The sequence below is a fragment of a genome, unplaced genomic scaffold, assembly GCF_019419815.1.
Source record: "Pyrus x bretschneideri cultivar Hongxiangsu unplaced genomic scaffold, Pyrus_bretschneideri_v1 Contig4, whole genome shotgun sequence".
Taxonomy (NCBI): domain Eukaryota; kingdom Viridiplantae; phylum Streptophyta; class Magnoliopsida; order Rosales; family Rosaceae; genus Pyrus; species Pyrus x bretschneideri.
The window spans coordinates 1,358,240-1,417,658 of NW_025999723.1; the positions used below are offsets into that span (position 1 = coordinate 1,358,240).

Consider the following 59,419-nt stretch of genomic DNA (forward strand, 5'->3'; position numbering starts at 1 on the left):
AATTGTGAGTGAGGTTTTGAAGGTGTGGAGGTTGATTTACAGTGCTCCATTCCATCCTTTTTCAACAACTCCTTTGTATATGTGGATTGATTCACAAACAAAGAACCATCTGCCTGATAGTGAATCTGAAGACCCAAAAAATATGTCAACTTGCCCATATCTTTTAGCTCAAACACAGCTGCTAGATCATCAATAACAGTCTGAATTTTCTCACTATTAGAACCAGTTAAAATGATGTCATCAACGTATAAAAGGAGCAAAATAACATCACTGTCATCCACCTTCACAAACAGGCTTGTATCAGACATGGAAGTTTGAAAACCAAGAGCTGGCAGAAAACTTGTAAATTTTGAGTTCCAAGCTCTTGGAGCTTGTTTCAATCCATATAAGGATTTGACTAATCTGCACATATGATTTGGGTACTGTTGATCCACAAAACCTTGAGGTTGCTTCATAAACACCTCTTCTTCAAGCTCCCCATGTAAGAATGCATTCTTAACATCTAATTGTCTTAAATTCCAGTTGTATTGAGCCGCCAATGCTAAAATAAGCCTCACAGTTGAATGTCTAACCACAGGACTAAAAGTTTCGGAATAGTCAAGCCCTTGCTCTTGACTAAAACCTTGTGCTACCAATCGGGCTTTGTATCTTGACACAGTCCCATCCGGATTTCTTTTCACTTTATATACCCATTTACTACCAATCACAGCTCTATCATGTGGAGGAGGTACTAAGATCCATGTACCTTGTGACTTTAAAGCATCATATTCTTCCTGCATAGCAATCTGCCAGTGAGAGATAAGTGATGCAGCCCTGAAATTCTTTGGTTCCTCGTCCTCATGAATGTCAGCCAAAAAAGAAACACCACATGGTATATGATCATTGACGTTCCCAGTATCAACATCCTTAAACTGAAGAGATGCTAATTCAGGTAAAGCAGCCAGAGAAGATGTGTAATCTCGTCGCATAATAGCATCTGTCTTGAGTCTAGTTTGAATAGTGTTATGTGATGGAGATTGAGTTTGTGCATTTGAACAGGTCAGAGGAAGAATTACCTGAAGCTGAGATGAATCAAGGACAGGAAGCAAGGGAACTGTATGTTGAGGAGACATATTAGGATGAGAATATGGTTGTGGAGACATAAAAGGTTGGGAATATGGTTGTTGAGGCATAGAAGGCTGTGGTGAAGTAAATGATGAAGGATATGGTTGTGTGTATGGCTGAGAATAAGACTCAACAGAATAAGGATATGTCTGAGAAGTTAGAACACCCCCAGTGGTTCCAGGTATATGACTATGACCTGCAGGATTCGACCCTGAAGCAGAAGACACTCCCGAAGTCATTTGAGAAGCTTGAACACATAATGCAGAAAGACCGCTTGATTCACCTTCAATTTCTTTTTCAGCCCCAAGCAACAAAGCTCGAAATTCTTTAACAGAAATAGAAGATTCTCTGGCTAATATCACTGTTCGAATTATAGCATATTCTTTTGGTAAACCAGCTAAACCCGCAATAATGACATCATTATCAGAAATGAACTCTCCAGCAGCAGTTAATTGTTCCCTTATATTCTTCAATCGTAACAGATACCTATCAATCGAATCTCCTCCTTTCTGAATTGTATGCAACTCTGTCTTTAAGTGATTTACTCTAGACTTAAAGACAGAAGCAAACCGATCTACAAGATTAGACCAAGCCTCGTACGCAGTTACACATCCAAGAACATATTCAATAGCCTCATCTGACAGAGTAGCTAATAAGAGACTCATCAACGCCATATCTGTGGATTCCCATTCAAGGTATGCATCACTAAGATCAGAAGTAACTCTTCCTTCAGAACGAACGACAAACTTTGACGGACAAGCAATAGTGCCATCAAAATGCCCAAACAATTTATTACCCTTCAACACAGACTTAAACTGAAATGCCCATTTCGCAAAATTATCATCCTTCAACTTAATCGTTATCATTCCCAACAAATTTTCAACCTTAACAGGAGAAGTAGCCATGCTTTCTTGACAAAAAAATACACGCACTATCAAAAACCAAACAAATATCCAATCTTTGCTATCCAGAAACAAAATCCAGAGAGACTGAAACTCCTGTTGTAATCAAGAACGACTGAAACGTTTCTTGAAAAGAAAATCTTGAAATACAGACAAAATCAAACACACATCACACACCGAAATCTAAAAACCCAAACCTTCTAAGCAGGACTGAAACCCAATGAACTCTCTAATCAGGACTGAAACCCAATTAACCTTCTAATCAGGACTGAAACCCAATTAACCGAACAGAAAAATCGACAATATCACCTGATCCAAAGCCGGAATGAACACTCCAAGAACAAAATCGCAATCACCAGAACCAACGCGATGATCTTCTCTCGAACTCCTCAATCGTGTATAGCAGCGGAAGACCTAGGATCGACAACGGCAGTGAGCCAATGCCGGCGATGATACCATATTAACACTATTGATTTACAGAAATCTTAAGGAAGAAGAAGCTAAAGAACACGAAGAAGAAAATAAGAAAGAGAAACTTTAATGTTGTATTTCTTAAGAGGAAATATTACATCATAATCGTCTGAGTCTCTAAGACCTTTCTTATATAGAGACTAAGATGTACAGTTTTACACTTTTACCCTTTCAACTAATTCCAACAAACTCTAACTGTATTGAAGATAACTCCCACTTGATTCTACCTGATTCAGTTTTTAACTAACTCACTTTATTTGGTTAATAGATATGGAGGGCAAGAGACTGTAGTTTCAAAATTGGAGAAGACCACTTAGGAAGAAAAATATAATATAAATGTGAACTGCAAATATAAATCCAATTTTCAAACTAAATTCACTATATAAATCTGAAACTTGAATTATCTATGCTTTCTATTAAGTGGTGGAGGCCTGATACTCGGTGCACCAGAAAAGAAGAAGTCCCGTTGCTCGGTGAAAGAAAGCAGCAAAGAGAAGAGATGTACTCGGTGATTTCAGGAATTAATTTGGCGATTCTGCGGTCCGACGAAGTATTCCACCGACACCATGTTCAGCTTGACATTGATTGGGACTGAATTTTTGGGTTCTCGGCAAAAATGGTTTTGCTGCGAGGCAGTGATGGTCAGTTGTTGATCTGTTATCAAAATAATAGTTGTTCGAGGCTTCTTGACAGTGTTGGTTGATAACCATGAAAATGGGAATTGCAGGATTTTTTCTAATGCAATGTTTCAAGGGGTTCAGTGAAACTGAGAGAGGGGTTCGTGCGATGTTTCAAATTGGACCGAGCTCGGTTAAATCCCAAGTTTTGTTCGTTTCTCACGTCCATAAGTGCTGCCATGGAACTCTTCAATGGGCCAAACCGTATTACATTCGGTGAGGCTTGCGCTGAAGAGAAATGTGGGAGCATGCTGACTTGTCTGCCCAACCACGTATGAAAAAAAAAAATTTTTTAAGTCAAGGAATGAAGAGTGATGGTGACTCGGTCAAAGAATATGGTTGTGGTCATGGGGTGTTATCTTTCGGCGATTATTGATTTGGCCAAGATGAGCTTACGAATGAAGAGTGTTTGGTCAGAGTCAGGAACACTTATGGTATTTTCACACTGGCTCGACAGTCAGTCTGACGAGTTGTGTACCCAAAAAGAATGGTTTTTTGACGATGCTCTTCACTGATAAGTTGGTTTCATATTGCCGACGTGCAGAGCAAGGCTCAAATTGAGAAGGTTAATTTTATTGTTGGCAAGTAATTCTTGTGCCATTGTTGTTGGTATACACGGCGAGCTAGTAAGTTATGGAAAATTCTGAAGTGGCTTGCTGGCAATTTGTTTTCGCCGAGTTATGTTAGCTACTCGGTGACCAAATTTTATTTTCATGCTCAGTGGAGATGTTCTGACTTTGGGGCATTGTTTTCCTAAGTTTTGGTCAGAGAGATCAAAGAAAAAGCGTGAAGTTTTAGGTTATAGGCCACCCATTTGTGGTAGGCCATCACATACCGTTCTATGAAATCTCGGTGATGTGCAGCTCGGTCAAAGCCTATGTGGATTTTATATAACCCATCGTGGTGATTGGGGTTTAGAGAGAATGAGACATTTTCCCATAATTGTCAGAAGGTGGGTTTGTCGAACAAGGGAAATTACTGAGCACATGGTTTCTTGACTAGTATCCGGTCACGGTCCTCTCGGCAATTGTGTAAGAAAAAGGGCTTGATTTCCTTCATCATTCGGCTTTCCGGCCGAAGTTCAAGGAAGTTGGGGGACTATGTTTGGATTCAAAATTACACCATTAACCCGTGCAAATCAAAGTCGTTGAATGAGCATAACTCCACACCATCAAATGAAAAAGTAAAGATAATTTTATTATTGTTAAAAAACATTTTATGATTTGTTATTATAATAATGATCTTTTAATAACAAATTATCTTGATATTCTCTTATACGGGATAATAATTTGCAAATTATATCTCCAAGCAAGCAGTACAGTCCAAATGGACTTGGGATTCTTGTTATCGGATTGGAGCAGCATGGTACATTAAGATGAGGGTTGATCAAAATAGTTAGGATGCATGGTTTTCATGCATGCATGGGATAATGATGAAGTCAAGATAATGATGCAATCTGGAATTTCATTGGTGCATGAGAGTTTGTACGACAAGGATCTATGTAAACTTCGATTTAGGCATTTAGAGATTAAAACCAATCTTTGGATTAGATTGGTGCTCTGCAAAGATGAGAAGAGCACGACATTGAGGCAAGAAATATTGACATTGGCTAAGGCTAAGGAATATTATCAAGAGGATTGTTATCACAATATCCGGATGCTGAGAGTTAGAGTGGAATTGGGATACTCTATTTCAGGGGTTGAGCACTACGAATTCCATAAATATAAAATGTTCCGTAAAGGAAAAAGTCCCTTCAAATCAACACACAAATTGCCTTGTGCAATGCTTCTTAACAACCCTGAGAATTTTTCCTCTCCCTATTTCTTCTTGCTAACACATCTTCAGTTTGGATAGACAATACTGTGACATCTTCAGTTTGGATAGATAGCACTGGAGCCATAGAATCAGTTGGTTTGGATAGATAGCACTGGAGCCGTAGAATCAGTTGACCGAGAAGCACCTTCAGTTTGGATAGACATCACTGCTTCGAGACCGACTGATAAGTTTTAGGGTCAACAAATAGATAGAGGCACAAGGCCTAAAAAACTAAGGGAATGAGGCATGTTGTGTATTAATGTCTTTGAATCATGACGAACTAGTTTGCCTATTAAACTTATTTTATGGAATCTCCAATCAGCTAAGTTAGGTTTCTACTGTGCCAATTCATTCATTGTGTCAAACAAAGCAACACTTCATATGTTATTCCTCTTTTTTTTTTTTCTTTTTTTTTTTTTTTTTTTTTTTTTGCCTTTAAATGAATAGCCATATATGCCACTCAAATATGAATAATCTGCGTTCTCATTGTTCAATACAAAACTGAAACAGTACTACTTTATTTGGGCAGTAAATCTTCAGTAAGAGTTTTTACTTTTTATTAACTACTTTATGAATACCCATGGGTATTCCCAACGAAACCTATCAAATCACCCTACCAAATATTAATCTTCTTTTTCCCAATAAAGAAATATTGGATCAGTTCCACGAAGGGGCACACTACGGCCCTTCTAGATTTGCAGAGGATGCAAATATTTGTGTGGTACGCATGGCCTTGGAATGAAAGGTTAAGATTTGGAGCAGCTGAAGAAGTATATGCAGGGTTCTTCAATAGAGAGGGGATCTAGAAGTCTTGTCACATTAATCAATTCATATTAGCTACTCTGTCAGATGAGGCTATTGAATATGTTCTTGGATGTGTAACTGCGTACGAGGCTTGGTCTAATCTTGTAGATCGGTTTGCTTCTGTCTTTAAGTCTAGAGTAAATCACTTAAAGACAGAGTTGCATACAATTCAGAAAGGAGGAGATTCGATTGATAGGTATCTGTTACAATTGAAGAATATAAGGGAACAATTAACTGCTGCTGGAGAGTTCATTTCTGATAATGATGTCATTATTGCGGGTTTAGCTGGTTTACCAAAAGAATATGCTATAATTCGAACAGTGATATTAGCCAGAGAATCTTCTATTTCTGTTAAAGAATTTCGAGCTTTGTTGCTTGGGGCTGAAAAAGAAATTGAAGGTGAATCAAGCGGTCTTTCTGCATTATGTGTTCAAGCTTCTCAAATGACTTCGGGAGTGTCTTCTGCTTCAGGGTCGAATCCTGCAGGTCATAGTCATATACCTGGAACCACTGGGGGTGTTCTAACTTCTCAGACATATCCTTATTCTGTTGAGTCTTATTCTCAGCCATACACACAACCATATCCTTCATCATTTACTTCACCACAGCCTTCTATGCCTCAACAACCATATTCCCAACCTTTTATGTCTCCACAACCATATTCTCATCCTAATATGTCTCCTCAACATACAGTTCCCTTGCTTCCTGTCCTTGATTCATCTCAGCTTTAGGTGGGTGGGCGCAGAGGAGAGAACAGAGAAGGGAGGGATGACTGGGTGGGTGCAGGGGTAGGTAGGAATAGGCCCACATTTTTTTTTCATTTTTTTATTTTTATTAGTTTTTATTTTTAGGTAAATATCAGTTTACTATCATAAAATTTCGTGATTTTCAATATTTAGTACATGAAGTTTTTTTTCGTCCCAGAGTCATACCTAAAGTGTTAATTTTGGAACAGTCACATACATCTGTTAGTTTGGCCGTTAAGTTTTCCGTTAACTGATGACGTAACGCCCATGTAGACAATAACTGAGCGGCACGTGTCATTAAGGAGTCGACGTGAAAATTAAAATTTAAAAAAAATATTCCTGCCCAAATTCTAACCAACTAGCCTCTCTGCACGCACTAACGTGCGTGCGAGAGGCATTTTTGCATCACGGGCGCTACGCGCCCCAAAGATGTGTTGTTTTAAATATTCTTATATTTCTTAAGTGATTAATTTATAAAATGTGTTTGTGTCCATCACAACAATTTCTTATTATTTTCAATTTTTTATTATGTTCAATCATCTAACTTAGTCTTTTTGCACCTACCCATTGTACCCAAAAATGAAATTTATGAATTGTACACTAACCAATCCATCTTTTTTTTCTTTTTTTTTTTTTGCTTGCTAATTATTATGGTGTCTTTTTTTTTTTGTTTGGCTGATAGAATTTGATTTCACGAAATGAGCTATGCTTGATCATTATTATGACTTTGGTAATTAAGTTACTCAATCTAGTTAGAATTTTGTTATCTCCATCAGTACCATTTTACCCTTATATATTGTACAGAAGATCAAGAGTTAGGTTCCTTAAACTCTCATATAAAAAATAAAAAAATATGCTTAATTATTTAATGTTGTATAGAAAATATGAAATGATCAATATATTTTGTAACATGAGGATTAGTGGCTGTATTAAAAGGGTGCACAACAACATTTTTTTATTATGGTGGACAAAAAGGTATTATGGACAATATTTGGCGTCATTCGAGCAGGTTGGCAGATCATTTGTTCAATGGTTGTGTGAACGGGATAGTTGATGCAGTTAGAGGAGCGAGTACATAATTATGGGTGTGCCATTTTGGGTTGGGACTGAGATGTTCAACATTAGAGCATGGGCCAGGCTACGTGGTTCCAATTGCTTGAGTTGAAGAAAGGTTGATGAGATAATGGTGTTACCGTACAATCATCCCATCATTCCAAAGTGATAATAGTGTTATCGCATGCCATATTGTCATATTGCCACATTTGTTGAATAATTTAGGAGCATATGTGGTGAAGTACATATGTAAAAAATTTACTGCGTGCGAGATGCATTTTTGCATCACGGGCGCTACGCGCTCCAAAAATATGTTATTTTAAATATTCTTATATTTTTTAAGTGATTATTTTAAAAATTGTGGATGTGTGTCCATCACAACAATTTTTTATTATTTTCAATCATCTCCAACGAATTCCATAAAAATTATTTAAAAATTAATTGAATGCAAATATGTGATTAAAACTGAAAATGGAGAGAGAATGAAAATTGAAAACATGAATTACTAACCCAATAAAAATTTCAATTTTAGGAAAAGAATATGTTCTGAAAAAGATTTTCACCCTAAAATTCATCACCATCTATTTGTATAAACAATGAAGAAGCAAACCTGAAGAGAACTGGTTGGATTAATTGGAACACTGCCAATTTCATTGATCCTTCTTCCCATGCGAATAAGAAATCAAATTGAGTATCTAATTATAGCTTTAAATGTAAATAGAAAGTATTAAAAGGCTTACTAAAACTATTAAAGCAAAAAACAACATTAATTTAAAATTTGAACAACCTGATTTCTGCATTTTCCTCTGATGTTCAACTGCAAGTAGAAATTCTGTTAGTTTAAGGGATTTAAGGATTAAGTGCATCTTTTCAAAGAGGATTAGCTTGGAAGGGATAATTAAGCATCTTTAAAAGAGGAGTTAAAATGTTCACATCAGTAATAACAGTAAAAAAATACGGCATTAATGTCAACAACTTTAATTTTTTTTTTTAACAAACGATATTATCGAAAATAGAAGAGGAGTGGAGTATTATATGACCTTTTTTTTTTTTTTTTTTTTTATTTTTCAATAAAACACAACTAATATTTCTAACACACTCACCACTGTTGAACGCAATATCATTTCTACATTTATCTTCTGGTACGTGGGTTCTTGGTAGTTTTTGTTTCTACGGTTGTTCATGGTTCTCTCTGAATTTGGAACTGATGACACCATTTTGAACGTCCTTTTCATTTTACGCTTAGAAATTTTTCCCTTGGCTGAGCATATGAAAGGTATTGAAGTGAAATTTGTAAACTGCAAGTAACTGAATATGGGGAGTTACTGCTTGGTAATGGGTGAAAATTTTGATCTAACGGAAGTTGAAATTGATTAAATAAAAGAAATTCAAGGAGAGAAGAATGATAGGATAAGTAGGATTCTCCCACGTTGGTTGGTTTCTTATTTTTTAATATATTTTTGTGAGATATTAATATCTCTCCCTCCTAAAATATAGGAGGCACGGGCCTTTATTTTTTTCCAAATAAAACAAAATTTGAATTTACAGTTTTATTTGAATGAGGTATCTGGAGAGGATCCTCAATCTTATAAACATGGTGTTTTTAATTATTTTAATGTTTTTTTATTGATTTTTTTATTATTAAGAGAGAAAATCATCTGGAATTATAGGTGGCAAGTGCATCGTGCAAAATGGAGTGGAGTGAAATTCATCCGGTTTTAACTGTTTGTATTTACCATTTGTCTCTTTTTCCACAAAACTTCTTCTCTTTACAGCTTAACCCACGTGGTTTTAATCCTTTTTTTTTTTTATTATTTCAGTTTTTTTTTATGACAAATTACCCTTGCGAATTTGTTTCTACTATTTTCAGCGAGTTTTAATTTTTTTTGTTTGGAGGGTTTTTTGTCCAAAACTTTTTGGTGAAGTCTTGAGATACCAAACTCTCATTCTTGCCTTCTAACTGCTCTCCATAACTGCTAACTTTTAGAGGATAATTATCATGATTTTTTTAATTACCATATTTTGTTTCCAATACAGTTTCTGATAAGTTAAATTCTTTTTTACGTTTTTGTCCTTGATTTTGAGATTTTTTGGACTTTGATTGTGAAGGAAACAAAGGGACTTTCTTGGCATTTCTGAATGCTTCACCAAACTGGCCTTCTCCCTTTATATATATATATATTCTAACCAATAACATTCATTTTTTCCCGCCAAAATCTTTTGAAAAAAAAAAATCAAACTAGATAGGGAACAACCCAAAGCAGTTTAGATTTCTTCCACATTGGCAACATTTCTAATGGCTCCGGCAACATGGGTCTGGGTCGCCGGAGACCCAGATAAGCAGGCTTCGATGAGGACTGAGAAGCCATAATAGGCGGAAACGGCCCATGAGTTTTCTGGGTCTGCGGTGAGTGCCTCTACTGCCATCGTAGCATTCTCTTTCAAATGGGTCCACCCGGATTCGAGTATTCTCAGCAGAGGACCCAGACTCCCTTCTTTGAACACTGCCTTGCGCGATGACTCGTCGTCCGTGGTGGTCAGAAGACAGACGGCGAAGATAGCTTGCTCGTGAACTGAAGGCTGGTGGTGGAAATCGAGCGTCGATACATTGGTCGGCGAGGGCAGTGAGGCGCTGAAGAGTGGAGAGGAGTTGAGGTAGGAGAGTGTGGAGGAGGGGGTTCTGGGCCCAATGGAAGGAGTCGAAGATGTCAGCGACAGAGGAGTGGAGGGCGGTCCAGCGGCCGACGAATGAGCGGACGGTGAGGGAGAAGCAAAGGAGGAGGGAGAAGGTGGAGTTGATGAGGTCGAGGAGGGTTTGGAGTGGGTTTGTGGCGGCGGCGGTGCGATACATTTAGGAAGTGGAGGACCGGATTAGAACCAGGTCGGGTTCTGATTTGTCTCTGGAACCGCTGAACACTGCATGAGAGAATGAGGGAGATGCTTGGAAGTAAAGAAAAATGAGAGCAACAATGGAATGCAGTGAGTTATGGGTTAAAAATGGAGAGAGCGATCGAGAGGAGTGTAGGGAAGAGAGCAACAATGGCAGGCAAATTTGATATTTTTTTGGGTAAAGTATTAAAAACTATCTCAACTATTTATGTCACGATACTTTCATACTTCATCTTTTAAAATTAACAATGTCATACCTCATTTATGAATTTGTACCAATGTTATACCTTCCGTTAGCTTGCCGTTAATTTGTCAGTTAAATGCCGACGTGGCTTGATTCAGACTCCACTTTCTATTAAAAAATTAAAAAAAATTAAAAAAAACTAAAAATAATTATTTAATATTTTTAAATATTAAAATAATAAAAAAAAGTTAAAAAAACAAAAAAAAAAAACCAAAACCAAAACCTTTCGTCCCATCCACCCTCCTCCCCTTCTCTCTTTCCCCATCTTCTTCTTCCCTGAGTAATTTTCAACCAAACAAAAAAAAAAAAAAAAAAATTTGAAAACCCATTAACCCCCAACACCCCCTCCCCCCCCCCCCCCCCCCCCAACGGGAAGAAGAAGAAGAGGACTCTCTCTCCCCATCTTCTTTCTTCCCTGCGTAATTTTCAACCAAAAAGTAGTTTTCAACCAAAAAAAAAAACAAAAATTATTTGAAAACCCATTAACCCCTCAACCCCCCGAAGAGAAGAAAAAAAAAAAAACCCCAACCCAGTTCGTCCCCCCCCTCCCAAAAACAAATCCAACCTCCTGCAACCCAGAAAGAAAAAGAAGGAGGAGGAAGAAGAAGAAGGAAAAAAAAAAAAAAAAAAACCCAGATCCCGTTCGTCAGGTCGATTCCGCGAGGGGTGGGTGCGAGGATGGGTGGGTGCAAGGGTGGGTGCGGGTGGGGAGAAGAGGGGGTTGGGAGGGGGGGGGAGGTGGGGAGATTGCTGACAGGGGAATTGCTCTGTGAAGGCACCGGTATAGAGCTCACAGCCTCGCGTAACACAAATATGCAGAAGTGGATTGCCAACATTAACCTGCACATACTGTTCACTCGACTTTGATGATTTTTCTTTTCCGTAATGGCTCTTCAACGATGCTTCCTGGGGCACTGTGCACCTTCCTCTTCTCTTGCTTCTTTCTCTGAGTTTCATTTTGTTCACGAATTTGCTTACCTGCCTTGTATATTGGTTTCGGTAGGTGCCTATGCCTGCACAATCACCATTCACAACAACAGATAGATGAGAAATACAGACCAAAAATGGTTGACCATTTTACATGTCAAAATACAATTCATTATTTTAACAAGAAATAACGATTATAATTCCATGTTCTCTGAAACAAACAAATAACAGCAGGCCTCATCCTTTTATACCTCACAATACGCTTGATTTCAGGAAGGTGCTTGTAGCGGTTTTTGACCGCTTCATAATACTCATGCTTTTTCTGTTCCCTTGGAAGAAGCTGCAGATGACAATAATTAAAAGTTTATCTCTGTGAGTTTGGTTTGACCACAAAATTTTGTTCTTCCATCATCACCAATATAGGATGGGTGCGGGAGAAGGGGGGTGGAGGGGGGGGAGGATGGGGGAGAAGAAATAAGGATGCTGGGGGGGGGGGGGGGGGGTGGGAAGGGATGAAGTTTTTTTTTTTTTTTTTTTCGTCTTTTGTTTTCTGGGTTGCAAGCTTGCAGCAGGTAGATGGGGAGGGTTTTCTGGGTTGCAGGCTTGCAGCAGGTAGATGGGGGTGGGAGGGAGGGAAGGAAAGGGACGAAATGTTTTGTTTTGTTTTGTTTTTTTGTTTTTTTACTTTGTTTTATTATTTTAATATTTAAAAAATATTAAATGATTTTTTTTTTAGTTTTTAATACTATTTTATTAATTTTTTTAATAGAAAGTGTGCTTGAATCAAGCCACGTCATTATTTAACTGAGAAATTCACGCCAAGCTAACGGAAGGTATAACATTGGTACAAATTCGTAAGATGAGGTATGACATTGTCAATTTTAAAAGATGAGGTATGAAAGTGTCGTCACACCAATAATTGATGTAGTTTTTTATACTTTACCCTTTTTTTTTTTTTCCGGAAAAATTTGGCGGGAAAAAAAAGGAATGCAGTGAATTATGGGTTAAAAATTTGGAGGGAAATTGGTTTTTGAATTTTTAATTTCCACTCGGATCCCTTAATGACACGCGGCGCCTATTCATTGTCCACATAGGTGTCATGTCATCAGTTAACGGAAGACTTAACAGCCAGACTAACGGATGTATGACACTGTCCCAAAATTAATACTTTAGGTATGACTCTAGAATAAAAAAAACTTCATGTACCAAATGTTGAAAACCACGAAACTTGAGGATAGTAAACTGATATTTACCCTTTATTTTTATTTCTTTTAACTTTTAAATTTTTTTTAATATCTATGTGGTGACCAGTCATTGTCCATGTGGACGCCACATTTTCAGTTAACAGAGGTTCTGACTGAAAACTTAACAGATATGAAAGTGTCTCAGAACTATAACTTTAGGTACCACTCTGGGATGAACAAAACATGATGTACCAAATGTTGAAAACTAAGAAACTTTAGGGTAGTAAACTAAGATTAACTCTAATTTTTAATGTATTTTCGTTCCATTTTATGTGAAATGGCCAAAATATCTATGGTACGGTTACGAAATTATTTTTTACCCCAGAGCTCGAGACAAGTTGTTTAACAAACTTTTTACTCAAGAACAATCTTTTCACAGTATTACTGTATAATTACTCCTTGTATACAATGACACAGCCGATTCTCAAGGTTTCGGTGGGACTACTTGTTTATTTCTTATTCATGTACCTCTCCCATTGACTTTGTGGACCATTTACATTATTATTCGAAAAAGAATGCAATATTAGAGCTTAAAAAAATATTTAGATCGGTATCATAACATAATTAATGTACCAATCTGGTGTACCAAGCTTACAACATATTATGCCCAAAAAATAATGAGTATTTAGTATTTGGTAAATTGGTATGTGCCAAAGAAAAAAAAAGTGCTCGTTGATTAATTGGAATTTGATCAATAGTTTAGGGATATAATTGGATATATTGAATGATATATGGGGCAAATGGTCATCTACAATATTGGTGGAGATGAGTGTTGTCCTAGCATTACAGCGTGAGTTCAAATCTCGTCGGCACTATAATTTAACATCTAAAATAACACACCTATCTTTGGACCAAAAAAATAATATATGGGTAAGGGTTATAGGGATCATAGATGGGTTGATAACCTAATATGTTTTTGCTACAGTGTCATATATTCTCTTTTAAGAAAGGAGAGCTGATAGATGGGTGTGTGCGCCTCCTTTTAGGAATTTTGAATAATATTACAACTTGAGCTAAAGGTTCATTCGTTTTGTATATCTTTCAATCATTGATTCCTCATTATTCTTTTAAGAGTTTAGTCAAAAAGAGCAGCTAGATTAAGTTTATCTCTAAATGGGGAAAAAAAACAAGCATATCAAGCAACTTGATAGCGTCGTTTGGAACCACAAGTTGAACTTAAATTAAATTAAATGAAGCAGGAAGATTAGGAGAATATTTGGAAAAGACTTGGACAAGTTCTTCGTCAACGAACAAACCATTAATGGTTAAATAAAGACTTAGACAAGTTCTTTGACTATGTACATTGTGCTAAGAAAATTGAATCCGACACAATTTTCTCTTCCACATTGCCAATCATTTGTTTCCAAAGAAAACCCCTGTTATCTTTCTAGCTTGTAAGTTCATCAATACATTATACATACTGCTACCAGTATTAGTTCATGCTTTCTTTCCCAAAGAAGTAAATTACTCTACCTGTTCATATATTCTTTCAATTTTTCAGGACAATCGGTCGAACGTAAACAGTGTCCAATGATGCATGTCCCGAATAATGAGTTCTCCATTCAATTCAGGTTAGTTTCTCTCAAAAAGAAAGGAAGTACGCTATGAAAAGTATTTCATAATTTAGAAAAATGATTTCCACACACTTTTATTCTCCTTTTTGCATATTTTTTGTTCTTCTGGATCTTCAAAGTTATGGCACAAATTCGTGTTTTCCCCTTTTCTGATTTGCATTTCTTCTCAGCGAAAGACCTTACAATCCCAACAGACCTAACCTGCAACCTGGAGGAGCTTCACCTGGTAAAAAATTTAAAAGGCCAAAAGTGGATCGACTTCTTGCAAATATTCCACTGTGGAACAAAATATTTGTAATTTCATGTGTGATTGCTGTGTCACTGGACCCTTTGTTCTTTTACATTCCATTCATCGATGAAGACAAGAAGTGCCTTGGAATGGACAAAAAGCTGAAGAATGTAACTCTTATTTTGCGACGCTCACAGATCTCATTTTCGTAGTGCATATTATTCATCAAATTCGTCAGGCCATTAAATCTGTCAACTCACAAGAAAGGAAAATGCCGGGGAATCGGAAGCTATGGCAGCAGCCAGGAAGTTATCTTGGCGCTCGATCGTTACTGACATTCTTGCAGTTCTTCCCATCCCACAAGTATGACAATGAGAATTAAAGCTTGATCAATTTTTTAGATGTTGTTATTTGAACCCCAGAAAAATCGTTCTGCACTCAACCAAGTTCTTTTTCTCTCTTATATTGACATGTTTAAAGTACAGAATGTCTTTTATGGAGTGCTAATAACTTTCTAATGTTTTTTGTGAATTATATGATTAGCTTGAAGTTTAACTAGCCTTGTTTGTTTGTTTTGCCCAGCTGCTGTTAGTAGGTGTTTTCTTCAAAATGAGAGGCTCTGGATATTTGGAGAAAAGAAAGGTTCTAAATGTTTTTCTTCTTGCCCAATATCTTCCAAGGATTTATCGAATTCACCTATCCTCTAACAACCTTTCACGAACTGGAATATGGGCCAAAGGTGCCTTCAATTTTTTCCTTTACATCCTCGCAAGTCATGTAAGTTTCTTTTTCATTGTCAATTTTAGTCTTCTAAATTTCATTATGTCGTTTAATTCCAAAAATAATTTACTCCTACTTATCATCCTATTCACCTTACCATTGGACTAACTCGAGCAGTAATTCACTTTAGTCTTTAGTTTGGCAAAACTAACTTTTGTTTGACTTAAACATTTATACTAATTAAGGATTTACCCTTAATTTTACGATATGAAATTAATTACCTTCTTGTTTTTTAGGTGCTCGGAGCTTTTTGGTACTTTTTTTCTATACAACGAGAGACATCATGTTGGCATCGGACATGCAAAAACCCTAGTATGAGATGCATGAGTAGTACTTTTTACTGTGACAATAGTACTACCCCAAGAATCATTGCATTATCTCTGAATGAATCTTGTCCCATAAATGTTACTGCAAATACTACACCGCCGTTTGATTTCGGAATATTTCTTGATTCCCTTCAATCTGGAAACACGGCGTCGTTGGATTTTCCGAGCAAGTTCTTCTACTCGTTTTGGTGGGGATTGCGAAATTTAAGGTTGGCAATTCATCAACAACGAATTATGTAAACATTTATTTTATTTTGTCACATTTCTTGATCATCCTTTGGATAATTTTTTTTGCAGCAACTTTGGCACAAATCTGAAAACAAGTACTTATGTGTGGGAAAACTTGTTTGCAATTCTTATTTCTATCATTGGATTACTCCTATTTTTATATCTCCTAGGAAATGTACAGGTTGGTATTAAATTTCTGAGTTTATTTATAAGTGTTTTTAAAATGATTGAAAGTGTTTTTAGAAAAAAAAATATATTTTGAGTTTCCAAAAAGCACTTGAAGTGCTTTCTGGAGGAAGCAACAGTAATGTACTTTTTCCACAAAGCACTTCAAGTGTTTTTCCAATATTCACTTGCTTTTGACCAAGATAGGTTCCAAAAATATTTTCACTAAAAATCTTTCAGTCATTTTAAAAATACTCGCTCTCTTGTTTTTCCTTAAAATTTTCATTTAATGTCCTTCCTGATTAGGATTTATTTTCAATGTGTGATGTGACAACATGTGTATCAATTTTTTTTTTTTTTTTTTTGGTGTTTAAATAGAATTACCATAACAAGTATTTGTTGTGTGACGTACATACAGACGTTTATGCAATTGGCAACTACAAAGTCGGAGGAGATAAGACGGAAGATTAAGATGAAAGAGCGACAAATAGAAGAGTGGATGGTGAAAAATGATCTCCCAGAAGATTTGGAAAAAGAGATCAAGAAAAACATAAAACAAAAACTGAAAGAAAACAAAGATGCTGATCTGGAGAATCTGTTCTCCATTCTTCCTTGGTACACCAAGAAACCCCTAAAGCGTTTTCTCTTCATGAGTACCCTAAGGACAGTATGTGCAACCTCAACCCCTCTTATATCTTTACATGATTAATAATCTATGTGATGCGATTAATTAGATATGATTAAGCTAATATGCATGCATGCATATAACATGTATAGGTACCAATGCTCAAAGAAATGGATGAAAAAGTGTTGAAAATGATCTGCGACTATCTGAAGCCAGTGTTGTACGACGAGAATACCTTCGTTATTCGAACAGGAGAACTTCTCGATCGGATGATCTTCATTACGGAAGGGTTTATTTGGACTTATGTGGGCGGTGATCAGAGTCGACATGGTGGTGGATCATCATCGGGTTCTCAATCCTCTTCAATGCCAACCAACACGTTTAAGAAAGGCTTGTTCTACGGCGAAGAGCTTCTCTACTGGGCATCATCTCCGTCCCATCTTCCTATCTCCGCCCAAACCGTCCAATGCCATACAAAAGTCGAAGCTTTTGTTCTTATGGCCAAGGACTTGACAAGTATAGTCTCCAAATGCTCCAAATGTGCATTGTGGCGGGATTCAAACAACATGAACCACAGTAGCAACAACAACAATATTAACGTTACTCATCATGGACAGCCCTTACTGAGTGGCATCGAGAGCTCTACAAGCTCGACGCCAAGAATCCGGTATCTCAAACCCGCTGTACGCCCCCATTAGTCCTCCTGCACGTCCCATGTCCATGTACCTTATGAACAACTGTTCACGACTGTAGTTGCACTTTTTTAGCGTTCTCTTTCTCCTGTTTTGGTCAACGTGGCATGTCTTTGAATTCTCTCATTGCATTGTTTAATGGGAGGAACAGAAAGGTCTAATATGGCCCATTGGGCCTGGTTTAAACATATAGATTACAAGAAAGTGGGTTTCGTTGTAAGTTGGCCCATTGGACCTATGAGGAAATAGTTTTTGTTTTGATGGAAGACACAATCTATCATAATCCTAACTAATTTTCCCACATGCCGTTACAACTTGGGCTAACCCTAAACGTAAATCCAAAAGTCGTTATGTTATTAGCACACTAAAATAGTATTAGAATGCAAAATAATTATTCAAACCTAAACCCTAAGCCCTGAACACCTACATGAGAAAATCGGAATTTTGAGTATAAAGTATAAAACCATAATTTAAAGTCGGATGCATAATTATTTGATCACCATAGTAAAATTTCCAATAACATTAATGTCAAATGTCCATATCATCCACAATTATTGAAATCCCACCAATGCCTCTAAAGGAAGAGCTTACCTATTTTCTAGTTTTCCATTTGCTACTCAAGCAACCGTTGTCTCTACTAATAACTACTTCTCGCCGATTTGTCCTGCCGGCGTTGAAGATTCACGTAGCGCACTCACCTCCCTTCTCAAGAAAGCAGGCAACGCAAAGGCAGCTGAGTGCATCTGCCAAACAAACAATTATTTTGCTTTACAAGTATATCTAAAGCAAACGAAAAAGATGCAAATACAGCAGATTGCTATGTAAGCTGAATCAGGAAATGACTCCTACCTCGGAGTTATAGAACTTGAGTTCTCTCTTATGTTTGAGAGCTCCTTCTAACTTCTCAATAGAATTGACGGGGTTTTTGAAATCAACGGGAGGCCCCGCTGTCGAGCACAACAGAAAACCTATCACACCACTGCATGACAAGTAATCTCACAAGTAAGAATGATTTCATTATATCAATACAACTTCACACGGAAGCTCAAGACTTCTTTTCTATGCTAAAAACTTGTAAATATATGTAAAGGTTGAGAGCGAGAGAGTAGATTAATGCGAGGAAAGGAAACTGCAGTGTTACCTTGGATACGTGGGAACACTCGCCCAAGCATATTCGACAGACCCCTTGAATGTTTGATGGCAAACAGAGATCATATCTTGAATAAGATGTGTATGGAGCCACATGCTCTCTGCCATGTTACAGAGAACACCACCAGGCCTTAATGCTCTAGCTATTGTCTCAAAAAATGGCTTCTCTACAAGCTCTTGGGCGGGACCTGCATCCAAAGAAAACCGTACATTTAAGCACTAGATTTAGAAACCTTGTTATGAAAAGTCTTTATATTGCATATCGAGATCAAGCAAGGGAGATAAGGAGGAGGGGGGCACAGAAAAGAAAGTAACCAGAAACAAACATGTCATCTGTAATATTTATACGAAAACCACAGCAGACAAAGACATCTTTAGATGCTCACAAATCAATTCAACAATAATTTGAAGTCAGCCAGCCAATAAGTGCACGGCAAAACTATTGTAAAAATTAAAAACATACCAACAGGGTCTGACGAATCAACAATTACAGCATCATACTTCCCTTCAGGTGCAAGCCTTAAGAATTCAGTAGCTGTCATGGATTCAAAATGAGATATAATCCAAATACAAAGTCAATTTGACATTAACAATTTAATCAACAAATAGTAAGTATTAAACCTACCATCAGCGATGTGAAGGTGGACGCGAGGGTCCTGAAATCCAACAGCTAACTGAGGAAAAAACTTCTTGGACACCTACAAAAAGCCAAACAAAAGAAATTAGTTAGTCATCTCATATTCTTAACATAAAATACATGGAGGACCTTACACCACTTACATCAATAACCATCTTATCTATCTCACATATATCAATATGCTCAACAGAAGGATGGCGAGAAACCTCCCTAAGAACCGCACCATCACCACCGCCAACAACCAGAACCTGCACAAAAAATCATATAAGGCGATATAAGAAAACAAAAACAAATATATGAAGGCAAAATGCTTCTCATTTCCAGCACAAAAGTAAATCAAACTGCAATCACCAGGCTGTAACCAAGTCAAATTATTATAAGGATGTGGGTTTTGAATTCATACTAACACTATTTCACATTCGATGCCCTATTCTTTGCCGAACAAGGAAACTGGTTCACAGAGCAAATGGTCATCTACAGGATAACTGCTGCCAAATCCACTCGCAGTGTGACAGAGTAATACCATTGTGCAGATATGGCTACAAAATCATTGCATCCAAGTCCAGCCAACATGAGGTAGATAGCTACAATTTTAAGAGCTAAACACTATATCTGATGCCTGGCTCATAAGTCATAACTAACAAGGGATCCCAAAATGTATAGATAACCTTTACAATTCATAGTAAGGTCAGCAACATGACCATGAGCTCACCTATTCGGGTTCAGTTGACCATTACCATCTTAAGCTTCCCATACAATACCCACTGAAACTACTGAATAACACCAGAACATGCAAAAGAAAAGTGCATGAAGAACATTCAAACTCTATTCAAATCCCAGATAAATTACTTTACTTTTGGAAATAAACGCTAAAAATTGATCTTAATCTAGTTATACGATCTATTCTCATGGTCATGGGTGATTGTTTGATCAAGAGATTCAGACCTTAAACACGCACAACAAAAAACACAAGGGATGGATCATGTAAAATTACTGTCTTGGGGGAGGTAATTGAACAAAGAGGTAGATGTGCTATCATCTCCTGGTATGCACATTCATCTTTCTCACTCAGCTGGACAAGGCCATCAAGAACAAGCACCTTTCCATATATTGAGGACTGCATAAAAAGGAATTCACGTCATAAATAAGAACAAAAGAAGGAACACAAGGTAGATAAACAACCAAATTCAACTGTCTTAACACAAAAATGACCAACCTCAAACACCAAAATCTCTTGGAACTCTGATTTTCCCCTATACAGAATATTTTCTACTTTCAGTGAATGAGCTTCACCTGAAAAAATAATAATAATAATAAAAACAAAAATGAAAACCATCAAACACAACTAGATGCACGGAAACTATTTCAAGTTAGAGGTGCGAAATTTCAAAAAGGAGTATTTTTATTGGAAGCAAAAAAGTTTAAAGAAGCACTACTTTAAATGGTGAGAAAAAGAAAGAAGAAGACAACAATTACCAAAAGCTTCAACAAGTTACCAAATGAAATTCAGACCATGGAGTTGCCAATACAAGATATCGATGAAACGAAAAAAGCTACTCCGTTCCTTTTATCTTTCCTCATTACATGAAAACATTGTAAATTTGACAAAGGGTTCCTCTAATGGACAAGTTTTCCTAAAGTAATACTGAGAAATAAAGATCACAAAATAAGCAAGAGATCATGACCAGCAATAAAACTTTGCAACCTCAGTCAAGAACACAATAAAGGGATCTTGATCCAGACGTCAAAAATGAAACATGCGTTGTGTGGTATATAAAAAAACTACAATTGAGAACATGAAATGTGTGGATGCGTACAAGTGCATACCTGGCCACATCGGGTTGTTGAAATAAAGCTTTTTACAAGCCTTCTCTGCAATTACAAAAAATAAAAGAAAGTTTCAAATTATACAAACAACCAACAAGAAGTCCATTTACAAAGGTGAAAAATCATAGATAATGACCAGAGCGAGACTGGGATTCTGAGAACCACCCAGAAACAACAGTAGGATGACATTTTGCCTCCGGCTCAGGGATAGAAGCCCTAGCCTTCAAGCAACAAGAAGGGATGGCCTTCTCCGAACCACTCCCGTTACTCGCCTTCCCATCCATAGTCTTCTGGCATTCCAAACCTCTTCCTGCGCCTCCCTCCATATATTATCTTTTTCTTATCCGTCTCCAGTCTCTAACAATCAATACACACTCATAAGTAAAATATAGCGGAAAAAACACATTCGCAATGAAAACCATCTGCAAGAATTAAAAAAGGATTCTTCTGTCACAGCACAAACGCACTCATGTTGCACAAAGTTAAAGCATCTGTCTTGAACAATCAGATTAAAACAAACAATGTTAAAACAAATGGCATACCAGAAGAACTATCACAAAAACTATTCCAAGCTTAAAGGGTTTAAGCTAAAGCATCCGGAATTAAAAAAATGTAAAGTTTAAAACTTTTTGTTTAAGTAAGCTTGATTTGCACATAGAATCTTCCTATTAAAGCAGGAAGGATTTGACTTAAATCAACATCCACAATCAATGCAATATCTTTTCCAAACTAAATCACATCACAAAATTCACAACACAAGCTATTAATCTACTAACTAAATCATGAATTTCTATCACACACCACCACAAAGAACAAAAGAATCATCTGAAGCTATTTAATTTATCTACTGGGTCCCAAATAATTTTTTTATTACCACGAAGCCTTGGCGGAAAACCGAGAGTAGTGCGTTCTAGATTTATACAGCCGACTGCAGACTCTATTGCATTAAAAAAGAACTAAATTTCTGAATAGTACCAGACTAGTTCCAGCATTACCTCAGCAACAACTACCACAACTTATTATTTTTAAATTTTCCAGTCAAACGCCGCAGAGTTAAGTCCTAACCACCGTCAGACCTAACACTGAATAAAGAAAGTATTACCCACCCAGAGAATCCCAAAAACACTTCAGAAATCAGGTCCCCTGTACCAACGAGTACCAAAAGCAAAAGAAGGGAAATTAAAAGATAAATGAATTAAATTGATATATTCATTGTTGTTTTCTCTCCTGAAATTCTGTTTGGCTGCTGAGAAACCTTTCGAGCAAAAGGAAAAAAAGGCCTACGTTTCATTTGTTTCAGCAATCAACAGAAAGTAAAAGTTTTTTTTCCATTTCTCGGCCACAACTTTCCCGGGAAACAACAAAAGCCTAGGGTTTTAAGCCATTAGCAAAAGAGGGTTCCCAAAAGCGAAGGCCGAGAGGGTGAGAATATCACTCTGCTTATACAAAATTAGGAAAACTAATCAAAAAATAAAAAAATGGGAAAATTAAGATCAAAAGAAACCCACATTTTTCTACAAAACTTGCAGAGCGGCAGAGATTAAATAGAAAGAATGAGGGAACGTACAGCAGGTCGTTGAGATGTAGAGAGAGAAGCAGAAACCAGAGATATATATTTAGAGAGAGAGAGAGAGAGAACGAGAAGGGTTGGTCTTGCCTGGGGTTGATCACAAATTGGGTTTTCGTGATGATTCAAGTGAGCGGGAAACGAAAATTAGCACAAACTGTTTTTATAGCCACACTCGCACTCTCGCTCTCTCTCTCTCTCTCAGAAGTCTGTCGATAAATCTTTGCTCTGCCTCCTTCTGGTTCTCTCTGTTAACTTCGGTGTGCACGAGGACGCCGACAGAGACCAAGTATTTATACTACTTTTTCTTTATTATTCTTTAAAAAAAATATTATTTTTGTTTTTTGAAATTACAAATTTTGCAGGTGATGCTTCCATGTGTCGTATGTGGTACGTAAAGAACTTTAACTTAAAAAAATTGTGTTCGAATTACAGTCATAGACTTTTTTTACTTATGATTAAAACTGTTAATAGTATGAATTGCTTTGTAAAGATGAATAAAAAATAAAATTATTTAGTCGATTTATTATAGCAAATATATAAACAATTCATAATATTTATGTCAATTTTATTCTTATGTTTAAAACAATTCAACCACCAAATGGCCTAATTTTAATCGATTTTTTACAAATGTTATCTTTATGGAGTTATATATAATATGAACAGTTTTTATCATAAGAAAAATGCCTACTCTTCAAGTAGCGAAATAGTATTCATACAAAAATATAATCTCTCTAATATTTTCAATGTTATAATACAAATCTAACAATTCAAATCGTTTATTATTAAATTTACCATTTCAATATCATAAAATCGAAAATCATATCTTCATCGATATGTATCAAATATACGAAGAATCCATTTATAAGAATCTTAATCATCTTTTTTGGCCTCTCAATCTGGACTAGGGACCTTATGTCCTTTGTAAGGTTTGTTTAACTTTTCAGAGTTTATCTGCAACTTTCTAACATGTGACGTTTCTTCAAATCCTCCCAATTTAGCTTAGTTTCAACTTTCAAGTCCTATTTCTTACGCGGTCGGTGTGAGGAGTGAAAACGTCAAGTTCGGTTTTGAACATACTACCAAATTCACACAAAATCTTTCTTTGATCATGTGGTTCTGGTGTCGACTGAAGGAAATGATTTAATATGGAGATCGGCGTGAGTTTTACTAAAAAGTTAAATAGTCGATTAATTTAGTACGTAGATGGAGTTTTACCTCAGTAGCTAAAGATAATATTGATTAATATATATTGGTACGGATTCGATCCCTTTTGATTCTCTTTTCCTTTAATATTTAATAATTTAACTCACTAAATGTCCAAAAAAATGAAAACATACAAAAGGATGTCCAAATAAATGTAATTAATTTTTGTTGTGATCTTTTTTTTTTTTTTTTTTTTTAACACACGATGTTATCTACACAAAGAGAGAGGGGGAGTAGGCTTAGCCTCATAATGTCCTAGCAATAATATGGTACAAATTCGCTTTTGGCGAGAATTGAACCTAAGACCTCTCACTTACAAGTGAAGAGGAATATTACTAGACTGTAATACTAAGTGACAATTTGTGTTGCGATCTTTAAAAGACGATTAAGAACTAAACAATTTCGACTACAAAGTTTGTACACTGAAAAACATTGGTCGCAACTAGTTGAACAACAATCGCAGTTATATAATGAAGCTAGAATTGCACATATGAGAAATGTTAAGAAGACTCTCTTATAAATGAGACTTTCCATGGACTCTCTGCAACTTCATGTTTTTGGCATAATGTTGGCATGAAAATTAACGTTAAACTGTGAGGTAAGAGGGTTCATAGAGAGTAATCTCCTTAGCATTTCTCTTGCATATATATTTTGGCACATCATAGCCATTTAATCCAATTTTATTGTAACGACAGAGCGGGAAAATAGGTCAAATCGTGATTCTCATTACTTACAAATGGCTAAATTTTGTGCGCTAATTCTCATTTGATTAGCGAATGATGTTGATTGTTCATTGACTAATAACGTTTTTCCTCTCGTGGAATGTCATAATCTTATCTTTCCCACACGTAATTTTCTCAAATTTTTTAGTGATAAATCATAAAACTGTACTTTTTTTTTTAAATCAAAACAATACTTAATTATAGGGTAAAAGATATTGGTGGACAACATGTTGCTCTTGCATAATTTGCTAAGTTTGGTCTTCTTTTCCTCTAATTTGACAAAGTGCTTAGTTACACCACAAGTTGCTCAATCGTGTGCGTGTTGCATAATAACAAAAATATTGATCATCTGCCCTCTTATTAGTTAGAAGTTAGATTTAATGGTAGTTAGCAATTGTTTTATACATAATTAGGATTTCTTTATGCATGGCGTCAAGTCTTTCTTAAAGAGATAAGTGTTGTGCAAATCTCATTATTGACATTGTTGGTTGTTTTAGGGTTTAAAGCATCATTTAAGAGCTTTGATATTGGTTTTCTACATATTAGATTGGTTAATCACCTCAGTTAATAAAGGCTCGTTTGATAACTATTTCGTTTATAATTTTTAATTTTCACTGTTTAAAAAGCTGAAAATTGAAACCTTTCTTAGTAACTAATTTCATTTTTCTAATTTTAAAAAATAAAAATAAAAACTAAAACCGAAAAGTGAAATCCTCAAGGCCAAATTTTGAAAACTCAAGAAATAGTGAAACTGAAGACGACATAATTATCAAGCAGCCCTAAGTAGATCAACATTGAACAACATTGAGTTTTTTTTTTTTTTTTTGACAAACGATAGTATCTACACTAAAGGATAGAAAAGTAGGTCTCACAATAAACTAGCAATAATGTGGTTTAATTTCACCTTTGGCAAGAATCAAACCTAAAACTTCTCTTACAAGTAAAGAGGAATACCACATAAATCGTAATACTAAGTGGCTTGAGCAACATTGAGTTGAAAAAGTTTTGTATGTGTATAATTTACGTATAAATAAACTTGTGGTTCATGCTGAACATTATCGTTCGAGTCTGGAAACATCGAGAGAGAGATATTTCTCCATTCAATCTTCCATCATGTATGTTAAACAGCGTCCACGTGAATATCTAATTAAATTTGTCGGCACTGAGGATTCTAGCTAGCTTTTGATTCATCCATTCTTGTCTCGCTATACTGTCGGTTCCTTCAATTAGTGCCTAAAATCAAAAGGAAACCAACAACGTACGGACTTCAGCAATTATATAAATAGAGGACAGCATTATTTTTGCATGCATGTGAAACTTATCACAGACTTCACAGTTTATTGTAATAGTCTGTGCACTGCTAAATCTGTATATCTTACTGGACTTACCAAGCACCAGGTATTTTTCCATTCCTACATTTAGTCAATTATCAAATATTTTGAGCAATTCATCTTAATTAACAATACTTTTACTTCTATCTTCGGGTTTAGGGTATACCAAGATTTATTGTTTTTGGTAGCAAAAATAATGTACGATAACCTGGTGGGTACATTTTTGCTCGTGGTCAAGTAATAGTAATGCTCATCACCATGGGTGGAGCTACCTTGGCCAAGGGGGTGGATGCCCCCACTCATTTTTTGTGAAAATGTGTACTTTTCTAGTTGCTTGTGACATTAGCATCAACTTTTCTATGTGCTACTATCATCGTTGAAAGAGCATTTTCAGCAGTGAAATTTCTGAAGATCGATTGAGAAATTGGATGGGAAATCAATGGATGAAAGATAATATGGTTATTTTTATAGAGAGAGATATTTGAAGGTATAGGTAATGAATTTGTCATACAATGCTTTCAAAACATGAAACGCGTCGAGAAATGTTGTAATATGTTGTATGAAAAACCTTATAGATTAATATATAAGTATTTCGTTTTGTACATTCTTGAGCTTTTTAATTTGTGAGTGTTGTTTGAGGATGCCCCCATTCATGTAGACATTTGACTTCATCCCTACTCACTAACCTACTTATTACCATTTGATGAGTTTAAATTTTGAAATTTGTGTCGATCCACTACATGAATCTCAAAATTTAAACTCATCTAACGATAATAAATAAGATAGAGAACATCATTATCACTTGAGGGTGATAAGTAATAATAAAGTAATTAGATATGCACACAACTCCTTAATTGACAAACAATTAGTAGTTTTTTGCTCGCTTTTCTTATAGTGGGTGCTACTGCTAAGGGTGTATATATAAACCAAAAACGAAGAAACTCCTTGTGCTTTTTACTTTGGTACGTGCTACAGGACCATTCGTTTGAGGTGGAAAGACACTAGGGTTTCATAAAAAAAGAAAAAAAAAACACTAAAAATGGTGGTGCTTGGTTGTTTGTTATTTAAGTATTTCTGTCAAATTTTTACTGGTCTCTTTCATAATCAATTCCAATTCGGATACACGTTTCTCTTTTTGAAATATGTCCTTGTCATTTAGGGTTTCTAGTCCATTTACAACGTACAATGGTGGTTGGATATAGCCATCAGCCTAAATGATAAGCTTTCTCGCTTTTATTGATTAAGCAGGATGTATATAGATATGGGGGATAAGCTACATTTTCATCGGCAAATTAAGCAAAAGATGAGTCACTCTTTCAACATGTGTATTAAGAATCAAGAAAAGCGCCTATCGAAATCATACCAAAGAATGATAAATAAAGATGTCATTGCAAAGTACAAAAGTAATTTTAACGCTATGCGTACATCTTTTTTCTTCATATGTTACGATTGATACCAAATCTTGCACCATCTCTTAAAGAGACTTTGGAGCACTGGAGTTCTCTCTAACAGAACTGATTCTCGGTGACAATATACTCGTAGTATAAAAGTCTTTGTCAAAGTATGACCAATACTAAGTACAACGGACTTTAATAAACCATTAAAGAATGGCAACCACAAATCCATGACACCCGTCCTCATACGTCGAGAATAAATTACAACATCAAAGGCTTCAATTGATTACGTGATTATCACTCATCAACCTTCTTACATACAATTGATGTGGCAAATCTAAAGTCTTGACTCTTGATATGGGATCGGTAATTTTCTAATCACCAAGTAATTTATTAGATAAGGATGTGGGAAAGATGACTAGAAAAGGTTTTCAAGTAACACGCGGCATAATATTTAAATGAGTGCAGAACATTAGGTAGATAAAGGACAATATTTTCCGGTGGATGCCGTAGTAGAGTAGAAAAAGGTGTTTATGCACTTCTTAATATATAAAAAAGGGTGTGCATATTGTTATGTTAAACAAGCATGCACGTAAAGTTAAATCGTAAGTTCATAAAATAAAGAAGGAAATCATTATTCCCTAATCACGAAATGCTTCTTCTTTTCAAAAGGTTGGGGAGTTTGGTTTCTCTCACATCTCATGATCATACCCAAAGTTGATATTTCATATGGGAATTAACTTGGCTCCTCAATGAATGAGGAGAAGTTCCTCCTTAAATTACTATGTACGTAGCCGATTCACAAAACTTTTTGCTTATGATCGGAAGCAGTCATATTATAAATCATTATACAAAGACCATCTTTGCAATTAATTAAATATGAGATTGTATAAATCATCAAACTATATAAAAACATACGAACGAATTTGATAAATGAATTAAAAATGGTATATCTATTTACTACAACTGATTAACTAAAAACCTTGATTTTTTGTTAAAGTAATTTTTATAGAATAATTTATAATATGAACTGTTCTTATTATAAGTACAAAATTTTATAAACCGTTCACTTAATGAATTGAAGAGAAACTCCTACTCAATCTTGAGGAGCCAAGCCTCTCTATTTCATATATATTTGTAGTTACTATTCAATTGAGCATCTTTATTTATGCGTCAACAATCTGTTGGTGGATAAAAGGACTACACCCTATCTGAAAATTCCACTTCCCCTATAAACCCCAAAAATAAAAAGTAGATGGAACTTGATGACCTCGGTTGTGAAAAGCAACCATACTTACTAATACACTTCAATGCGACTTCAATCCCTCTCTTTCTTTACAACTTAATCTACTAACAATATCACTTGTCCAGAAAAAACAAAAAAAAAAGATAAAACTAACCGAAGCCATTGTAAATTGCCCTTTATTAGGATGTACTAAAGGGCTTATATATACTCTCTTATTACCCCCCATTAATTTAAACAGCACAGATTCTACGATTCTAACACAAATGAATTAGTATCGGAATAATGAAACAGCCAAGAATGATCGACACATACATATATAAGCTTCAATTACCCAATTAACAAAGGAATTATGTAACTTCAAATTCGAATGTGTAAAGGGGTAAAGAATAATATGAGTTAACTTATGAAAACAGTATATTTACTGAAAAAATAAAATGCATGCTGGCTAGCTGGCTAGCTGGTTTTTGTGAGGTCGACGACAATCACACTAATGTTATCTCTGCTTCCCCGAGCCATAGCTAGGTCAGCCAAGACTGCTGCTGCCTCAGATGTGCGACTCCGGACATTTAGGAGAACCCGATGTTCGTCATGAATGGAAACTCTCCTCATTCGGCCACGAAGACACTTCTTCACCACCTGACATGCTACGTCGTTTGACATAACATCCCACAGTCCATCACTGGCAAGGATGAGGAATTCATCCTGGTCGGTTCGTTTGGTCACCGTCACCTCTGGTTTTGATATCACATATGGCCTCAGGTAATGGTCACCTGCACCCCGAATTAATTTGAAAAATCACAAAATCAGTGAGGTGTACTAGCAAAGTTTCTATATTAATCCGATACTCTTGTGTATTTTGAAAATTAAAGCAAATTAGCAAGCGGCTCTTTACTACAATAATAGAAAAAAGTTGAGTCTTTACATGACGGCGTGGTTTGAACCCTATTGATAGTTAATCTAACATCTAATCTAACAAAATCAAATCTATCATTTGCCCAAAAAAAAAAAAAGAAAAAAAAGCTAATTAACCTAATGCAGGTGAATGTTAATTTAGAACTGTTTAAAGGTGACATTGGTCATTCACTTGAATTAGGCTCTCTCTATTTGCTTTGTCTAATTAATAGCAAGGATATTATTTGGCCCGAGATACCTAGTGATTTTATTTGTAATGCCCTTATTGGGGATGGTTGTTAACTTATACAAGATTAGGGTTCATGTCCCGCTGTTTGTATAATGTACGTACCTATTGATCTGGAAGTGGCGAGCACACCGAGTACACGGTTTCCGTTCCAAGTGATGACCCTTCCACCCGCAGCTTCAATTCTCTTCAACTCATCAACTCTGTCAGGCTTATATATGCACGTAGAAATTATGAAACGTTGTATGAACGGAAAAAAAAAGTGTTCAGCTAGCGTAATAAGATTTTCGAGCAGCCATAAATGGTATTTGGTTAAACCTAATCATTTAACTTAATAATAAGGTACATAAGGCGTTAAAGAAGACTTGTAGCTCAAACGATTAAGTTCATTCATTCTTGCATACGAAATCATGAGTTCAATTTCCTCCTTCGGCCAGTATTGTTGGTTACAAACTACAGTGGACAAAGTTAATTCTCTTCCGATTGTTCCAAATACTAATTACTTAGGGCTGGTTTGGTATTGCTGTACTTTAAAAAAAAAAAAACTGTTTCTGCAATGCTGTGAGAATAAGCAACTGTGAAATAAAGCAACAGAGTGTTTGGTAAACCATTTTTGTAAAAGTGCTTTTGAAAAAAAAAAAAAAAAAACAGTATTACAGTGTTTGGTAAATTTTTATGTAAAACAGATGTGAAAAAAAATCGATTTTTCAAAGCTGAGTTTTGCAACTTCTTATTTTTGACTTTTTTCACCCAAAACTGTGAAAAAAAACTAAAACTGAATATTTACCAAACACAAAACAGCTCTCAAGCTTTTTTTTATACCAGCTTTATTCAGAATCACGTACCAAACCACCCAAACCAGGCCTTAGTCTAATGTTATTCTTGCTACCTGCATCACATATTAACTACCCCTAATTTTTTCAACAATATATATTTTTGGAGTATATTTTCTGTCTTCCTTTTCAATTTTATAGCCAATATTATGCAATTTCCACTCAACAAGGTATCCTTATCCTATATATATGTAATATGAATTTATAATAATTACAAAATCTGGAACAAATTGTTGGCATGAGTCACATATATTTGGGCCTAATTTGCCCACATTAATTAGGGTTTGTTTTTTTTTTTTTTGTTGGATAGTTAGAATAATGCTTTGGAGGTGAGCTCATTCACAATCATTCGAAACGAAGTTAGAGAGATACATATATAAAGTTTGTTAATTACGCACCTTATGATCATTGGACAAGGCCAAGGCAACACCCCCTCTTGACAAAACAGCCCTAGAATCACCACAATTGGCCACCACCACCTGCTCCTCCGTCACCACCGCCACCACCGCTGTCGCCCCAATCATCCTCGCCGCTGCAATATCCCTCACCTCCCCATCTATTTTACCAAAACACTCATCCATCACCGTCTCCCAATCAATGGCATCACCTTTGTCATCATTTTTACTTATAATCGCTTCCATTTCCACCGCCTCTGCCACCACCTCATGCATCCTCTCCCTACAAGCCCCGGCCACGTCGGGCCCACCGTGCCCGTCATACACCCCGTAAAAGTCAAATTTCCCAAACCCTACCTCCACTCTCACCGCATCTTCCATTTCCTTCCTCATCCCCTTCACAGATACGACGCCGTACCCTCCCCTCGCTTCCAAACCCTCACTATCCCTTTTCCGTCCTCCTTTATCTGATCCGGCCACGGACCCAGTAGACAACACGACTTCGTTTTCCGATGCCGAAAAAGACACCGACATCATCTCCATCGAAGCCCCAACATCTTTCTCTTGTTTCTTCAGCTCCAATGACTTAGGATCTTCTGGAGCATGTTTCTGCTCGTCGTCACCGGTGATCTTCACCTGGATATTCTTCGTATGACACGTGTACTTCAGTCGCCGGACTCCGAGTCTCTGTCGCCGAGCATTCTTGGTTTCGATGACGAAGCTCTGTCGTCTCATCTTTTCATTCATTCTACCGCCTGAAAGTGAAGGGCTACTTTTCTTCTCTTTTGGAAGAAGAAGGGCTTCTTTTCAATTGCATGAAAAAGCTGAGAGACGTAGACCAGCTTCTAATTTCAGCCGTTGATTATTTATCCGCCGTCGGATGATCGCCAGGCGTGTTTATGCGGACCACTGGCTTGGAACTTTGAGAGAGACGTGGACGGTAGGATGCGATCCAGGACGCGTGGCGCGAAGGAGGTGCCGTTATTGATTCTTGATTGGCTACGAGATCTTTTGGTACAGAAGGGGCCCACAGGAAAATGTGTACGTGGCGAGTGGTGAGGGGATGCGGTGGTGCCTCTCATTACTTTCTCGGGCGTTTCGGCTCGCTGACAAGAATGTTGACTTGTGAAAGACGTAGCAACACGTGTCGGATTTGGACCTCGTACTATGAGTTATTGACGATTGTCGTGTCTGGTTTTTATTGGTTCAAATACTTTTATTTATTCAGAACACGCACTCATCCATTGAAATTTCGAAAATTAACAGAACTGGGAGCAGTTCATCGGCAAGCACTCTTTTTTAACTTTTTATTCATTCTTCTTCAATTCAGAGAAATATGTAAAATATAAAAATAAATGTGTAAATAACATAATTATATAATGATATATGCAGATAGACACATAAATAATTTTGTATTATCGAAGCAAAATGTTATTATGACGATAAAATCATTTCATGTAAATTTTTCGTTATACTATGTGATTTCTGATTTTTTATTACTGTTATGTCATAACTATAGTTTTGACAATGACTACAATGACTTAAAAACTCCAAGTACAAAGCACCTTAAAGTATACTAAAAAATCTCCAAAAATTTTGTTGTGTGAAAATAAATATATAAAAAATCGAATTATTTTTCAAAGAATGAAAATAATCACATGGTATAAAAAGCTAAAATTGTGCAAGTCTGCAAATGACTTGTAACTCAATTAGTTGAGATTATTCATTCTTAAGGTCTCATGTTTGATTTCACCTCTTCATAATTTTGATGAATTAATGTAAATTATCTTACAGTTTGTCAAAAATAAAAAAAAATTGTGCAGGCCTCTTCAACTCTTGGAGTAAAACCTAAATTTTTTGTTCAGAAAATTTAAGTTTTAACCCAGAAATAGTTTTATGCTCCAACCCTTATGGCCTCAAATTTTAACCCCAAATTATTAAAAAATGAATTTAGGCTTTTTTTTTTTAATTAACTTTAAAAAAAAATTATGTAGACTATCTTAAATTAATTTTATGAACATTTTAACCTAAAAATATTTAAATTCCGATAAATATTGAAAAACCAATAAACCAACACTATGAAACTCATTAAACATTATGAAAGAATATGAAATGCATGAAAGAATATGAAACACTGGTACGTACAAATGTTTTTGTAAGATGGTAAAGAAAAAAATTGGAAGAATTGTAGGAGAAAAGTGAATTTTGTGTGGATGTTTGAATAAATACATAGGTATTTGTAGAGTTTTTTTAGTGAAGTTTGAGTTAAATTATTTTTTAAAATTATTTTAACCGTTGGATTTAATTATATTAGATCTCAACAGTTGGATTCAATAAATTTATAAATATAAAACAAAAAAAATTTAAAGATGAATTTGGGCCGTTGGATTAGTCAACGGTCCAAAGATCCAAACCGTTGGATTAAATCAAAGAGTTGTTAGGCTCTCAATTCTTGCTGACAAGCCCTTCTATTTTGTAGACATGGCCACATGCATGGGACCTAGCATGTCTGGTTTGGAAAAGTTTTTTTTTTTTTGGGGGGGGGGGCGGCGCGTGAGATTGAAACAGGCACGTCAAATCCCATGTAGGTGGGCCTTTATTGGGCACGTTCAGTCGCACCAGTGGGGTTAAAACCTAAAAGCTAGCTGGTATTTGAACCAACTCAGGCACGTCAAATCCCATGTAGGTGGCCTTTATTGGGCACGTTCAGTCGCACCAGTGGGGTTAAAACCTAAAAGCTAGCTGGTATTTGGCCCAATTTTGAGTTTTAACTCAAAATCAAATTTTAGGCCAAGGGTTGAAGTGAAATGGGATGGGTTTAGAAGCCAAATTTTGAGACTTACTCCAAAGATTGGAGTTAGTCTGAACACCTTATAAGGACATGTTATGTTACATATATTGTTGAGAATTATACATAATAACGTGAGAACGATGTTTAAACTAGTCAGATATAGAGCATGAAACACATATTTTACCATCTCATATTTTACAAGTATCCACAAGAGTATCGTGTCGGGTTTAGAGAGTGAAATACCACGCATTGGATTGTACTAGGGCTTTCAACTTTGCTCTTATGCATTCGTGAAACACATGTACGAAAGAGAATTTTTGCTAAAGTTATGCTTTCCGTTTATAGAGTTTTCAATTGTTTATACAAACAGAGTGAAAAAATGACGTATCATAGCTTGGGTTGAACCGCGTGGAACATGTGGAAGTGCCGGTGTCGATAACATTTTCCCAACTAAAATTTGGCCATGTGAACATAAGTGCTTCTGTCTTAAGTATGGTACGACCGATCTGAATTCAATGAGATGACAAGAGGTGATCTCACTGGGCCATGCAGTTTAGGAAGGACCAAAACAACGATTTACAGTTACTTACGAGGAACCGACGAACTTGATCATATGTCGTGCATCCCATTTCAATGAGGCATGTTGGCCTTCAGAAGAACAAAAAAAAAAAAAAAAAAGCCACTGAAACTCATCAGACTCGCAGACACGAGATATGTATTGGATTAAAGTAAATTTGGTTCTAATTTGCTAAACCACTGAAACTCATCAGACTCGCAGACACAAAATATATGTATTGGATTAAAGTAAATTTGGTTCTAATTTGCTAAATCGTTTTTTTTTTTTTTTGGTCAAATTGTTTTCAATAGATGGATTACATATCACATGCACTCATTCAACTTCTAATCAAAGTAATTAAGTTGGATCATATTAACTGTGATATGCAAAAGTTCTCTGTCCATGGCACACCCATTTCTGCTAAAAAAGGACAAAGAGTCGAAAATAAATTTTGCTCAGATGATGATATTGTTATATTATTAATGACATATTGATAGACAATCTGTACGCTACTTCCCCTCCTCCGGATTACAATGAAATGCGTGGTTTTTTCCCTACTTTCCAAGTTATCTTTTGAGATGGGAAGACAAAAATAGTACTGGCTGTGGTAGTTGGATGGTAGAGGCCTGGTGATTCACTGACTATAAAACTTGAGATGCACGGGTAAATCTAGCACTATTTTCTTCTTTTTTTTGGTAAAGGAAGAAACATAATTTTTCTCCATACAAAAGAAATAGAGAGAACGCAGAAAACAGAAATTACGTACAAATTGAGGGGAGGATGAGCAGAAGATTTTCCAGAAAAATGTGATGGCACGTGCATTAAAGTGTCACGTATGAACTATCAAGATGGATAATTCCGACAGTTAAGGCAAGTAGCATTCATTTGAAGCCATACATCGATGCAATCTGCATGGAAGCAATGTTGGCATTTGAGGATGGTCTTCAATGTCTCCTTGGGCCTGTACGTGGACAAGCATATCGGGCACATGCTGTCGTCAGGCTTTGGTAAGCGCCGGCTTTCGCCGAGGACTATTTTTGGGTAAGCCCTCGAGCCCTGGCTTATCAAGGCGGTGGTGGGCTGCGGAGCCACTGCGGAATTAAATTCAGGAAGAGTTCTGCGCCCCTTTGTGAAAGAGTTGACCTTGCCAAAGACGCAACACAAAACCCCCCAAAACGCACAAGATTCCTGACACACCAACTCCAACAATAATAGCATAGCGTACGCTCCTTGGGATTCCTGATCGAATTAGCAATTCAGATTTAGATTAGATTAAGTTGTTGCAGATGAATAAGAGAAAGTGAAATATAGATTAGACACATGCATATGCAAACACAGCACCCACAATGTTGTGTTCGAGGAGTATTCAAGCTCGGTTGTATAGAAGTTGTTTTAGTTAACTAATTTAACTCAAATTTTATATATATATATATATATATAATCGTAAATTTTGTTGATGGGTCGTAACTCATATCATAAGATAAAAAACTTGTGTAGTAGCATCACCCGTAGGAGATATTGGGGAGGTTTTCCACAGAAGTACAAGACGCTATGTTTTTGGTCCCTCTCAACCCTATATTAATTTTATTAATGTGAGAGCTATTCTAATCAAACAACCGTTAACAATTTTCTCGAAATATAATGCACTAAACAAACTTTCCTAATCAGACTGAATATGTCGAGTTTTAATTACAGGAGATATTACTAATCTAATCTACACTGAAAAAAAAAGAAGTTTGAACTTGAAACACAACTATAAGTCGAAAAGAAAGAATTAATCTAACCACAATCCACCACTTGCACATAATGTCGAGTTTATACAACCATTTCCCAACTCTTTGCGTGTATGGAGGTGTTGACGAAATAGGGTATAGACTTTAATTAGCGGCTGACTCTAATGGGAATAAGGTCAATCTAAACCGAAAGCTATGATGTTATGAACTTATGATTGCAGTGTGGAAAGGGTTGAACGCAGTTCCAACAGAGGAAGACTCTGGTCTCGTTTGAAAGTGTTTTTAAAATGATTAGAAGTGTTTTTGGTGAAATTGATTTTAGGTTCCAAAAACACTTTAAGTGCTTTTTGGAAGAAGCACCAGATATGTGCTTCTTTCAAAATTTACTTGAATTTTTACTAAGAATTAGTTTCAAAAACATTTTCACCAAAAGCACTTTTATTTTTTTTAAAAACACATCCAAACGAACCCTCTAACACTTACAATTCCAACTTTACACTTATCTCCAAAAAATTGCCAACCAATCACAACCTTGGTAAAATCAAATTGTTGACCACGTCCATTAAAATCCGAGTAATGTTATTCATACCATGTTTTTATACTACCTTTCTATATCACCTTAGGTGGCATCTGTAGACTGTCATATCATTTGAAAAATTTGCAAAACCCAAGGAAATGAAGGAGAAAGACTCCTCGTATACCACAATCATCATTTAATTAACTAATTTTTCTTAATTATTAGTTTATTAAATAGGGAAATATTATTGGCACTCCAAAAATCTCATTCTACACTTCTCACAAGTATATTTTTCTTTCCTAATATAGAAAGTTTGGAGTGTAGAATGAGATTTTTGGAGTGCTAATAACAATTCCCATTAATTAATGAATTAAATTTAAAAATCTGATTAATTCAAATGATATGGCTATCTACATCAAATGTCACACGAAGTCACATATGAATAAAACATAGTCAATTCTTAACTATTAATGAAATTAGCTATGCTTTCTTCATTCGACTATATATGCACGCCCGCGATTTTTAAGCATTAACATATCATCAATGGTTAAAAATCACGTACACGAGTAAAAATGAATGCTCGTACCAAAAACTTTTATGCACACACCTCATAATTTGTACTAAACAAGTACTTTGAAAATGAAATTTAATTATATGGGAGATACGGCGGTGGTAAGAGTAAAGAGTCGAACTCAAACAGTATATGGAAGGAACAAATGTTTTACCGGTAAAGCTGTATGACGAAGCATGAGCATGGTGTTTGAAAACTAATAAAAATAGTAGAAAACAACTACAACTAATTAATCACGAGTTAGGAGCAGTAATAAGGCTAATTATTAATCAATTACGTCGTTGCGGAAGTCTTGAGCAAACAACTTGATGACTAGAATTACTCTTCACCCCACACCGGCCACCACGAGTGGCGCAACCGCCGCACCCTGGCCTGTCCCATGCAAAGCCCAAGATGGCTAGTCAGGTCCGACGACATAAACTCCTCGTACGACGGGAATTTAACCGGAATAACAAACGTACCGATTCGATTGCATGTCGATGTAGACGCCAAGTAATTAATCACCCTCGGAGAAGTGGTAGCAAAAACAGTGTAAGTAGAGCCACTCATGCAAGCAATAGGGTTTAATGTGTATTTCAAATAATCCAACGAGCAATTAAAGTAAGTGAAACTTTCATTTGTGACGCCATAAAATGGTGAGCCCAAGAGATTGAGGGAAAAAATTCGTTGTGCGAGGCATTTGTTTGGATCGTTAATCCATATTTCTTGTTCGGCATAGTCTATACCCGGGAGAGCAAACTGTCCAGAATAAGGAAGGGTGAGGATTGTTTGGTTGGTGTTGTCACAGGACAGGTTCAAAACCGGGATAGGAGCATGACTCTGGCCCCTTTTTTTGTATCCCAAACGGCAATTCGATGACCGGCTCGCCGCCGCAAATATACGCCTCCATGCAATTTTCTAAGCTGCTTGCAAGGTATGAGGATGACAAGAAGAAGAGGAGGATGGAGAAGAAGGGCAAGATTACTCTGGGAATATTCATTTTTTTGTGGGGCAACAATTGATGCTTGAAAATTGGAAATTGGAATATGGATAGCAGGGCATACTTCCAATATGTATTGCATTAGATCATAGTTGACTTTATAGAATAAAGGCCAAGTCTTCATTCACTCTTCAATTTTTTTTTATTTTAATATAATTTTAAACTCTGTAGACTAGATTTGATCAAATACAAAGGAGATGATCTTCTATTTTTCGGAGTAATTTTCAGCGTACTAAAAACTCCACCACATAGTATTGTTATTATATATGTTGTAAAAGTGCTATATATGCATATATCAATTGTCGTTCATTCATATTATCCTATAATGTTGCTATTCTACAATGAAATGCCTGTTTTCCTTCCCTACTTTCTCAAGTTATCTTTTGAGATGGGAAGAAAATAATAGTGGCCGTGGTTGTTTGATGATAGAGGCCTGGTGATTCACTGACTATAAAACCTTGAGATACACCGGTAAATTTAGCACTTTTTTCTTTTCTTTTTTTTTTGGTCAAGGAAGAAACATAATCTTTCATCATACAAATAAATAGAGAGAAAAAAGAAAACAGAAATTATGCACAAGATTTTCCAGAAAAATGTGATGGCTCATGCATTAAAACGTCACGTATGAACTATATCACGGTGGAGAATTCCGACAAATAGGGCAAGTAGCGTTCATTTGAAGCCATTCATCAATGCAATCTGCATGGAAGCAATGTTGACATTTGGGGATGGTCTTCAATGTCTCCTTGGGCTGGTACTCGGACAAGCATATCGGGCACGTGCTGTCATCGGGCTTCGGTAAGCGCCGGCTTTCGCCGAGGACTATTTTCGGGTAGGCCTCGAGCCTTGGTTTATCGAGGCCCCTGGCGATGGTGGGCTGTGAAGCCACTGCGGAATTAAACTCAGGCAGAGTTCTGCGCCCCCTTGTGAAAGACTTGACCTTGCCAAAGACGCAACACAAAACCCCCAAAACGCACAAGAGTCCTGGCACTCCAACTCCAACAGTAATAGCATAGCGTGCGCTCCTTGGGATTCCTGATCGAATTAGCAATACAGATTTCGATTAGATTAAGATGTTGTAAACGATTGAAAGTGAAACAGAGATTAGACACATGCATGCAAACACGCGCCCAACCATGTTGGGTTCAAGGAGTATTCAAGCTCGGGTGTACAGAAGTTGTTTTAGTCAACTAACCTAATTCGCATTATCTATACAGTCGTAAATTTTGTTGATGGGCATAACTCATAAGATAAAAAAACTTGTGTAGTAGCATCAAGCGCATGGGGTACTGGGGAAGTTTTCCACAGGAGTACGAGACTATGTTTTTGATCCCTCTCACCCTTATATTGACCTTATTGATGTGAGAGTTGTTCTAATCACAACTATTTACAAGTTTCTTAGAACATAATGCACTAGATAAAACTTTCCTAATTAGACTGCATAATGTCAAGTTCTGATTAGACAGGAGATATTACTAATCTACTCTACCCTAAAGAAAGTAATTTAAACCTGAAACGTCAGTTGAAGAGTGAGTCTAACCACAACCCACCACTTGCATATAATGTCGAGTTTATACTGCCATTTCCAACTCTTTGCGTGTATGGAGGTGTTGACGAAATAAGGTTTAGTGGCCGGCTCTAATGGGCAAAAGGTCAACTTAACCGAAAGCTATGATGGTATGAACTTATGATTGCAGTCTGGAAAGCGTAGAACGCACTTCCAACCGAGGAAGAGTCTAGCGCTTACAATTCCAACTTCCCACTTATCTCCAAAAAATTGCCAATCAATCACAACCTTAGTAAAATCAGATTGTAGACCGTGCCCATTAAAATCCAAAGACAAATGAGTCAAGACCTAAAAGTCAATGCAGATAAGTTTGGCACATATATAATGACATTTTTTCATCTATTTTATGATTACAATTTATAATTATAACCATACGATGAAGTCACATATGAATGCAACATAAGTAACTCTTGAACTATATATTAATGAATTGAGCTATGATATGGTCACTAGACGATATATGTACGCCCGTGACTTTTGAGCATTCAGATATTTTTTATGATTAAAAGCGCGATTTTTTAGTATTCAGATATCATCAACAATTAAAAGTCACTCTCGCGAGCAGAGATGACTGCTCCTACCAAAATCCTTAGCGCAAACACCTCATAATTTGTACTAAACAAGTTTTTTGAGCATAAAACTGACTTGAAATTTAATTATATGGGAGATTCGACGATAGTGAGAGTTAAGAATCGAACTCTGACAGTATATGGAAGGAACAAATGTTTTACCGGCCGGTAAAGCTGTTTGACGGAGCATGAGCATGAGCATGTTGTTTGAAAACTTAAAAATAAGAAAACAACTACAACTAAATAAACAGGAGCTAGGAGCAGTAATAAGGTGATTAATCAATTACCTCGTTGAGGAAGTCTTGAGCAAACAACTTGGTGACTGGAATTACTCTTAAACCCACACCGGCCACCACGTGCGGCGCAACTGCCGCACCCTGGCCTGTCCCATGCGAGCCGGAGGTTGCCAGTCAGGTCTGACGACATCAACTCCTCGTACAACGGGAATTCAACCGGAACAACAAACGTACCGATTGGATTGCATGTTGAAGTGGACGCCAAGTAATTAATCACCATCGGAGAAGTGGTAGCAAATACAGTGTACGTAGAGCCACTCATGCAAGCAATAGGGTTTAATGAGTATTTCAAATAATCCAACGAGCAATTAAAGTAAGTGAAACTTTCATTTGTCACACCATAAAATGGAGTGCCCGACAGATTGAGGGACAAAATTCGTTGTGCGAGGCATTTGTTTGGATCGTTAATCCATATTTCTTGTTCGGCATAGTCTATACCCTGGAGAGTGAACTGTCCGGAATAAGGAAGGGTGAGGATTGTTTGGCTGGTGTTGTCACAGGACAGTTCAAAACCGGGATACGAGCATGACTCTGACCCCTTTTTTTGTATACCAAACGGGAATTCAATCACCGGCTCGCCGACGCCGCAAATATCCGCCTCCTTGCAATTTTCTAAGCTGCTTGCAAAGTATGAGGATGACAAGAAGAAGAAGAGGATGAAGAAGGACAAGATTGCTCTGGGAATATTCATTTTTTTGTGGGACAGAACTTGATGCTTGAAAATCGGAAATTGGAGATTGGAATATGGATAGCAGGGCAGGCACAGATACTATACACTTCCAATATATATTGCATTATATCATATTTGACTTTGTAGAATAAAGGCCAAGTCTTCATTCACCATTCAGTTTTTTAATTTTAATTAATTTTTAAACTCTGTAGACTAGATTTAATTAGATATGAAAGCGATGACGATATGGAACTCTTCTATTTGTCAGAGTAATTTTCGGTGTGCTAGTTAAAACTCCATCACATAGTGTTGTTATTATATATGTAGTAAAATTATATATATATCAATTGTCGTTCCTTCATATTATAACATGTAAAATGATACATAATGACATAAAAATTTGAAGTACATAAAATATTTTCTTATTTTTGGACGGTGATGATGGTGACCAAATTGAGTGCCCACGCAAGATCAGGATTCGATGGGAGAAGTAGAGAAATTTGGCGCTTCCTCACTGCATCACTCTTTGCCAGTAAAGACCGACCTGTTCAAAAGGTTTAGAGGTGGTCTATTGACTCGAATCATGAGGAAAACACTGTATGATTTTTTTAACTGAAACCAAAATATAATAAAGCTGTGATATTAATGTCTTTTACCACAAATATTGCATAGGTTTAAGCCAATAATGGCTGCTTGATTAGGATACTAATTTGACATTCGAACTTGACATACTCTACTAATTAAATTAGAGAGCTACTAGACCCACCATATTGTTTTATTTTCCTATCCACGTTATAATCTTACCCACCTTAAAAAGTTAAAAAATTAAAATGTTATTTCGCCACCCACTATTATTTCCAAAATAACCTTTAATATATACATACATATGAAATTATAAAATTGTCCCTTAAAAAATATAACAAATAATATGTAAATGAAAACCACTAAAGTATGCAAATTCATATGGAAACGACAGAGGTATTCAAATTCAAAAGAATTTGACAACGACAAATTCAAAAATACGATGAACAAATTCAAATGACTTACACATAAATTATTCTTCTACCTCTTCTATAGAAACGTCATCTTCCACCTGTTCAATGAAAAAGTCATCTTCTAAGTCCATTGATATTTTTTTACTTTCTCTTAATGAAAGGAGAAGAAAATATGAGTTAGGGTTTTAAGGTAGACAAATTGTCTTCCACGCCCAACCTTTTTCTTTTTTTTTTTTTTAAATTAAGCAAAATAAGATAATTAATGTCCTTATCAGTCTTTTTGTAAATGAACAAATTTGTAATTAAAAAAATCATTAAAAGGTGGGTGGGAAGATAAGACATTGGGGTGGAAATAACATTACTCTTAAATTAAACAAGAATTAAAGCTTGCATTATTAATTTTTTTGATAATATATTAAAAAGTCCGGTATAGAATTCTTCTGATATATGAAATTTGGAATTGACTTGCTCCGCTTAATACTGCCATATCCGTAACTGTTGTTAATACAAAACTAACGGCCTTTCAACTATAATTTATCTATGGTTGGTTTGTAAGAGCTACATATTTTAATACCCTTAATATAACCTTTACTATTTTCTCTTATCAATACTCATATATCATGCGACGTATATAAACGACTAATCGTAACATTTATCAAATAAATAAATCTGATTAGATATACAAATATCATGTCACCAAGGCTGTATATTCTTGAATGAGTATAACATAAACGACGTGACAAGTCCTATAAAACCATCACACCAATCTTACTCATGTGACATGTAAGAATCTCCCGTTACCTAGATGGTCTTAAAAATTGATGCAAATAATTACAATGTTATGAGATTCATATCAGACCATCTTGGATCAATGTACAGTTGAGAAGTGTTGTATTTTGCGTCATGCACAGCTTGAAATGGTCAAGCTATATATTCAAAGGATTAGATCGATCAATATATAGAGCTACAGCCAGTTATCAAATAAAATTATAGATTGATGAAATCCAACGGTTGGTGGTTCCAAGCCACAGACATAGTCCACCATCATGACCAATGGCAAAATGGCGACGACGATGTTCGTGTGAGAGATTAGGGCACGGCTCACTGTGGCGCTCCTGTTAGCAGCAGGACTTGTTCAAAGTAATACATGGCAGAAAAGTTAATACAAAACAAGAAGTTTAAAAATATATATTATCTTTTAGACGAACGATTGTTTAATCAAAAGCGAATGATTGCTCCTGAATTATAAATCATGCGGCATTTGGTTATGCAAAAATTATATGGCACTTGCTTTTAGATTAATAATATTATGGGTTCGCATTTGATTCAGCTAGCCTACCATTGCTTATAGACTTGGAAAGAACCAAAGACCGAAAATAATGTCTGAAAACCTGAAACGTGCAGCATATATATAAAGTCATTAGCATACACATATGAAAAGGATCAAGGGACCCGTGCTAGACAAAATCATAGTTTCAGGTATAAGATACTATCATTACTATCTGAATAATTAGCCATTAAACCAATAATCGCAGTGAACCAATTGTTGCAAATTCTAAGGTGGGTAGAACCAACTTTCTCTTACCTCTAATTTAAATTAGGTGGTGCTACTCATAAATATTTTTTTACCTCACACACCCCTCTCAATTCTGACTGTCGAACATTGAATGAATAAAAGAATATCAAATGACATAAATTAACAAGAAATATGTGAAAAAAAAATTTGATGTGTGAATAGCATCACCCTTTAAATTTGTTACCCATTTTCAACTTCTTATGTTAAGAGTTCAGTTGACCCCAAAGGGAAATACACTCTTTGTTAGGATGATGGGGGTTTGTCTACGGTAGATTAATGCAGTGAATGCGAATTTGGAAACATCATGGGGCTCCATTGAGTTGTGTAGCACCACTTCAAGAATAACACCATTTGATTAAAAATTTGAAAATTAATTATTTGGAGGTAGTCGTGCCTAATATATTAAGAGGAGGCTATCCAAAACCCTAAATGATGAGTACCAATTGAAAGTACTATCATTGTGACTCATTGAGGACTTGTTCGAAATTTGTTTTTAAATAACTGAAAACATTCATATAGAAATGTTTTTAAATTCCAAAAACATTTAAAACGGTATATAAACCTTTTTGTAGCGTGGCATGTCATTGGCTTGTCATGACTGACTGGTGATCTCCTAGAGGATCACACTGCCGATAGGCTTTGATCTTAACAGCAAGTCCACCGTTGTGGACTACTCGGGGGACAGTGGACCAAATAGGGCTAGATAGCCCGGCTGCAAGCCTCCAGCGTTAGGAGCCCAAGGGATTGGGCAGGCCTGAGCAACAGGCCCGTGAGGAATCGCTAGCCCGCGAGCCCAAGGTGGACCTGACGCAGGGCTGACGTCAGGCTGGCGTCAGTCCCTTTTTTAATTTTTTTTCTATCAGGCGTGTGCGCCTCACCCGCGCGTGGGGACACGTCAGCAGACAAGTTTCAGACCACAGGGGCCCGCAGAGTAGTCGACCTCAGTTACCGTTGGGAAGCCACGTGGCTTCCCATGCTGCGTTCGATCTGAACGGCTCTTTAACTTGGACCATTCGATCTCAATAGTAATAAAAATTAAAAAAAAAGCTTATTTAATATCAACCGTTCGATCTGAGATCAACGGTCGATATTAAATAGGCTTTATAAATAAATAAATAAAAGAAAAAATAGTTTTAAAATTAAGAAAAGTTACCATTGTGACACGTGACACAATCTGGAGTGTTGGAATTCAAATTTTTTTATATCCAACGGTAGAGATTAATTAGTTGAATAAAAATTTAAAAAAAATCCGAAAAAAAATCTGAAATTTTAAAAAAAAAATTGTTTTTACTTTTCTATAAATACCTTCTCATTATCATCTACCTTACACCACGATTAAAAATCTTATCCGAAATTACAAATAAAATTATTTTGTATTATTTAATAATACTTCGGATAATGACACGTGACGCAACGAGAACGATTAAAAATCTTATCCGAAATTACAAATAAAATTATTTTGTATTATTTAATAATACTTCGGATAATGACACGTGACGCAACGAGAACGATTAAAAATCTTATCCGAAATTACAATTAAAATTATTTTGTATTATTTTATAAATAAATAAAATACTAATATTTTATTACCTATTGTCAGGACAATTGAAGTGCAACGATGGAAATGCAAAAGACGATTACTGTTCATTACGACAGTTACTGTTCACCAAGTGGATAGTATAGTGTATTACCTGGGAAGGTTTCACACGCTGAAGTTGCTCTAAGGGTTCGAGTCATAGCATCCGTCCGGGAATTTGAAGGGTTAAGTTTCTTCGTTCTTGGTTTCATCTGGCGCCGTTTCGAGTTAATTTAGCTCAGCAAAACAAACAAATAACCAGAGATTTCGATCAACAATGTTTATTGGTTGGGTACCCATGTTTTTATTTCACTCATCGAATTCCAGATTACAATCAATCAAATCACTGCAACACAAAATCCAACTTAAACAACGAGAAAATTCTCCAAAAAAAAGTAAAAAAATTACATAATATTATGATCATAATACGATCAAATCTGGAGAAAAAGAAAACTCAAAAATCAGAGCAGCGACCGTTTCGCTCCCAATCACCGAAACGGGTGGGCTCCGGTCCTCTGGGCCCACGGACCTCGCCGGTCTCTTTATTCACAAACCCATCGTCGTTATCATCATCATCTTCTTCTTCTTCTTCAGCTTGTTTTTCGAGTTTTTCTACTATGGGTTCACCGTGCTCCTTGCTGGGTTTTTCGTGCTGGGTTTGCGATTGCGAGGCCGACGAGCACCGGAGCCGACTCACCGAGTTGACGCCGGCGCGAGTTAGAGGTTCGGTCGCGGAGATTGTCGGGATGATCTTTGATGCGAATAGACGGCCCAGACTGATCGCCATCTCTGTTGATTTCTGTCCTTTCTTCCTCTGCGAAATAGGGACGAAATATAATTAGGAGGCGGAGGGAATACAATTGTGGTAGACATACGGCGTCGTGTCGTGAATTCGCAGAGCCACGTGTTAGAAAAAATTTCTAGTATCCAAACTATTTGTATTGGAAAATGATCCTTGTCCCCCGGATTCTTTTCCCGAAGGATATGAAGAATCTTGTAATCGTGTCTGTTAAAATGATTTCTGATCGTATAATGTATGATGAACAGTTATAATTACAAGATTTTTCGGATCTTTAAAAAAAGAATTCGGTAGGAATCCTTTTTCATTTGTATTATGGTTTGATGTATTTAACTGTATATCTGACATATTGAAAAATCTCTCACTATAACAACTTTAATAGGTTTAAATGCAGGAGATCCTTCTGCCCACCTGCCAGACCACATCATGTGTCATAGACAAGTAACTAGGGACAACTTTTGTGTTCCATAGTCAAATCATGTCATTTCCCGTTCCGCTTGACTTCATGTGGTTACAACTTTAATACAAAGAGAATGGAAGACAAGATTTTAAGGAGAGAGGATCTTGCCGGATACTTTTGCGAGGATCTTAGAAATTCTTGAATTATATCTATTTATTATGTATTGTACGGTTAATTTTTATCCGATCTTGTATCTATTTAATTTTAAATAAAATAATTTTAAAATAATTTTTGACCGCATAATTTACGATAAATAGATGTAATTGAAGAATTTCCAGAATTCTCATAAAGAGAATCCAACGAAGATCCCATTTGATTCGACTAGAAGACACGAAAACTTGTCTTCCATTCTCTTTAGGCAAAAGTGAGACTAGTGTCGCACTTATTTGTGTCTAACAAATGACGTTGTTCGACAGACATACGTAAGAATTTATCCCTCAGTGGGCTTGTTGTAGGAAGGTGGTGTAAAAGTCTAAAAGACAATTAAATCGTTAATTCAGTTTTTACTTCGGCTTTAATTTCAAATTCTGCTCTTAAACAAAATAATTTTCCTTATAATAATATTTTTAAATAATTGGTAAAGAACGAAAACTGTACATTTATTCCTTTAATAATTAACCACGCAAAAACACCCGGGTAAAAAAATATAAACAAATTATAATTTATTCTAAAACCCCCATACCCAGCTCCCGCTGCAAACTAGTTTGATTTTATAGCCACCAGCTCCTGCTTCTGCTGCTCCTTCCGGCAGCAGCTCCATCCGAAACCGAAACGTGCTAATCTCTGTGTGCTTTTTGCTGCTGCTGTTTTGGTTCTTTAATAATAATCTTCGATGATCGTGGAGCCATCTATGTCATCACTGTGTGTTTGCTGGTGCCCGTTGGGTTTCTCTTGCTGAGGTCTTGGTGCCTCTTGCCTACATTTTGATGGCTCCCATTGCTGATGGTGTGGTCTTCTTCTTCGTTCGAGAGGTATTTGTCAACCTGTGCAGCGGCTTGCCTTCCCTCTGAGATTGCCCACACCACAAGGGATTGACCGCGCCGGCAATCACCAGCGGCAAATACCCCATCCACATTGGTTGAGAACCGACCATAGTCCGCCTTGTAGTTTGAGCGTTGGTCACGTTCCAAACCCAACTTCTCTGCTACCGTCTGGAACAGAAGACACAGAAAAAACCTAGTGAGCAAAACATGTATTCGAATTTCCAAGAAAGCCTGAATGTTAGTGGATAGGAATTCAAATTACTAACCGCCTCTGGTCCAAGGAACCCCATTGCGAGTAGGACGAGGTCAGCCTCGAGGATCTCCTCAGATCCCTCAATTTCCTTGAATTGGAACCGCCCAGTTTCATCCTTCTCCCATTTGACACGCACCACCTCGAGTCCTTTCACGGCCCCATTCTCATCTCCCACAAATCTCTTTGTCAGCACCTCATAAGTTCTTGGATCTTTGCCAAACTTAGCTGCAACTTCTTGGTGCCCATAATCCACACGGAATACACGAGGCCACTGCAAATCCAAAGTAAAGAAAATAAATACAAAAGACGTGTAAGAATACACTTACAATGTCATAAAACTTGGTTAATCAGCGATCCAAGCAAGAGCGATGTAAGAACAGACGGACAAGATTTTACAGTAATCCAACCTGTGGCCAAGGGTTTCCTGGAGCCCTTTTTCGTGGTGGCTCAGGAAGAAGCTCCAAATTCATGATGTTAGTGCAGCCATGGCGAACGGATGTTCCAATGCAATCAGTGCCAGTGTCACCTCCACCAATTACCACAACTTTCTTGCCCTTGGCAGAGATGTAGTTACCATCCTCAAGATTGCTATATAGTAAGCTTTTGGTGTTTGCATGAAGAAATTCCATAGCAAAATGTACTCCTGACAGCTCTCTCCCTGGTACAGGAAGGTCCCTGCAAAAACATAACAAGACAAGAAAATAAACTTAACTACTGTTTACCATATTCAGATACTTCCGTAGCTTCACGAAGACTATATATCTACAGGATTTCACTAAGTGTAAGTTACCTTGGTTTTGTTGCTCCTACTGCTAAAACAATGGCATTGTTCTCCTCTCGAAGGCGATCAAGTGAGTACAAAGGATCATTTCCAATATTAGCATTAACCACAAAGTTGACACCTTCCTCAGCCATAAGGTTAACCCGCCGTTGAACTATCTCCACTTTATCAGTCTTCATATTAGGCACTCCATACATCATAAGCCCTCCAATTCTATCAGCACGCTCATACACAGTCACTGTGTGGCCTATTCTGTTTAGCTGATCAGCAGCAGCTAGACCAGCTGGCCCGCTTCCTACAATGGCAACCCTTTTCCTGCAATTATAAGAAAATATCAAACTAATGATTCGTGCACAGAAAATTTGCGAAATAATATTCTGACAACAGAGCATCAATCTTAGGCTGAGAAGAAAACCATACCCAGTTCTCTTTACAGGAGGTCGTGGCACCATCCAACCTTCCTCAAAAGCCTTGTCTATGATGGCACATTCTATGCTTTTGATAGATACAGGATTCTCAATAATACCCAGAACGCAAGAACCTTCACATGGTGCCGGACAAACACGACCAGTAAACTCAGGGAAGTTATTTGTCTCGAGAAGTCTCTCTAATGCTTCACGCCACCTATTCTGGTACACCAACTCATTGAACTCTGGTATTTTGTTACCAAGAGGGCATCCAGAGTTCTCCTGCAAATTTAGTTTAGAGAACGTATTCAGTAATCGGTTGAGGTAGTCTGTCCATAACTAGATAATTCTCGAATCTCGATAACAGGTAACAGAGCCAACAAAAGAGTACAAGTTCTCACCTGATGGCAGAAAGGAGTCCCGCAGTCCATGCAACGGGCCGACTGAGTCTTCACAAGTGGTCCAGGTTTAGTTTCCTCCATAACTTCCTTCCAGTCATTCATCCGAACATTAGGATCCCTATATTGAACGCCCTCACGCTCATAATAAATAAAACCACGATGTTTAATAGCATCAGTGACCTGAGAAGGCCTTTTCAATGCTTCAGCATCTTCTACCTTCTGCAAAATTCACCTCTCATATAAGAACCTTTTAAGATTAAAGAATCCATAGAGATTACCAGGACGCAAATTCAAAATAATCATATTTCTGTATAAAAACTTTAAACCAATTACGCTTGTAATGATATGAACACTTTCAGACAAAATGAAACCAATGTGAATACTATGAAGATCAGAGAATGTATGTTCCACATATACTGACATTATACTCGTGAAAACAAATCAGAAGGGAGATTCCCACAAAACAAAAATTCTTTTGTTCGTCTAACAAAAAGGGGAGAGAGAGAGAGAGAGTGTGTGTGTCAAAGAGAAAGCGAACTCATGCTTATATATAAGGGTAAATAATTCAATTACCTGATTGGATTTCCCATTTAAAGATGCAGCCGCCAACTTCTTAAGTTCTTCAAAAGCACCTTTCTCTTCAAGCTCTGGCTCATCTTCCTTGTGCTCTATAACCTGTTTGGTTTCCTCTTTCATATCTGCAAGAACTCGCTTGTACTCTCTTGGGATAACCTTGATAAACTTAGGCAGAATATTTTCAAAATCAGCCAGTACTTGAACGGCCAGCAGGCTTTTTGTGTGGCGTTGATGTTGTTGTATCATCATTTGAAGAGTCAGAATATCTTCTTCTTCTTCAAGTGTATCAAGATCTACAAGCTCAGGATTACATCGAGACCGAAATTGTCCATCCACATCATAAACATAGGCAATACCACCACTCATACCAGCAGCAAAGTTCCTGCCAGTTTTCCCGAGCACAACAACAGTGCCACCTGTCATGTATTCACAGCCATGATCACCAACACCCTCGACAACTGCCTTAGCCCCTGAATTGCGAACACAAAATCTCTCTGCTGCCATTCCATTGAAGTATGCCTCACCACTAGTGGCACCATATAAAGCTACATTACCGATGACAATATTTTCTTTTGGGTCAAACCTGCTTCCCTTGGGAGGATAAACTACAATCTTTCCACCAGACAAACCTTTACCAACATAATCATTACTGTCACCCTCAAGCTCAAGCATGACTCCAGAGCACAAAAATGCTCCAAGACTCTGTCCTCCACTTCCACTAAATTTGATATGAATGGTGTCAGCAGGAAGCCCAGCCCTGTTGTAACGTTTTGTCACCTCGTGGCTAAGCATTGTACCAACAGCACGGTTCACATTGCAAATTGGTGTCTCAAAATATACAGGAAGAGCTTTTTCCAAAGCAGCTTTAGACATAGAAATTAGCTTGTGATCAAGAGCCATATCCAAGCCATGGTCTTGTTTCTCAACACAATATTGTGCAGCTCCAGGCCGAAGGTCTGCTGCAGGTCGAAGTAACAAAGATAGATCAATATTGTCAAGCTTCTCATTGTTTTTAGTCACTTCTCTATCAACTTCAAGCATATCTGAACGACCAACCATCTCATTTATAGTACGGAAACCAAGCTGTGCCATTATCTCTCTGAGTTCCTCAGCTATCATAAAGAAAAAATTAATAACATGTTCAGGTTCTCCAGCAAACTTCTCACGAAGTACTGGATCTTGAGTTGCAATACCAACAGGACATGTGTTCTTGTGGCACTTCCGCATCATAATGCAGCCAAGGGTTATGAGAGGTGCAGTGCTGAAGCCAAACTCTTCCGCACCAAGAAGTGTAGCTATGGCAACATCTCTTCCAGTTTTTAGTTGGCCATCAGTCTGGAGAGTTGTGCGGCCACGAAGATCATTAGAAACCAAGGTTTGATGAGTCTCAGCCAAACCAAGTTCCCATGGAAGCCCTGCATTCTTAATTCCTGTCCATCTAGAGGCCCCCGTCCCTCCATCGTGTCCAGAGATCAAAACATGATCAGCATGCCCCTTCACAACTCCACTAGCAACTACTCCCACACCTACTTCTGATACCAACTTGACACTAATTCGAGCTGCTGGGTTAGCATTCTGCATATCAATAGAACAGAATCAACATCCAAATTAACCATGCATTGCTCCACAAGCAGTAGATGCAAAATCATTCATCCATTTAAAGGGAGTTAAAGAGGACAGCAGGGGCATAGAGCAGTTTATAGGATCCATTACAAAAACAGAACATACCTTAAGATCATGAATTAATTGGGCAAGGTCTTCAATCGAGTAGATATCATGATGGGGAGGTGGACTGATAAGACCCACACCTGCAGTAGAATTCCTGGTGACAGCAATGTCTCCAATAACCTTGTGTCCAGGAAGCTCACCTCCTTCACCAGGCTTGGCACCCTGGCAAGACAAATAAGTTCAGTTTATGTTCAACTCCAAGAAACATTTAATGTAGGAACGTCGGGGAAAATAGAAGAAAAATCCGAGGTCCAGTGTAAAGATACCTGAGCCATTTTTATCTGCAGTTCATCAGCATTCGTCAGATAGTAACTTGAAACTCCAAATCTCCCACTGGCAACCTGCTTAATTGCACTCCTCTTTGGATTCCTTGAACCATCTGGAAGAGGCTCCATACGAGATGGCTGCTCACCTCCCTCACCTTTTGGAAGGAATAAAAAAATCATTAGCAATATAAAAAAGCGATAGTTGATGTACTAGAAAAAATCCAAGTAAAGATTTGAAAAACAGACCTGTATTCGACTTTCCTCCAATTCTGTTCATAGCAATGGCCAGTGTACTATGCGCCTCCAATGATATTGATCCATAACTCATAGCACCAGTACAGAACCGTTTAACAATCTCGCTAGCAGGTTCCACTTCATCCAAGTGAATCTGCTGCTCTGTGTTTTTAAATCTCAAAAGACCCCGGAGATTGCAGGCTTTATTTAATTCATGAATGAGCTTGGAGTATTCTTTATATGCAGCAACACTGTTAGTTCTGGCAGCCTCTTGAAGTTTTGCTATAGCAACAGGATCGTTTAGGTGTACCTCACCACCTTTTCTCCAATGGTAATCCCCAGGATTTGGTAGCGCTACAGCTTCTGCACTTCCTGGAGGATAGCTTCGAGAGGGAAATGCCAATTCATGCATATCAAGTTCATCGCGAGCTAGCATCTCAAATGTTGCACCCTCAACTCTACTAGGGGTTCCTGCAAAGCACCTCTCAATTACTTCAGATGAAAGACCCAAAGCTTCAAAAATCTGTGCACCCTTGTAAGAAGCCAAAGTAGAAATCCCCATCTTGGCAAGAACCTTCATCATTCCATATGTGCTTGCTTTGAAGTACTTTTTAACCAGTTCATCTTTGGAGTATATTGCACCATTAGCTATTGGTGGAATCTTTCCGTCCACCTGCAGCCTCCAAATGGCCTCCATAGCCAAGTAAGGGCAGATAGCATCTGCACCAAAACCAACCAGTGTACAGAAATGGTGAACTTCACGTGGCTCAGCAGATTCAATTATCAACCCCACTTGTGTGCGTTCAAGGTTTTTAACTAGATGTTGATGAACAGCGCCAACAGCCAAGAGGGAGCTTACTGCAACGCGCTTTGGGGAGAAGGCTACACATTGAAACAGCAACAAGTAAAACATAGTTTTCAATTAAGTACTTAATATTTCAAACTCAATGGTAAAATAAATAAACAGGCCATACCTCTGTCTGAAAGAACAAGAGTGGTATATCCCTTCTTTATTGCTTCATGTGCTTCAGAACAAATCCGGTCCAAGGTTTCCTCCAAGCCTTCCCTACCACGTTCCTTGGAATAAGTTATATCAAGAACTTTACAGCGCCAACCTCTATAGTTCATTTTCTTGATTGCTTCCATTTCACCAATGGTTAAAAGAGGACCTTTGAGTGAGAGACGATGACATTGTTCTTCGGTGGTTTCTGTCAAATCACCCTCTGGACCAATCATGCATTCCATAGAAGTGACTACCTTCTCTCGAATGGGGTCAATTGGAGGGTTTGTTACTTGAGCAAACATTTGCTTGAAATACTCAAAGGTAAGCTTTTCTCTCTTAGACATAACAGCCAATGGGGTATCATTTCCCATCGACCCAAGAGCCTCTACGCCATCTTTTGCCATGGGAAGCAACAACATTTCCAAGGATTCAACTGTATAACTGTACAGTGTATATATTTCAGTTACATGAAAGTCAAAAAGGATATAACATAGGTAAGACAAGGAAGAACCACATACCCAAAAGCTTTCAGCGGTGCCAATAAACCATGGATTCCCATGTTTTCCATGGTTTCATCATTAGTAGAAGCCTAGAAGACAAATGATATATAAAAATCGGAATCAACCACAACACAAAATCGAAGAAAAAAACAACAAAGGCAACTTGCGTATATAGTTAAGTCAACTTACAGGAATAACTCCCGCTATGGACGGAGGGACCCTGTCAGATTCATGAACAGAATCTACAATGTCCTTGAGCTCAATCTTTTGCCTTTGAAGCCACTCCCCATACGGCCTTGCCAAGGAATATTGATGCTTCAACGCTTCATCATCCACCACAACGTGGTTCTCAAAGTCCACCAAAAGCATCATTCCAGGGTTAAGTCTTCCTTTCCTGCTGACATCTTCCGGTGGAATGTCTACTACGCCAACTTCACTGGCCATAATAACCCGTCCGCTGTGAGTGACGTAAAATCGACCAGGTCTTAGTCCATTACGATCCAGTGTAGCTCCCAAATAGCGGCCATCAGTAACTGAAACAATTATTTGTTAGCACGAAAGTACACAAAAATAGTAACTGATGTAAATGTATTACCGAGTTCAAAACTATTTGGAGCATAATTACATGATATGAGAGCTGGCCCATCCCATGGCTCCATGAGAGATGAGAAATACTCATACAGGGCTTTCCTATCCAGGTCCATGTTCTTATCATTTTGCCATGCTTCAGGAATCATCATCATGACAGCTTCAGGAAGGCTTCTTCCAGCTTGAACCAGAAGCTCAAGGACACCATCAAAAGCTCCTGCATAAAGGAACAGCGCTTGTACAATCAGACACTAAAAAAAAGGGACAAATAACCTATTACGCTCTTGTAATTTTCCATTTAGTGAGAAAGCATATACTGATTTATCCTTGTATTTAAAATTAATACAGAGGTGCATGCGCATGCTAACTCAAATTTTATAAACTCACCTGAATCCGAAGAATTGGCGTCCACAATGGGTAACAGTTTTTTTAAATAGTTTTTTGATAGACCAAGTTCCTTACACTTCAGCAGTCCCTCGCGTGCCTTCATCCTGAGTACATTTTACAAGAACATCAGGCAATTACAACATCCAATATTGACGAGGGCATGAGGTACACAAGTCATCAAATGAATGAGCAGCAAAGTATGGTACAAAACCCACTTTCAGCTAAAAAAACATACCAGTTAACATTTCCTCTGAGGGTGTTGATTTCACCATTGTGGCCAATGACACGCATAGGCTGAGCACGATCCCAGCTGGGAAAGGTATTTGTTGAGAATCGAGAGTGTACCTGCACAAATAATCAAAAGAACAAACATTATCATGTACAATTCCATTTTCTTTATTCATAATATGGAAACCCGATGCTAAAAACCACACACAAAATCGTCTTCAGGCAGCTCCAATAAAAACCATACTGCAGCAAGTACAGTTTAAAATCCTAAACTATACTTCAACCAAACACTATTTCCGTTCACCACTCATTCGTACTTTTCATCCTCAACAACTGATCATAGAGAGCACTGCACCAAGTTTCTGCAAACATGATTTACTTGATAATGAGGTTTCTTACCAACTCACCCAATGCATCCAATCCAGCATCCAATTTCAATTAGTAATCAAGGGAGTGGAAGAACTTAAGAGATCATTCAAACCTCAATGCCTCAGAAGTCATTCCTCAACCTTGCACCTCTTCAGTTACTGGTTGTTCCCACGCTGTTTGTGGAGCATGGAGTTAGTGGAGAAACAAAACAAGTGAATGGATAAAACATTTACCAGGGCCATGTAGCTCGTAAACCTTTCATTGCCTAGATCTGCATAATAATAACCCTTCAGCTGAACGGGCTTCAGCTGACCTTTGTAAACAACAGTCCTACATAAAATCAAGAAACAGAATGAATTAAATGATCGCATAAATTATAAAACTTTGTGAAAAAGAAAACATGCTAGATATCTAAAGAACAAACCTTGATGACAGCGAACATATATAAAAGTCTTTAGCACCACCATGTTCAAGGTTTAATGCAGCTTGGATAGCAACCATTGACAGCCTTCTTAGTATGTACATCTGGAAGGAAGGAAGTGCAAAACAGAATCATACTATTAGGTAAATACAAAATTAAACTACTCGTTTTTTTGTCTCTAAAATAACTCCACATAGACCTCAAATGGTTGATTTACAACATGGGAAAAAATACCTGACGTTCGATGTCAAGTTTTGACTTTGGGGTCGCAGTAAGGAACACTTGCTCAATAACAGGTTCAGTCTGCAAAGCAGAATTCCCCAAGTCTGAGTTATCTGTTGGAACAGATCGCCACCCCAGAACAGTGTGTCCAAGGGACTCTGCAACCTGAAAACATATGAACAATATTCACATAAATGCCATCGGACAAGAAATGAATGTCACGATTAGAGATAGTAATTAACACTATTACGCTAAAAAGGTCGACCTAACAACACATGGGCATGCAAGAACAAAATGACACAAACAAGTTAAGCATTCTGCAGGACAAGTGCGTACCGTCCAATAAGAAATTATACGAAATTATTCCCTTTTCATTAGTACATTTGGCTAATCAACTATAACAAATGTACTGAGTTCAACAAAAGTGGTAAAGCTCAAATTGACGTGCGTCAACGGAATCATAAGATTACCTTTGCAAATACTCTTTTGCTTTCTTCTCTTCGGCTCTCAGATGTGGGCAAGAAGAACATTCCAACAGCGTACTCCCCTGCCGGTGGAAGATCAAACCCGGCATCTTTGGTTACCTGAAAAACAGCAACCCAATAATTATCAGTGCTGAGTATGCAGAACTTGGTAACAGTTAAGTTTTTTTTTTTTTTTTTTTTCCCTGATTAGCTTAAAAAATTACCTTTTTCACAGAAAATCACCAAGCACATCAAATATATGAAAACAAAAACAAATTAAAATTAAAATCTGAACAGAATCAGAAATTTCAGAAAGAACAAAACTTGGCTGCTTAAAAAAATGCAAGAGCTCCCGCTCTCACTCAATAACATCTTGACAAGTGTCCAAGTTGTTTGTTCAAGTTTTAATTTTCCAAATTTTCGGACACTTGTCAAGTTATTATTGGGTAAGAGCAGAGCTCCTGTTTTTTTTAAGCAGCCAAGCTTTGTTCCGAAAGAGGACATGATTTATAAAGAAGACGTTACTTTATAAAGCGATATTCTATTTTAAACTATAAGAAAATTTGTATACAGTTACGAGCACATGAACAACTGACTAACCAACATCAAATATTTAATCTCATTAACCCGCCAAAATTAATACAAAAAGTAAATAATAAATAAATAAAAATTCCAAAAAATTACAGATAATCCCCACCTCCTTGTAGAAGTCGTGAGGAACACCGACGAGAATCCCAGCTCCATCACCGGTATTCGTTTCACACCCACACGCTCCTCTGTGCGCCATCCGCACCAGCATTTCAATTGCATCCGTAATCTAAAAAAAAAAGCCCCAAAAAATCAATAAAACGACACCAAAACGCGCGTTCTAGCAATTTTCAATTCTTACGAGAATAAACGAACACGACGGCGTACCGTTTTGCGGCTGCCTTCGCCGGACAATTCGGCGACGAAGCCGACACCACACGAGTCCTTATCGAACGACGGGTCGTATAGCCCTAGGGGCTTCTCTGGAACGGCGGAGAGCATGTTGCGTACGACGACTCGGAGCTTCGGCGAACGACCGGGACCATCGGAGCGCCACAAATGGAGCCTCTCGGATCCGGACGCCCTCAATCTGGTACCGAAGAACTTCTTCGGGAGAGCCTTGCTAGATTTCCGGGGAGCAGAGCAGGAAGGCAGGAGCGACGGTTTGGTTCGGAGCTGAACGACGGAACCGCCAGTGCTCGCCAACATTATTCAGAAATAGAATCGGATTGGATTCCGATTATTGGAGCGAGTATATAACAATGATTATATAGAAATATATATATAATGACTTTGTCAAATATTGCTTAGAATCTGAGTCGTTTCAGGAATCTTAATCCCGTATTCGAGAGTTTGATTAGGAGACTAACACAGGATTTAGATCCAGTGTAAAAGAGAGACTGAGGTTTTCCTCTGAGATCTGAAGACGACACCGTTTCGAGACTGGGGACGAGAAAGACTGGAAGAGGGAAGGGGAGAAAAGGTCAACAAATTCGACGGTGATTTCTATGCCCTGCTACTTCCTGGTGTCGATTTTCCCAGAAAGTAAGCGAGAAAGTGATTTTCCCGGAAAATAGTGAGAGAAAACTGAGAGAGGGAGGGGGAGGGAGGCAGCGCAACCAGGGAAATGGGTGGCCCTTTCAGCTTTTGGGTTTCTACAAGGAGAGGCGGGGCGGTGGTTTTATAGAGAAATCAGAAACAGGTTTTCTAGAGAGAGAAAGAGTGAAAGGCGCAGAGTGATGTAAGTCCTAGAGAGAGAAAAATACCGGGAGCGTGGGGACCACAGGAAGGGAAGGGTGGACCCCGGGGGTTAAATTTACCAACTCCCATAATAGAAATTTTTTATTATGATCAGAACACAGATGGTAAATAATGTATTTTTGTATAAATAGTGGAAAGCTTTATTTTTTAAATTATTAATTTTTAGCACACATATCTCATTATTTGCGTAATAACATGTCTTGTATAATTCGTATTCTGATCACATTGAAAAATTTTTCAGGACGCTCACAAGTTTTGTTTAAGTGACGTGTTACACCTCAGAATTCGCAAAATGCCACGTGTGCAGTGCCCGATGCGGCACGCGAGAGCCGCTGATGGCGGGGCCCGCGTTTTAATACGTATTTTCTGTTTAACTAGATAAACTCGTTGGAAGTTTGCTTTTGTTGTTTTTCTGTTTTTGTTAGGCTGCCTCTTGGTGTACCCGAACCTACAGATCTGACTAGGTTTGGACCCGACCCTGGGCTGCGGTCAAAATACGGTAGGTAATTTGCTGATTTAGATAACCGGGTTTTTCCCTTTTGGTGATGTTTGTCTGACGATACGCGGCCATCGGCATGCGATGATCGGCAGCCCGCAGATTCATACGCAGCCAACGGTAAGAGTTGGCCTTGGCATAAGAGGTGGTGAAGTTGCAGGTGTCTTTGGCATGAGTGTCATTGGTCTTCACTGTGAGGAGCAGAGGAGCTGAGCAGCGGTTTCTTTTTCAGAGTAGTGTAATTGTGTTTTTGCTTCGTTTTGGGGGTGTTGTGGAAGCGCTGTTGTGATGGTTAGATTGGTCTTCGTCTTTGAACAATTAGTAATGTGGTCTCGTTTATCAACGATTACTTAATGTAGTCATGCTCTATTGCAATGACTTTTTGTGATCGCTTATACAGATTGCTGATGAAATACTAATGATTACGATCAATGAGATTTGTTGACCTTTTTTTCTCCATTGTTCTATTCATTGAAAATTTTGCCGGATTTTGTTTTAATGACTCTTATCTGCAAAAAAGTCTTTACAACTTTTTTCAAATGTTTTTATCTATTAACAATTTTACACATAATTGATTGAATAGATATCATAGATTACCTAACTTGACAAATAACCATATTTAAGAATAATGATACGAAGATAATAGTAACCGATCGTGAATGACAAGTTGGTTTAACAATACTTAATTTTTACTTAGTTAACAAGATTAATATTTGACTTTGTTTGGGC

The 59,419-nt window shown here is 37.3% G+C and overlaps 5 protein-coding genes and 2 pseudogenes across 16 annotated transcripts; 1 reads left to right on the top strand and 6 right to left on the bottom strand.

Annotated features, from left to right (window-relative positions):
- The first annotated feature begins 14,158 nt into the window (after positions 1–14,158).
- On the top strand, positions 14,159–17,761 carry LOC103967238 (annotated as a pseudogene).
- A 203-nt stretch (positions 17,762–17,964) lies between these two features.
- LOC103967225 (spermine synthase-like) lies at positions 17,965–22,945 on the bottom strand. Of its 7 annotated transcripts, none has more exons than XM_048564841.1 (12): positions 22,766–22,945; positions 22,104–22,184; positions 21,245–21,465; positions 21,109–21,153; positions 20,498–20,574; positions 20,276–20,398; positions 19,425–19,529; positions 19,270–19,342; positions 19,108–19,179; positions 18,637–18,832; positions 18,345–18,474; positions 17,965–18,238 (listed from the first exon to the last, which is right to left on the bottom strand). In XM_048564841.1, the coding sequence occupies exons 3-12, from the start codon at positions 21,432–21,434 to the stop codon at positions 18,140–18,142; spliced, it is 1,110 nt and encodes a 369-aa protein (XP_048420798.1). In that variant the 5' UTR covers positions 21,435–21,465; positions 22,104–22,184; positions 22,766–22,945; the 3' UTR covers positions 17,965–18,139.
- Positions 22,946–28,872: 5,927 nt separating this feature from the next.
- On the bottom strand, positions 28,873–31,746 carry LOC103967224 (protein phosphatase 2C 51). The gene is made up of 3 exons (XM_009380502.3): positions 30,944–31,746; positions 29,818–29,923; positions 28,873–29,344 (listed from the first exon to the last, which is right to left on the bottom strand). Exons 1-3 carry the CDS (start codon positions 31,685–31,687, stop codon positions 29,028–29,030), a joined length of 1,167 nt encoding a protein of 388 aa, XP_009378777.2. The 5' UTR covers positions 31,688–31,746; the 3' UTR covers positions 28,873–29,027.
- Positions 31,747–37,377: 5,631 nt separating this feature from the next.
- LOC125468964 lies at positions 37,378–37,997 on the bottom strand (annotated as a pseudogene).
- A 669-nt stretch (positions 37,998–38,666) lies between these two features.
- On the bottom strand, positions 38,667–41,256 carry LOC103967223 (putative RING-H2 finger protein ATL21B). Its single transcript, XM_009380501.2, has 2 exons — positions 40,511–41,256; positions 38,667–39,122 (listed from the first exon to the last, which is right to left on the bottom strand). Exons 1-2 carry the CDS (start codon positions 41,208–41,210, stop codon positions 38,722–38,724), a joined length of 1,101 nt encoding a protein of 366 aa, XP_009378776.2. The 5' UTR covers positions 41,211–41,256; the 3' UTR covers positions 38,667–38,721.
- A 4,534-nt stretch (positions 41,257–45,790) lies between these two features.
- LOC125468967 (succinate dehydrogenase assembly factor 4, mitochondrial-like) lies at positions 45,791–46,123 on the bottom strand. Its single transcript, XM_048565809.1, has one exon. It carries the CDS (start codon positions 46,121–46,123, stop codon positions 45,791–45,793), a length of 333 nt encoding a protein of 110 aa, XP_048421766.1.
- Positions 46,124–47,128: 1,005 nt separating this feature from the next.
- On the bottom strand, positions 47,129–58,115 carry LOC103967236 (glutamate synthase [NADH], amyloplastic). Of its 6 annotated transcripts, none has more exons than XM_018652363.2 (22): positions 57,322–58,115; positions 57,104–57,223; positions 56,413–56,526; positions 55,955–56,107; positions 55,724–55,824; positions 55,533–55,629; positions 54,938–55,047; positions 54,703–54,806; positions 54,353–54,532; positions 53,917–54,260; positions 53,746–53,816; positions 53,199–53,668; positions 52,237–53,106; positions 51,991–52,145; positions 51,725–51,886; positions 49,994–51,571; positions 49,421–49,636; positions 49,033–49,301; positions 48,622–48,927; positions 48,239–48,506; positions 47,845–48,102; positions 47,129–47,746 (listed from the first exon to the last, which is right to left on the bottom strand). In XM_018652363.2, the coding sequence occupies exons 1-22, from the start codon at positions 57,640–57,642 to the stop codon at positions 47,444–47,446; spliced, it is 6,570 nt and encodes a 2,189-aa protein (XP_018507879.2). In that variant the 5' UTR covers positions 57,643–58,115; the 3' UTR covers positions 47,129–47,443. The 6 variants fall into 6 exon arrangements, with proteins under 6 accessions (XP_018507879.2, XP_018507878.2, XP_048421081.1 ...); XM_018652362.2 differs by having other exon boundaries at positions 49,421–49,639; XM_048565124.1 differs by lacking the exons at positions 55,724–55,824; positions 55,955–56,107; positions 56,413–56,526; positions 57,104–57,223; positions 57,322–58,115 and adding an exon at positions 55,338–55,472 and having other exon boundaries at positions 49,421–49,639; positions 55,555–55,607.
- Between the last annotated feature and the right edge of the window lie 1,304 nt (positions 58,116–59,419).

Bases quoted from the DNA above. Each gene is read 5' to 3' on its own strand.
- LOC103967225 (XM_048564840.1), bottom strand. From the start codon at position 21,434: ATGGAGGGAGGCGCAGGAAGAGGTTTGGAATGCCAGAAGACTATGGAT. The intron at 20,399-20,497 runs GTTGGTCATTTT...CTTTTTATGCAG, and splicing joins AAGAGATTTTGGTGTTTGAG to TCCTCAATATATGGAAAGGT. The intron at 19,180-19,269 runs GTAGGTTTAATA...AATCCATGACAG, and splicing joins CCACCTTCACATCGCTGATG to CTACTGAATTCTTAAGGCTT.
- LOC103967224 (XM_009380502.3), bottom strand. From the start codon at position 31,687: ATGAATGAAAAGATGAGACGACAGAGCTTCGTCATCGAAACCAAGAAT. The intron at 29,924-30,943 runs GTGCGTAATTAA...TGCATATATAAG, and splicing joins CCTTGTCCAATGATCATAAG to CCTGACAGAGTTGATGAGTT. The intron at 29,345-29,817 runs GTACGTACATTA...TTCGGGGTGCAG, and splicing joins CGCCACTTCCAGATCAATAG to GTGACCATTACCTGAGGCCA.
- LOC103967223 (XM_009380501.2), bottom strand. From the start codon at position 41,210: ATGAATATTCCCAGAGCAATCTTGTCCTTCTTCATCCTCTTCTTCTTC. The intron at 39,123-40,510 runs GTAATTGATTAA...TAATTCGATCAG, and splicing joins CTCAAGACTTCCTCAACGAG to GAATCCCAAGGAGCGCACGC.
- LOC125468967 (XM_048565809.1), bottom strand. From the start codon at position 46,123: ATGGCGATCAGTCTGGGCCGTCTATTCGCATCAAAGATCATCCCGACA.
- LOC103967236 (XM_018652362.2), bottom strand. From the start codon at position 57,642: ATGTTGGCGAGCACTGGCGGTTCCGTCGTTCAGCTCCGAACCAAACCG. The intron at 53,817-53,916 runs GTAAGTTGACTT...TTTGTCTTCTAG, and splicing joins CCATAGCGGGAGTTATTCCT to GCTTCTACTAATGATGAAAC. The intron at 53,669-53,745 runs GTATGTGGTTCT...TACACTGTACAG, and splicing joins GCACCGCTGAAAGCTTTTGG to TTATACAGTTGAATCCTTGG.